This window comes from Streptopelia decaocto (assembly GCF_964273445.1).
Source record: "Streptopelia decaocto genome assembly, chromosome: 1".
Lineage (NCBI taxonomy): Eukaryota > Metazoa > Chordata > Aves > Columbiformes > Columbidae > Streptopelia > Streptopelia decaocto.
The window spans coordinates 58,657,893-58,729,619 of NC_138663.1; the positions used below are offsets into that span (position 1 = coordinate 58,657,893).

General features: G+C 42.6%; 3 protein-coding genes across 7 annotated transcripts in view; 1 reads left to right on the plus strand and 2 right to left on the minus strand.

The window, feature by feature from the left end:
- Window positions 1-3,155: 3,155 nt before the first annotated feature.
- Window positions 3,156-21,429, plus strand: PRDM4 (PR/SET domain 4; the record flags this gene model as incomplete). Of its 3 annotated transcripts, none has more annotated exons than XM_082050809.1 (11): window positions 3,156-3,417; window positions 5,426-5,559; window positions 6,197-6,382; window positions 8,427-9,221; window positions 12,752-12,901; window positions 14,131-14,249; window positions 15,018-15,103; window positions 16,248-16,375; window positions 17,440-17,754; window positions 18,697-18,865; window positions 20,240-21,429. In XM_082050809.1, the coding sequence occupies 11 exons, from the start codon at window positions 3,407-3,409 to the stop codon at window positions 20,547-20,549; spliced, it is 2,403 nt and encodes an 800-aa protein (XP_081906935.1). In that variant the 3' UTR covers window positions 20,550-21,429. The 3 variants fall into 3 exon arrangements, with proteins under 3 accessions (XP_081906935.1, XP_081906936.1, XP_081906934.1); XM_082050810.1 differs by lacking the exon at window positions 3,156-3,417 and adding an exon at window positions 4,524-4,618; XM_082050808.1 differs by lacking the exon at window positions 3,156-3,417 and having other exon boundaries at window positions 5,367-5,559.
- A 21-nt stretch (window positions 21,430-21,450) lies between these two features.
- On the minus strand, window positions 21,451-42,108 carry PWP1 (PWP1 homolog, endonuclein). The gene is made up of 15 exons (XM_082050839.1): window positions 41,953-42,108; window positions 41,808-41,866; window positions 38,864-39,018; window positions 37,914-37,999; window positions 35,499-35,595; window positions 33,660-33,770; window positions 32,776-32,906; window positions 31,391-31,464; window positions 30,098-30,194; window positions 29,165-29,226; window positions 27,281-27,392; window positions 26,193-26,283; window positions 24,887-25,008; window positions 24,316-24,421; window positions 21,451-23,596 (listed from the first exon to the last, which is right to left on the minus strand). Exons 1-15 carry the CDS (start codon window positions 42,016-42,018, stop codon window positions 23,481-23,483), a joined length of 1,485 nt encoding a protein of 494 aa, XP_081906965.1. The 5' UTR covers window positions 42,019-42,108; the 3' UTR covers window positions 21,451-23,480.
- A 20,038-nt stretch (window positions 42,109-62,146) lies between these two features.
- ABTB3 (ankyrin repeat and BTB domain containing 3) overlaps window positions 62,147-71,727 on the minus strand; it is a 175,841-nt gene continuing 166,260 nt past the window's right edge. For all 3 annotated transcript variants that reach the window (XM_082045622.1, XM_082045621.1, XM_082045623.1), the window contains 4 exons: window positions 71,330-71,411; window positions 70,489-70,557; window positions 67,878-67,991; window positions 62,147-63,542 (listed from right to left, as the gene is read on the minus strand). In XM_082045622.1, the coding sequence (XP_081901748.1) occupies window positions 63,333-63,542; window positions 67,878-67,991; window positions 70,489-70,557; window positions 71,330-71,411 (475 nt within the window). In that variant the 3' untranslated portion in view covers window positions 62,147-63,332. The remainder of the gene's footprint in view (window positions 63,543-67,877; window positions 67,992-70,488; window positions 70,558-71,329; window positions 71,412-71,727) is intronic.

Sequence of the window (71,727 nt, forward strand, 5' to 3'; positions counted from 1 at the left end):
CACACTCCCACAAGAATCGTGAATAATGTTACTGACATCGCATGGTGATTGCTTTGAATTACTTTGAATTACTCAAAGCAACAAATTCTTCTTTACATCATGTCCCTCTGTGTCTGAAAGGAAAGTAAGTAGTGGAAATATTGTAGCAGAAACAGAAGTGAGCTGAACATGTGCAAGTCCAGCTATTTCCCAACAGATGCTATCTCAACTATCTTATCTGTGAACACATTACTGAGTAGGAGGAAGAAAAAAATACATCAATAGGTTAAAAAGAAACCCTTACAACATTGTGCTTTTGTTATACTATGCTGTCATTATATGAAATTCCATTTTTTATTATGCACATCATAGTTTGGGCTGCTGCAATTTATTAACAGATACAAAATTGTGAAATCAGCAGTTTCTCATATTAACTGCATACCACAGACTTACAGTAGTAACTGCAATTTATACTGAGATCCAGGAATACAAGATTAAGTAGTTTTGTGCCTCTCTAATCCTGTTTTATCCTTAAGCATGGGCTATCTCCTTCCAGTTCTATAGCTAGCAGTGAGAGCTGGAACTAAACTACCCAGGTTTCATACAGGGACCATCACCAAAATGCAAGTGGTATATGACAAGCCAATAAAAGGTGGGGGAGAAATTACAGTTCGTGTTGTTAAAATGGCTGGTTTCAACCATTGTTTTTTTTTGTGCGATCTTCATTCAGTGCAATTCTGCTCACTCTGAGAAAGAACCCAAGGGTAGGTTTGCAATAGCAGAAGAGAACTGATGGTATTGTGATTTGGGCATGGTGCAACAGGGACCTCACGCATGCTGCAGAGAAGGACCGAAGTGTGCTTGCTGCATCTCCTTCCCCCGTGGTTTCACGAGGCTTCCTTATCTTTCAATCCGTCTCCAGGATCTGAAGACAGACTTGAAAAATATCTCTGCAATTTGTACCTCATGCAGCAAGTACCGCTATAAATGTCAATAAACGAAGCTTTCAGGGGACATAGTGCAGTTGTCTTATCAAAACACTTCACATATAATGAAAGTGTTTGGTATATAAAAAATGTCTTCCCTCACAGAAGAAACAGTTCTCAAATGTGTTTTATCACAATACCTTGGGCGTGCAGAGTACATCTCTGTAGACACAGATTAATTTCTCATTCGGTGACACTTCATATTATCACTGGCTTCCTTTGATACTTGTGCTTTAAACTGGTAGTTTAAAGATATCACTCATTCAAGGGAGCAAAGTGACTACAAAAAAAAAGCTGGAATCTCGGAGGACTCATGTTTGACAGTAGGAAAAAACACTCTTATCTGCGTATGACTACATCCAATCTGGTTCATAGGCTCGAAGTATAATATTACTTTCAGCTCAGATAGTTGAAATAGCGCAAGGATTTCAGCGCCAGGGCATTTCTGCGGTAGAATTACACTATCATAACTGGCATTAAGACAAGCTGGGGGTTTGAGATAACTTAGCATTTCAGGACAGAACAAAGATGTACTGAGTATAACTGCGATGTTGGTAGGGTGACAACTGAAAACGGGAAGTCACCTGCAGTCATTCCCTACATATTAGGGAATGCAATGTGAAGAGACTTCTGGGCTTGTAATCATTCACTGGAGTTTTTCTAAGAAAGATGTGAAGTATTAGCACCAATCGTGTGAATATGTGGTACTACACACATACAAATGAACCAGAGATAAGCCCCCCATCACATGCTTAGTAGTCCCTAAAATCCTGAGGACTTGATGTAATCTTTCTTGACTTGATGAAATAATATTTTGGGCCAATTCAGATACACTTGGTCATGGTTAGAGTAAGGATTATCTGGTTTAGTGGAGAGCAGCAGAGTTTGTGGGATATGTGGTAAACTAAATGAGGTCATTCTTTTGGTAACAAATGACAGAGCGCTGGATTTACTTTGCCTAAATGTAGTCCTCCAGAAGTTATGTATTTTAGATTAAACTAATTATACAAGTCCCACTAACAGGCGATGGACGCAGAGATGCAGCTCCACAGGGAATTCTCACACATCTCAGACACCTGCCTTGGGGTAGGATGAAGCGCTCTCTGCACCAGCCTATTTCTCTCCTTCAGCTGCAGAGAGAGCTTGGAGAACTAGCGCATACAAGGTGTTTAGCTTTCTGCCAGCTAAAGCCAAACAAGGAGAGCATGTTTCCACCCCTAGAAGAACCCATGGGTTTGTACTGAACTGGAATGACCCTTCCAGATCCTACTTTTAGGCTCTTTAGATCAAAAGGTAGCGAGCAGAAAAATACTTTAAGTTTCCTCCCATGCAGACCTCCTATCGAGGGATGTCTCATTAAATGAGGCATCGTTTAAGTGTCAGACACGATCAAATTACAGAAGCACATTATGGTGTTTCAGGAAACAGCTGTTCACCCCGGCACTCAAGGAACTTGTAGATTGATTTGAGCAGTCTACGTGATGAATATCCATGTGTCACAGGTGAAAGCGAACCACAAAACTACTTGCGCGAATCAAGAGATCCCTTGGCAGTGTAGCCAGAATTGTGCTTGTGAGCCATAAATCACAGATAACTGAACAGCAGCTGGTGTCCAGAAGGCAGCTGTGGGGAAGAACGGGCTGATGGTACCGGAGGATCACCAGGTCCTGAGAGAACGTGAAACCACGGGTTGAACATCAAGGCCCTTTGGTCAGCCCACCAGACTGCGGATGATGCCTCACAACCAAAGATGCTCCTCCAGAAGGGGAGAACCGCCATGTACCAGGGCAGCTCTCAAGCCCGCTTGCCCCCTCCCAGTACTGGAAATAATGCGGAAACAAGGCGGGGAGGTGGCGGTGAAAGGGGCTGAAACGCCGCCAAAGTTCACAGCAGGCCGGCCGGCCCCGGTCTCGGGCACGGCGGCTGGTGCCGGGCCCTGCGGCGGCTGCCAGGGGGCTGGCAAGGGCAACGGGGCCGGCGGCTGCCCGGTCAGGGACGGTGCGGTCTGACACGGATCCGGGAGGGGCCCGCAAGCACCTCCGGGCGGGCCCTTCCGCGACAACACAGCGGAGGCGGCCGGGCCCGTCGCGGCCCCCGCCGGCGGCAGCGGGGGAGCCCCGGGGCGGTGGCGCCGCTTCCTGGATGTGGCGCACGGCGGCGGAAGCGGCCTCCGTCCCCCTCCCGCCGCCGCCGCCGCCGCCATCACCGCCTCCCTCTCCCGCCTCCGCCTCCTCCGCGCTCCCCCGCCCGCGGCCGGGCCCGCGCCGCTCGGGGCCCCGCCCATGAGGCGGCGGCGGAGGTTGCGGCCAGGCCGCGGCTGGGACCGGGGGCAGGCGCCTGACCGAGGGGCGGTGGCGGCGGGCCGGGGCTGAGGGCCCTGATGCGGCTGTGGCCGCGGCCGCTCCGCCGCCGGGAGAAGCCCCGCCCCGGCGCCGGGCCCCATGCACCCCAGGTGAGCGCCCTCGCGTCCGCCGGGGCCGGGGGGCCGTGGGAGGCGAGCGGGACCGCGGCCAAGCCGGGCGGGGTCGGGCACCTCGGGCCTTGCACCCCGACTAAGGGGTGGCGAGAGGAGGGGAGGGCGACCCTACAGCGTTCCGTGCCTCCCGCAGGCCCCGAGGCTCGGCCCCGGTGCTTCGCCACCCCTCGGTCCCCGGGCGGGGGATCCCACTGTCGGGCATCAGCACCCTCTGCAGGCGTTTGGGCCGGGGAAGGGGTGGGATGTCCCCTGCTCCCCCGGGGAGCTGCACCCCTCTGCACTGTCCCTGGAGGCGAGCAGGGCGGCTGACAAGGGTCGGAGAACGCACGGTGCGAAAACTGGGCAGGAGCGAGATGAAAGTCAGTGCCTCTGTTTGTGCGGCTCAGCTCTTTGGGTTAACTTGAGTGCGTTTGGTGTATCTGGCCGTTTTCCCAGGGCGAGTGGTACCTTTCCTTGCTGGAGCACCAGTCCAAGCGCCAGCGCTTCATCTTGGGCCTGCAGCTTGCCGTGGGCATGAGAGAGGCTCGGGTCAGCGTCGGCGCCATTCGGTCTTGTTGCCGGGGTTGTGACTGCTGTGGGGGCAGCCGGTCTTTCTGGCCCTGCAAACCGCTGATGAGAGCCGGTGTGAGGGCAGGAGTGCCAGGGTGGCAGAGCTAATGCAGGGCAGAGCTTGTAGAGGTGTTAACTGGTGTGAGGCGACCATGTCTCCTTGGTGTCCCCATCCCCTTGGATTGGTTTGGGCTGCATGTGCAGCTTGAGACCCCAGAGGACAGATGTGCCTCAAGCTGGCATGGTTTCTCCCAAGGCTTGGGACTTGGGTTTAGGGTCTGGGGCATCTTTCTTATGTGAAGAGACTGGGAGCACTGGGTCTGTTCAGCCTGGAGAAGAGAAGCTGAGAGGAGATCTTATCAATGTTTATACATATCTCAACAGTGGATGTCAAGAGGATGGGACCAGACTCCTGTCAGTGGTGCCCAACAATAGGATGAGGGGCAGCGGGCACAAACTGAAGCACAGGAGGTTCCATCTAAACATGAGGAGAAACTTTACTGTGAGAGTGCCAGAGCCCTGGAACAGGCTGCCCAGAGAGGTTGTGGAATCTCCTTCTCTGGAGACATTCAAAACCTGCCTGGACACATTCCTGTGTGATCTGCTCCAGGTGAACCTGCTTTAGCAGGTGGGTTGAACTAGATGATCTCTATAGGTCCCTTCCAACCCCAACCATTCTGTGATTCTGTGATTTCCGCAGCTCCACAGCCACTCGTGCAGTGCGTGCCCAGTTGAGTAGCTATCATGCAGGCACTCAAGAGCCACTGGTTGGTCGCTCTGAAATAACGCCATCCATGGTGCCAGTTTTTAGTGTGATAGGAGCATGAGCCATGTCTGCAGAGCCAGACTGAAGCAGACTGTTAAAATTCTGTACAATGGCTGTTCTGCAGAGGTGACTCTTGTCACTCTTTGCCTGGTTCGAATAGATGGTGCATTAGACATTTTGTGTCCATTGCCGGCTTTAAGTGATCTTTCCCCTCCTCCTTTCCACTGCCTTTGGTTTTTGAACGTGAATGTGGTGTCCAGAAGTCATGAAATAGAAGCCATTGTCCAAGTATTGGTGACACTGAGCGTGAAAATTCGTCTGTGTTCACAGTACTTTAATCGCAGTGACTTTGAGTACAAGGAGTGAGATTTTGTTTTCTGGATAGTGAGGAAAAAAGTTATGGTCTGATTTGTCTTTTTGAACTGGCTTTTTTAATTCTGCTTATTGTTATCTATTATGATCAATATGTATTGATAATTATGTGATCACACTGTGAGTGCATGATGTACTTTATGCTTAGTTTTCTGAGCCAGAGTTTTTATGTGTCAGTATCTGATTTTGAGTTTGTTTGCTCTGGCCTTCCTCATCACAGTACAGTCAGTAATCAGGAATGCTCTTGCTTCTGTTTCTCTTTCTTTTTCCCCTCCCCTCTTTGTTCCATGGCCCCAGAATGAATGAAATGAACTTGAGTCCTGTAGGGATGGACCAGCTGACCTCATCCTCTGTGAGCAATGCCCTGCCAGTCTCGGGAAGCCACTTGGGACTGACAGCATCGCCCACTCACAATGCCATACCAGCACCAGGTAACGGGGGAAGCTCCCACAAAGGATATTGCAGCTCATGCTCTGTGTTTTCCTGTCATGGGAATGTTTGTAACTGGGTAGCAGTGCTTGCTCTGATAGCAAGTCATGTCTTTAGCAGGTAATGAGGTGGTGTAGAATTCTGGAAGGGTGGGCCATAAACCCTTGCTTCTGTGGGCAAAGCACAAGGGATGTGTGCTTACCAGGCTTGTGCCTTAATGGGAGTCTTGTTTTGTTCTAATGGGGTGGTTTGCACTGTAGGTGGGTGGTGGCAGAATCCTTTGAAATATGAACTGCAGATCTGTCTCCATCTATGTCTGTCTCCACTCAGGTGAAAATAATGATTTTTCACCTGTAAAGCAAAACTGTTTAGCTAACACTTTTTTTTAGGGGACTACACAGACAAAAGTCCATTACAGTTGTAAAGTAGAAGCAGGCCCTACATAATGTATCTGGAAAAGATCCAGCCATACTCAGGCACGCTGCTTAGTGCTGTGGTAACTGTGATATTTTTTTGAAGTTTGCCACGCTACTTTGACAGTACCGTTTAATACTTCTATAGGGACCTCCTGCGGAATTAGTAACCTCTTTGTTAGCTCAGGTAGTTCCACTGAATTTAAAGGGGTGTTTTCTTTTGCAGGCTTGCCTGTTGCAATTCCAAACTTGGGTCCCTCCTTGAGTTCCTTGCCCTCTGCTTTGTCTCTGATGCTCCCAATGGGTATTGGGGATCGAGGAGTGATGTGTGGTATACCAGAGAGAAACTACACCCTACCTCCACCACCATACCCTCACCTGGAGAGCAGCTATTTCAGACACATTCTACCTGGTAAGTGGTCCAGTGCTGTTGGATGGGAACAGAGAGAGAAGTTTTTTAGGAGGACCTATTTCTGTCCTGAAGCAGACAAGGCTGACTGTTTTGTAGAGCTGTAAATTCTCTGAGTTTGTCTGGAGTCTGGTCATTTACATAACTTTATTATCAAGTCTCTGTTGCTGTATATGTGTATGAACAGAACTGCAGGGCATCTTCTACTTGAAGAGAACCTCTGTTCACTCCTCTTGCTGCTTTGGTTTTAAGATTAACAGAAAACAAGGCATGCCTGGTTTCAATTCAAATGGCTTGTAATTTGAAAGCTGCTTCTTTTTTTTTTTTTTTTGTCTCCTATAGTCTGAAGCCATACTTAATATGTGCATGATAGCAGGTTACAGTAGTTCAGAGCTCAAAAAAGATGAGTTTGGGCTCTTCCCTACCCAGTTAGCCCATGGCAGAGTTTTATTTCTTTTTTGTTCAAGGTTGATTTCCAAAGGCCTAATGTGCTGATTCCTGTCTTGATTCCTCTCTCACCTGTGTTTTAGAGTATAAATGTAGAATTTTGCATGTTAATGTATGAAGACACAGAAATTCGAGCTTTAAATGTAGCCCTTGTTTTGTAGCTAAGATTGACAGGGTGGAAGGATGTAGATAAACTGTTTCAAGGTCACCCAGTGAGTGTTGTTGGTTCAAGCTGCGATAGGAAAAGAAATAGAGCAGCCTAGGTCTCATCCAACTACCTATTGACTTGGGGCTGAACTTGCCAACTGCTTAGGAGTAACGTATTCTGTTGTACTGCATGCCTGCCCATTTTGTGGGCAAAGAGTAGAGAAGGAGACAGTACGTTTGAGGATCAAAGGTATTTGCCATTCTTCTGAGCTGGAATAATTTATACAGAAAGGTATACTTTTCTTTTTAGTCTGCTTGGTGTTTAGTCTGATGTTTCATAGGGCTCTTCCATCACTCATCTTACTGCCTTTAAAGATCCCACTCATTCAAGCCACAGGGCAGCATTGCATGCAGAAATATTTGATGCAGCTGATTAAATTAAACTGTCCATTTCTCGGCTTAACCATTTTTAATGAGGTTATGTTGCAGAGAGAGTATCCATGCTTATAATATCAGACATGTTTGAATGGAAAACTCATAGGGCTCATAGGGTTCAAGGCCAAAAAAGAAACATGCTGACTCAGATCTTGCAGAATCTGCAAAATCCTTTTCTGTTTCTGCTGGAAGTACTGTTAGTTGAATGCGCTGATGTATTTCCTCCCAAGATTTTTTTTTTTAGCCTTGTCCAACAAGAAAAATTGGTAGTATGTAAATACAGGTTGATGTTTCTTCGTATCTTAAATTCCAAGTTTGTTTGATGTTGAAAAGCTTTCCAGAACTACCAAAAAAGATGGTAGGTTTCTGATTTAAATTTAACTGGGTGATTGTTTAGGAGAAACGACATACTTTTCATGTAAGGAAAGAGAGTAGATGACTTGTGATACCTTCAAGAGACCTTATCTTGGTCTTTCAGAAGTGCAGTTGATGATCTCCAAGATGGACAATTGTGTCACACAGAGGAAGGAAGTAGTCATTGTTCAAACTAAAATACCAAAGCAAAAAGGGTGTATCCCGGAGAGCTGTTGCTACTTCTCTTAGCAAAGATGAACAAGGGATTATCAGATGTTAGATTCCACTAGCAGTCCTTCATCCTTTTTGAGCTATTTCTTGAGAATGAAAAATGATGCCTAAAATGTGAACCCTCTCTTTCTGATTCAGTCTTTGCACCGAGGACCCTAGGTTAGATGCTGCCAGAGACTTGACTGTTCAGAGTTGTTCTGTTGGATAGAAGCTCTGTTATTTGTTGTCAAATGATACTTTGACAAGAGTGTTGGGTTGGCATATGTTTGCAAGCCGTGTTTTTGAATGAGTGATTGTAATTGGACATAATGTAAAGAGCATGTCTTCAGGGATCTAGGGTCTCAATGTACTGTGCTGCGATGATGGGGGTATCTTTGTTCAAGATTTGAAAACTGATGTCATCTCACTCCCTTTCTCCTTATCATTCTGTTAGGTATATTATCTTACTTGGCTGACAGACCTCCACCTCAGTACATCCATCCCAACACTATAAATGTTGACAGCAATCCGGCTTTGTCAGTCTCCAGCAATCCCTCGGCCCTAGATCCCTACCAGCCCAGTGAGACTGTGGGGCTGGAACCAGGGATTGTCTCCATGGACTCCCGCACAGTGAACACACACGGTGCTCAAAACCTGCATCCTAGTGACAGCCATGAGGTAGCACTGGATACTACAATCACTATGGAGAGCGTTTCAAGGGTAACCAGCCCCATCTCTACAGATGGGATGACAGAGGAGCTTACAATGGACGATGTAGCCGGGGATCATTCGCAGATCCCAAACGGCTCCCGGAGCCATGAACCTTTAGCCGTAGACACGGTGGGGAGTAACTTGACATCGGAAGCTGTGGGACACAGCGGTGTCATTCCCATTCACGGTAGCACTTTGGAACTCCCTGTCGTCATGGAGCCCGACCACATCGCTGGGCGGGTGACAGGAATATCAGACAGCACACTAAATGACTCCATTCATACTGTGGCCATGAGCACCAGCTCTGTGAGCGTGGCGCTCTCTACCTCACACAACCTGGCTTCCCTGGACTCGGTAGCCTTGCACGAAGTGGGCCTCAGCCTCGAGCCGGTGGCGGTGTCTTCCATAAATCAGGAAGTAGCCATGGGACCAAGTCACGTGGATGTGTCTGCAGACAATCTTGCCTTCGTACCATCCTCTCTGCAAATGGAAGACTCCAATTCAAACAAGGAGAACATGGCAACCTTGTTTACAATATGTGAGTGGACGTTTCCTGCTTTCTTGGGGTCGGGTTTGTTTTGTAGCTGTTGAATGGTGGGATGACGGGACTCTTGTTGCTAGCTTTACAGATTTCTGGTGAAATAAACTTAATTATTTAACAGGTCCAGGAAAGCTGGAACATCTGCAGTGGCAGATTAACTGTGCTGAAATGGCACTAGTTGGAAGGAGACATAATAGGATGTTTTAGCATCTTCATATCCATCTCCTATGTTGCTTTGAGGTTGGAAGCTGAGCTCTTTATGAACCTCTTGCTTTTTGTGGATATGCTGATATTATCCTTTGCAATGAGACTTGTTTTTTTAAAGTCACATCACGAATGGCTCTTCTTGCTCTGTTAAGAAAACTCATAAAAAACACCACCCAAAGCCATAAATTTTGTTAAGTGGGTATAGTTGTTGAGTATGATGTTATGATTCTGCAAAATTTTTATTAAACCATGAACAATCATCATAGAAATGTTCTCAACAGGACCTACTTGAATAAAGATCAGAGGGGTAGGGAAGTTTTTAATATTTGTAATTATTTGCATCAAAAGACTTTAGTCCAGAGGTTAGTTGATCTTCTAGGAAGAGAGGAGCACTGGACATTGCACTCTCTCAATCCTGTCGTCGTTCAAGGAATAGTGTGTGAGAACTGTGAACTTCTTGTTTGCTGGGACAGAGATTTGAACTTCCACCCACAGCATGTCTGGCTTCCCGCCACTGAAGCGTAAGGCCAGCTTTTATATTCGGTTTTATTAGCTGTGGTACCACTGCTGAGTGCTGCCCTTGCACGCAATCTGGCTCTGCAACTGCCAGAGCCTTATGACAAGCTTTGCCTGCAAAACATTTTTGAAGAAATGGAAAGAAATAGTGCCTTGGTTAGCAATGGGAGAAGTGCAGTTTAGTGCGAAGTGTCTAGTCAGAAATTTGAACTAAAACTTTTATTCTGTGGGATAAAATGTAACTTAAGATCAGGTGGGTGTAGAACTATGATGAATTTACAATTCCTAGAGTTTTACGGTTGAGGCACTCAGAAGTTCTTACAAGCATCTGTTGCGTGTTGAACAAATAACAGTCAAAATACTATGATATCCAACATGCTCGTGGTGAAATCACTTCTCTTATTCACCAAAGTGAGATTTGATCTGCCAGCTTATTGTCACTATACTTAAAATAGTCCTAAGATGTTTCCCAGATGATGCACCCCATTGGTAGGATGTTCTAACAGCTATTGCATGTGTAGTGCTTTTATGTGATTTACAAAATAGGAAGGTTTAAATTTTAACTTCTTGTTGTTTTTTAACTTCTCCTGAATAAAACATGAATTTGTGTCCAGATAGGTGACAAAAAGGAGGAGGAGATGTTTTAGAGCCTCTTGGTGGTTTTTCCTCATCGAGAAGGCAGGAGTCATCGCCTTTTCAGCAAACTTTTTATGCTGTTCCTAAGCAGGAGTTTTAAAAAGTGCCTTTGCTACAGTTCACAGTACTCATATCAGGGAAATAATTGCTGTGATTGTTGTTTTTGTTTTGTTTTGTGTTTGTTTTTTTTTTTTTTTGCATTATTTGGAAGGAAATTAAACCATATATTTTGCTTCCTGTTGAATGTAGGAATTTTTTTGCAACTTCTTAAATATATATGAATCCCTAAACCTTTCCAAGTGAAAGTGTCACATGCCTAGAAGTTGCTTTTCTTCCTCTTTGCCTCTCTTTGGGCCTAGTCTGCAGGCCCATAGTGTTGTGTGCTAGGCAGTGCTTAAAACCAGCTGTTCCAAATAGTGTTTCTCATTACTCAGGTCTGGTTGTTGTCATTGCTGTGCTCTTACAAGTCATCTGTGCACATGAAGCAATGCTTATGTAGGCTTGACCTAATAATTTTCTGACTACCTTCCTATCTGTAACAATGCAGTTATTTAAATTGCACTTTGTATGGGGTCAGATTCTGGTACCCTCATATATGAAGGGAGTGTCCCAAAAATCTCTTTAAACAAGTGATAATGGAGCAGCTGTTTCTGCCTACTGATGACTACTTCTGTGGTAGGTCTTTATACTGGAGCTGGGCCATCAAGAAGCCAAAGAAGGTCTTTGTGGAGATCCTGCTCATTTAGCTGAGCATCTTTCTTCGGAAGAATGATATATCATGAGAGTGGTTGCTGAGGAGGTGGTGTTTGCTCCATGCGTAGAGAATTAAAATGATACAGTTTTTCTAGATTTAATGTTGTACTTTTTCCTGAATTTATTAGCCTGAGGACTTTCAGTGGTGTATTTTTCAGCAGTGCTTATGCTGAATGACAGATTAGGAAAGTGATGCTACTGATTCTTCTTGGGCTTTTGTTTTTGTTCCATTCAGTGGCACCCTGTAGAGGTGTACTGTATGAGCTTATTGCAGTACATCCTTCAAAAGCAGCAGTGAAGTCAGGTTTTTGCTGCCATGAAGATTTGCACATTGTCTGAATTTAAATGGAGAGAAAGGGATGTGTGGGTTCAACTTAGAAAAATTTTAGAAAGAAGACCTTACTGTCCCTTTGGATGAACATCGTTGAGGTTCTACATGCAAGAAGACTCTTGCGTTATTGGTAAATTCTATAAACATAACCAGTTGGAGAGTGCTTAGTTTGGTATGGCTTGGATTTTTCTGCCATTACAGGTCATTTCACTTCTGATCAGAGAGAAAATGGCTCTTCCATCATCAGCATTACTGCCGGCTCTGGAGAGACTACCATGGAAACATACAATCATAGAATCATTTTAATTGGAAGAGACCCTCAAGACTGAGTCCAAACGTTAACCTAACTCTGGCACTAAACCATGTCCTTAAGAAGCTCATCTATGCGTCTTTCAAACACCTCCGGGGATGGTGACTCCACCACTTCCCTGGGCAGCCTGTTCCAATGCCTGACATCCCTTTCTGTTAATAAATTTTTCCTGATATCCAGTCTAAACCTCCCCTGGCACAACATGAGGCCATTTCCTCTCATCCTGTCACTTGTTACTTGGCAGAAGAGACCAACACCCTCCATGCTACAACCTCCTTTCAGGTAGTTGCAGACAGTGCTAAGGTTTCCCCTCAGCCTCCTTTTCTCCAGGCTAAACAGCCCCAGTTCCCTCAGCCGCTCCTTATCAGACTTGTGCTCCAGACCCCTCACCTGCTTCCTTGTGCTTCTTTGAATCCATTTTGCAGTAGTTTTGATGAAGAGTGGACTCTGCCCTATTGCTGGATTGCCTCTGTAGGGATAGTCTAAAAGTCCAGGTGATTAATCTAGGTGATTAATTTACCATCAGGAAGGCAGGCAGAGATGCTCGTGTTTGATTGAAATTGGATAGGAACAGTGACGTGTACGTGATGTGCCTATCTGACAGTAACAACATGTTTCATATTCTTCTGAGTAAAGGTAGTAAAGCAGATGAGATAAACCAGACAGAAGCAGCCTTTGGCGGGAGCTGAGCTGAAGCATGTTGTCTGGGAGCCGTTTGCACTGTGGGGGCTGTTGCATCTTTTTAACTCCTGTTGTCCCTTCCCCTCTCTGCAGGGTGCACACTGTGTGACAAGGCATATCCATCAGACTGCCCAGATCACGGGCCCGTCACTTTTGTCCCTGACACCCCGATAGAGAGCCGAGCCAGGCTGTCTCTCCCTAAACAGCTTGTGCTCCGGCAGTCTATCATGGGAGCTGAAGCAGGTAAGAATCAGATTACTATAGATTTCTATGTAGGCGTTTAAAATACACTCACCGCCTGAAATCCAAAACTGTAGGGTTTTTAATGTGGGAAGGAAACACTGCAACAGAGAGGTGGTTCCCTCTTCTGTAATCACCCTGACTTCCATAGCGTAAGAGCTTCTTGTCCTCTGGTTACTGCTTAGGCTTCAGCTAGAGTCTTGGGGTGCTGCCACAGAGTGTTGCTGAAACACTTCATAAGGTCAAGCACAAGCAAGGTATGGTGTTCATCATGTGCTAAACATCTCAGGCACAGCTTTGGTAAGAAAACATTACAGCAATTGCAGTTTCACGGAAGAAAACAATTAGAAATAAATGGAGGAGATTTCTGTCTGCTTGTTCATCAGGTTGGATTGCTACCTGTGGGTCTTCTGGATGCTCTCGTTGGAGTATTGATCATGAGTGCCTCTTTTTTTTTTTTCCTCCCCCCCCCTTCATTTACATTTGGCATGTAGATTGTGACCTTGTCATTGGATGTGGACCTTGTTACTGTGTTTCACGCCATTGTCACCTGGAAATCGAAGAGTACAGTGCAATACCCTAAGGATCTGAAGGCTAGAGAAGAATGTGATTATTGGCTTGCTTAGAGATGCTGCTTGTTGAGATTAGATTACATCTGTTCTTTTCAAGCTGCATTAGTTTCCAGTTTATTCCTAAAAGCTATTCAGTGTATTCATGTACACCTATATATATATATAAATGTTTAATAATAAATAATATACACGCAGGAATCCCTCTGCCCATGACAGAAATACAGCTGCCTCTGGGGAGAAATGCAGAAGCTGCTTAACAATGCCCAGCAACAATTCTGGAAATTCCTGGGGATTAGGTAGGCGAAATGTAGTTACTGAAACTAGTATTTTCTGCTTCTGCAGAAAGTGCCATGAAAACTTTAATTGGTACAAGTGGCTAGGATCTTAGTTTTATAGCTTACTGAAAAGTAAATTACTTGCTTTTGACAAACAAAATAAATATTTGTAATTACAACAAAGCGGCTCCCAATAGTGTCATGTGGTGGTGGTGGTTCTTGTCTCTGCCTTAGGTGTGTTTTACACGTGAAGTAGAAGCTTTGATGGTCTTATGCCTTAGATACTGCCCCTGGAGCATTACCTCATAAACCTCCCACCTCTTTGTTATGCATGATTAGTTGTTTAAATAATTGATTTCTGCAGATTTTGGTCTTCTACTGACAGGTGTGTGGACACGAGAAACCATTCCTGTAAGGACTTGTTTTGGACCTTTGGTCGGACAGCAGAGCCATTCTCTGGAGGTGGCTGACTGGACAGACAAAGCAGCCAGTCACATCTGGAAGGTCAGTGGATGTTGTGGTCATACAGGCACACATGTGGCTCACAGAGTCTGCGGGGGTGCCTTCTTCTGGGGAAAGCCACCACATGACACAGCAGCTTTAACATTGTCATCCTTGCCAAAAATCAAAATGATTGCAGTTTGATTGTTTATATCAGCATTGCAGAGCTGTATGCCATGTGATGTGCTGTTAATCAGTCCTGAAGTACAACGAACTTCTTTAATGCCTTTTCTTGTAAAGGGCTGGATGTGGTTTCCAGTATTTGTGTGGACTTGCAGCAGGAATTGCATATTAATTACTAGGCAGCACTTGTTTGTTTGTTTTGTATCATTGTTTATTGAAAGTTCCCCCAGGTGATTAATGATTTGTTGCAGGAAAGCTGCTTTAAAGCTTTATTTTTTACATCATTTCATGTTGAGAAACTAAAATTGATCTATGTAAATAAAACATGTACTGTTTGCCCAGATATTATTAATCACAAGACCTGGCTTGTAAGAAAAGCAGTGAAATGCATTTCTGCCGAGAGCTGAAGGTGGTGTGTGGGAAAGATGCTGATAAACAGTTCTTGTAGCCTCCTGGGTAGCAGAGAGGTCAAGCTTCCTGTGTGAAGGGGAACGGAAGAAGTAAGAACAGGGCTGTGGTATTGGCAACGGCAACAGAGACCTCCTGGCTTGTCCTGGGTGAACATGTCCTCTCTTAAAGAAAGAAGCTGGCTTTTGCTGTATTTTTTACTGTGTTTCATCCTAAGATTGCATTTGTTTTTCCTGGTAGATCCATCACAATGGTGTCCTGGAGTTCTGCATCGTTACAACTGATGAAAACGAGTGTAACTGGATGATGTTTGTACGCAAAGCCAGGTGAGAACCACCTGTACTATGCTGAGATGGTTGGAGTCTGAGCTGCAGGTTCACGGGAGGCTGTGCTGGAGAATGTGCACTGCTGCACTGCCTGCCCAGATGGGCGATGAGATCGGGACCAAGCGACCTCTGGGAGTTATCTGGCCATCTTGGACTGGTGGGGAGAATGAAACAGAGCACCCAGTAGAGAATGTCATGGGGGAGCCAGTATGCATGCTGTAGTCAAGCTGCCCCAAACCTGTCCACATACTTTGTTTCCCTGTCCTAAAGCTTTACACCAGGTTTTTTTTTTATATCATCTTACTGTGTGTTAGCTTGTTATTGCCTTGCATCTGTCCCATTCCTTTTGGATGCATCTGTGAAGATGATGTTGATTGTCTTTTTGATTTTAATACTTTATTAGCAAAGTGTTCTTGGGTTCCAAGCTCTTACAGCTCACAAGAGCTGACCATTTCAGTCTTTCTGGAGCCTGTGATGAAAACTATCCAGACTGGCTTCAGTATTGCTCCACACATGATCCACTGAGAAGGGTGAACCTCTCCTATTGCTTTATGACACAAAGTAGGTTTCCCCTGCAATTAATTTAATTGCTTTTACATGCAGGAGTCAAGAAGTTAATGCTTGAACCCCCACTGCAGTGGGGCAGAGCTTTTGCTGGTTTCAGATACTGGGAACAAACAAATGCAAGATACAGCTTCACAAGATGAATTATCACATCTTGGAAATGCTTTTCAAGAGTTATCTTTAAAAATAATTTTGCTTTCAGACTTCACTGATATTTCTCTCTCGTGTTCTCTGTTTCTTAAGGAAGCTAGTAGCAGAAATATATGTATTTTTGTAGTTTCTTAAGAGATCATAAACTCTCTTCTCTAGCCCACTCCAATATCTATTAATAATTTTCTCAGCAAGATATCACAGTGGTGTGAAAAATTTATCATTTGGTGGAGCAGATTGGCTCTCAAGGTCCAATTTTCCTTTCCTTTAATAAAAAAGGACAGAAGTGACAGACATGAAAGTTTTTATAATGTGCTGACAAGCATTCTCTCATTACCTGTTTATAGGAATTTCCTTCTCTTTTTTTTCCTCTCACAAAAAACCATTATTTCTGGAGGGCTTTTTTTCATGGCTGTTGTTATTGCCATAGGAACCGGGAAGAACAGAACCTGGTAGCTTATCCTCATGATGGAAAAATTTACTTTTGCACCTCTCGGGACATCCCACCTGAACATGAGCTTCTCTTTTATTACAGTCAGGACTATGCACGACAGCTTGGTAAGTAAGTGCTCATCTCCGTTGGCTTTGCAGGGAGTGCTCAGCTTGAATTCCCTTTTAGTGCCATCTTGGGGCTCTGTCACTTGGGAGTGCATTATGGTCCTTCTCAGCACCCAGTGGTGCATGTCACAGTTTACTTCTGCATTTCACAGCTACAAGACTACCATCGTTTAAAACAAACATTTCACTATCTAATTCTACAGATCAGGAGTAAAAGATTGCAGTTTAAAAGAAAAAGAGTTCACAGAATCACAGAATGTTAGGGATTGGAAGGGACCTCAAGAGATCATTTAGCCCAATCCCCCTGCCAGAGCAGGAACACCTGAATGATGTTACCCAGGAAGGTGTCCAGGCAGGTCTTGTATGTCTCCGGAGTAGGAGACTCCACAACCCCCCTGGGCAGCCTGTTCCAGTGCTCTGTCACCCTCACTGTGAAAAAGTTTCTTCTCAAATTAAAGTGGAACCTCTTGTGTTCTAATTTGAACCCACCACCCCTTGTCCTACTGTTGGTTGTCACCGAGAAGAGCCTGGCTCCATCCTCGTGACACTCACCCTTTACATAATTGTAAATGTTAAGAAGGTCACCCCTCAGTCTTCTCTTCTCCAAGCTAAAGAGACCCAGCTCCCTCAGCCTTTCCTCATAAGGGAGATGCTCCACTCCCTTAATAATCTTTGTTGCCCTATGCTGGACACTCTCCAGCAGTTCCCTGTCCTTCTTGAACTGAGGGGCCCAGAACTGGACACAATATTCCAAGTGCGGTCCAGGGGTGTTGTTTTTCTTCTGTTCATCTATCTGGCGCTAAGGGAGTTTTGCTAACTGAAGGTGTTCCTGCCCTCGCCCACCTTTGGTTGTGATAATTTAGGTTTGGTGGAGCTGTGCTCAAAACCATTCCAAAGTTTGCCCCTCCCAAACATTGGAAGTGGCTTACCTAAAAGAGCTGAAAAGTAAGCGTGGGAGCTGGTGTGAGAATCTCTGCAGCTGGCTTTGCTGCCACAGACATAGTGTTAACATGGATCACCCTCTCTGTTCAGCCTCATTAAAAGTGATGCTTTTGTGCCCAAAGGTGTCCCCGAACATCCGGACGTGCACATCTGCCACTGTGGAAAGGAATGCGCTTCCTATGCGGACTTCAAGGCCCACGTGAGCAGCCACATCCACAGCCACCTCCCCAGCCAGGGGCACAGCAGCAGCCACGGGCCAGGCCACATCAAGGAGAGGAAGTGGAAGTGCTCCATGTGCCCCCAGGCTTTCATCTCCCCTTCCAAGCTCCACGTCCACTTCATGGGGCACATGGGAATGAAGCCACACAAGTGTGATTTCTGTAGCAAAGCTTTCAGTGACCCTAGCAACTTACGGACACACCTCAAGATACACACAGGTAAGGGCAGGGGACTTTATAGAGATGCCTATGCCAGCAAAACCTTGGGGTAGGATCTGTTCTCTCCGATACCTCGGCCAGTTGCCAGGGAAAGGCTTGTGTCAATAAATCTAAGCTCTTAGAAACATAGAATCATAAACTGTTTTGGGTTGGAAGGGACATTTAAAAATCATCTAGTCCAACCCCTCTGCTGGGTGCAGCGACATCTTTCACTAGATGAGGTCACTCAAAGCTGTGTAAGAAGAAAGGGAATAAGAAAAGGCATGGATTTAACAGAGTGAGGATAGGGGCAAGGGTGAAGGTCAAGTACAGTCCAGCAATACACAACGTGGATGTTTTTGCCTTTTTTATTTCAGTAAGGTTGAAATAGCTGTTGGGAATCAATGAATGCAAATCACAAAGCTGAAAGGGCAATAAAAATTGGGAGTTCAGTGCACTGGAGTCAAGCATAGGAAGCTGTAGGCTCAGTAGTGAGTTTTAATAAACTGATGAAGTACAAACGTGGTACACACCACCCCAGAATATGCAGTGGGATAGGGATTCAAGTGGTATTCACACTTAGTCTGAATCCAGTGGTGTGCAGAGGCTTTGAACTATTTATGGCAATGAATAATGGAAGAACTGCAGATAAGTGGGAAAATGGGATAAAACACAGAAGTTACCATAGAGCCAGTGAACTTCGTACCTGTGTGTTTGAGAACTTGTTTTCCTAGAGAAATGCAATGCAGTGCATCAGATGTGCCTGGGCTCCACTAAGGCATCAGATACAGTTCCTGTGGGAAATCGGTGGGAGTGATGGGGATGTGCTAATATACAGTATGGTTATCATGGTAACTATTAAAAAGGAGGTTACAGTTATTTTTAGTCAATAATTTATCTTGGATAAGCCTAGTTTTGTTAAAAATTTGCCTGAAGGTCTTTGCTGGAAAATTGTAATCCTAGGTCAGAAGAACTATCGCTGTACCCTCTGTGACAAATTGTTCACCCAGAAGGCTCACCTGGAATCGCACATGGTCATCCACACCGGGGAGAAGAATCTGAAGTGCGATTACTGTGAGAAGCTGTTCATGCGGAGGCAGGACCTCAAGCAGCACGTACTCACTCACACACAGTAAGTGATCTCACAGGATGGGCTGGACTGGTCACTGAAATACATAATGAAGCCAAACAGCCCGAGAGAGAATCTCCAGTTTGCACATAGTTTGGCGTAAGGAGTGCAGGGTTCATCCTCTAGAATGATGGAGAAATCAATCTGGACAAGTTCCTTGTTGCTGGCTGAAGCTGGCCTATTCTAGTGTCTGCAATATTTTAATGACACAGTAAATTCCAGGTGTGCACCTGGTCTTGTTAAACAGCATTCTGCAGTACTCACCATTTTGTAGAGGGGGTTAATTGGTTTACATTTAGTTCTCTGCTGAGAATTGTTTCTGTGTCCCAACATCACCATGAAAAGTCATAAACTCAGTGCTATTCTCACTGAGTAGCTTGTTACATTTCCCTCTCTGTTTGCACCAGGGGTGGGATGCAGCTCTTACCTTGCGCTTCATTTCATTCGTGCACTTGGTCTCCTGCTCCTCCTCAGGGCAGATCCCCAGGCCCTCCTCCAGTAAGCTCTGCAAGGGCAGATCTTTCTTTTGCTGTGAGAATCTCTGCCTCCTGTTCAGTTCCACCCAGTCCAAGGTCCTCCCTTAAAAGCTGCTCACCCAAAGCCAGTCCCTCCGGTTATTTCATTTTCAGCATCTGGTTCTCGTATTCACTTTGAATCGATTGCTGCTTCTGGGAGACAGCATCGTGCAGCTAGCATGAGAAAGAGAGAGGCAGACAGACAGACTTGCTTTGCTGCTTGTTCTTATAGCCGAAGCCAGAAGCGTGATTGCTGGGAGGTGTTCTGCACAGCATCTACAGAATTTGACTGCTGCAGTCTGGTTAGCCCCTGCTTAGCATATACAGACTGAGGATTGTTAACACTCGGCAGCTTTGTTTTCTTTTTTGTTGTTGTTCTTTTTTTTCCACCCCTTTATGCAGGGTGGGAAGGAGGGAAACTAACCGTCCCACCATGGCAACATCTCTGCCCTTGCTAAAACATGGAGCTTAATAGAATTTGGTCTCCCTCAAAAAATAAACCAACAAACAAACCTCTTGTAGAATTCATTATTCTTTAATTTATCATCAGGAAGTAAAACAAGTGGTTGCAAGTGAACAGATAATGCAAAAAGCCTGACTTTTGGCAATGACATTTGGGGGAAGCAGAGAAGAAGGGGTTTGTGTAGGTACTGTGTGGGAGAAAACTGAGCAGTATACACATTTTAGTGCCACAGTAGTGCTGTTATTTCTTGTCTGCTGCTTCTTCAAGTATATGAAAAGTAAGATTTACAAGTAAGATTGACCTTTTCACCCTTCCTGTCACCATCTCCCCACTATTTGTTACAGTATCAGCTGCCTTGGGGCAGGAGCAAACTGTAACTTTTTCATGTTCGTCTTGCAGAGACCGGCAGATCAAGTGCCCCAAGTGTGACAAGCTGTTCCTGAGGACAAATCACCTGAAGAAGCATCTCAATTCACATGAAGGAAAGAGAGACTATGTCTGTGAAAAATGCACCAAGGCTTATCTAACCAAATATCACCTCACTCGCCACTTAAAAATATGTAAAGGCCCCACATCCAGTCTGTCAGCCCCAGAGGAGGAAGAGGAGGAGGATTCAGAGGAGGAATTAGTAGACTCTATGAGGACTGAAGACTGTAGGATTAACAATGGAGTCTATTCAACAGGTGATGGCCTCTCTGGACACAAATGAAGAAAAAAGAGAGGGAAATTTTCTTGGATGTTAAAACTGGGGAAGGAAATTAAAAAAACCCCTTCCTTGTTTTCTCCAGTCAACAGCGTATGTCAAATAAGGAGTTTTCCTTCTGTTTTGGTCTCCACGCTACCACCGCTTAACAAACTCTGTAGCCAAAACACTGAATGAGAACAGATTGTGCACGTACAAGCGGAGAGTTGCTAAGAAAGAAACAGGAGGCAAGGAGATTTTTTATTTTATCTTATCACACACACTGTGCATACTTCTTTTCCAAATCACTCAGACTAATCGATCCAGTGCCGGGATACATGACACACCTTGCATAGCCCTTTGAGTAAAGAGCCACAAACCAGACGTGTAGTTGAGTGATTGCAGGGACCTGTAAGCCAGTTGTCCTTAACTGCCAAAGCCATGACAAGAAGAAAAACAAACAAAAAATGGTATTGGCAGTTGATGTATTTTGCTTTTTTAATAATTTTTAACTGAAGGATGTGGTTTGGCACAGAGCAAAGACTTGTCAGTGCTTGGGTTTCCTTCTAAAAATAATAACTTTTAAAAAGCCAGTGAAACTGACATTTGCAGACAAAGCAATTACCCCACTACAGAAAATCAGACATTGGCTTTTGGAGAACAGTTATTGCCTCTTCTCATTCCAGTTCAATAGAACACACATAAGCAGGTGAAGAGGTAAAGACTGCATAGACTGAGTAAGGAAGAGGCTTACAGATGCTCAGACAGTGTTTACAGTTTACTCCTTGTGCTGTAAACCTTTTACCACCTAGAGTGATGGGAGGGTTTGCTGCTAATATTATTTATGGACTGAAGATGTATTTCATTCGGTTGTTTTATTTTGAAAAAATTAAAAATGTGGCTCTTCTCTAATGTTCTTTTTCTAATATTTACACATTCTGAAGAAAACGTTCCTATTTCTGATAAAGATGCTAAGAGAAATACCACCACTTTTTCATCATCTGCCTCCCAGGCTTTCCTGGCACACGGGATGGGTAGGAGCACCTCAGGTGAAGAACTGGTCTTTAAACCTTGTGGCTTTGCTGTGTGGCTCCTCTGGTTGAATTGTGAAAGACCAGTAAGCTGAGCTTTGTTCCCTTGTGAAAAAGGCTCCAGTTCTTGCCCTCAGTGGCCTAGGTGCAGCTGTACCTCTCCCTGTATGCTGTATTTCTTCGAGAGCTCCCTGGGCTCTTCAAACCCGAAAAAGCATAATGCTTGTCCTCTGAGATCAGCATTGCAGTAAAAAGCTCCAGAAAGACAGGTTGAGTGATTTTTGTTTAGTCAAGGGAAAGATGCATTGCTTGCAGTAATGCAATTTCTTCCTAAAACAAAAAGCAACTTCTAGAGCTACAGAGCCAATTAATACCAGAGGTTGAGATAACAGAAGTTACAGCCCTCAAAGAGCTTATCATGAAGCATTTATTATTTCAAATGAAAGCTTTGAAAAACTTGCAGCTTGAATAAAGGTGGTTCTGGCACTTTCACCTTCACAAAACCAGTTTTTCACTTGTTGTCCACACATTGTTCGCTATCGCTTGGCAGAGAAAGGATTGAACCAGGAATCCAAACACATCCAAAATATTCTTGGTTCCTGCAGAGCCATGCTAAGCACCAGTCCCCACACTAGAAACAGCCACTTCAAGGAATGGGAAGGAAACCTACATCCCTGCCTATTCCCCATCTGCAGTTTGTATGTGTAGTTTATCTGCTTTACCTCACCAGAATGGGCGACGAGGAGCTGGAGGAAGCAGCAGTAAGGTCTTGTCAACTACAGGCACTGACACTACACCCGCTTTGATACCAGTTCCTCTAATGCCCAAGGCATTTTTGCTGCAGCAGCAGCACTCTGACACCTTCCAGTGTGTGGACAGGGAAGCACTTCACAGGAGGAGAAGAGTATCATTTAACTTCCAGCCTGGGGTAAGGCACTTGGGTATTCATTTTAAATGCGAGGAGTCACGTTCCCTGACTGGCTTCCTAAGGCCATAAATGAAGCATTTTAAGTCAGGGGTGAGGCTGATACTCAGTATGTTCCTCCGTGCCTTCAGCTTTCAGGCAGAAATGCCTGGGAGTAGTTAAGCACGTGGATGGCATTCAGCAGTGACAGTGACCAGCTGAGATCTCTACCCTTGTTTGGTGTCCTGACAGCCTCTTATCCTCTTCTGAGTAGTAGCTCCTTATTTCAGTACAAATTCTCTTTATATATATATTACATTTGGAGCTAGAAGAAAAACCCAATACACAGGCAACACCAGTAAGTTTCAGGTGCTATGGAACCAGGGAAAAGAAATCCTTGATCTTGATGGGATACAGCTGGGATATTTCTGGTTTGATAGAGTGATCTGAGGTGTTACAAATAAATGTCAAGATTATACTCTGGGACTCCAACTTACTGTCCAGGAAATACTCTTTAAAAAATTACATAAAAGAGCTTTTAAAATCTGTACTAGAAATCTGTAAATCTAGCCTCAAACTAAGGATAAATTATCTATTTACACTTGTCATTTCATTCAGCTTTTATTTATTACACAACTGCTATCCAAAGTATTTTTCCTCATGCTCTTAGAAGGTATTTACCTTCTTTGCAGTATTTAACAAACTTTTGGTAGCAGCAAAATGCTTTTCTAGTGACTATGTCATTTTATATATAAATTTTACACATAGTAGCCCCTGTTTCAGGGATCATCATCTCAGGCAAAAGCAAGTGATTTGATCTTTCAAAGCCAGTAACAGAGGCAGGAACTTAGAACTGCTGAGTTTAACCACATCACCATGTTTCTTTGTCTGAGAAGCCGCCTGCAGATTGCAAGACAATCAAGTAATTTCTATGAACTCTCACCAAACAGAGGGATTTGTAGAATGCATGTGAGTTGAGTTGTAGTCCCATTAATTACTTGGATTTTTGTGACGTTTGACCCATCATGATTCCATGGCTGTCTCCAAATCGTTGCTGCTGCTGCTGGCCGTGGAGCTGCACGCTGCAGAGCTGGCACTAGCCAGCACGTGTCTCTCCCTGTTTCCAAAAACTTCATTCACTGCAACACAGAGAGGGGATTGCTTACACGTTACTGCTCCAGAGACAAGATCAGGACAGCAGGTATATCATGGGGAGCATCACAGAATGGAAATCCAAAGCTGGGGCAGCTTTAAAGCTTTCCCCCAAGCAGGGAGTTGAAGCTTATGTGTTGGAATAATCTCCCACATATGCTACTTAAATTGCAAGTCCTGTTATTTCTTCCCCAGAGCATCTCCAGAGGTTTCCCTGAGCATAATTCCTGTACCTAAGTACTGTGAAATGGATAAATTTTGGAGAGCAGAACATTAAGTTTAAATTATTTATTTATGGTTTTAGTCTCCCTGCTTTCCAACAAGTTCTTAAAAGCTTTCTGCAAAAAATCATGTAGCTACAACAACTGATTGAAACCAGTCCTCCCTTTTATTCCTACAAGTACTCAAGAATGTGATACTTGATTACATTAGGAATATTAAGAAAAAAAGTAAAATATAGGTATTATTATAAAAAAAAAAAGGTATTATAATTCAGCTGCAAGAAAATACATCATGTGGCAAGCATAGTTCTCCAAGTTAGAAAACCCCACCGTTTTTGAAGCTGAAAAGACAAACCCATATGCAGTCCTGGGGTATTTAAAAATATTAACCTCCAGTTTCTCTCAAAGCCACAATACACTAGCGAATATACAAATACACCTGGGAGGCAAGGAGAGAACAAGACTCAAAGAAATGAGAATGTCACCTGCAGAAATCTTGCTTATATCCCAAACGCGCAGCCCTTCTCGCTCTCCTCCAAAGGCAAAAACAAACGGGAAGTCAGGGCAGGAAGCTGCACAGAAGAGAACACCCTGCGACGGTGCGAAGAAGAAAGAGGAGGATTTTTTTTTTAAATAAGTATCCCAAAATGAATTTGTCACTTGAAAATACTTTCACCAAGCAAGTTTTAGCAAATTTAAGCTCTCCAAGTTTCCTGAAACTTATTTTGTAAAGACACAAAAGTCAACAGCTGCTAATTACAAACAGTAAATCACATCTTTTGTCTTGAACCTGGCAGGTGCCCATTGGCTGCATATAGTTCTACCCTAGAGCATTTTATCTGGTATTCAGGTCTGAGGCTTTGAAGCCAATTACATGTCAAATTGAATACTGCACTGCAATGAGAATGTTTTACGCAGGACACACCGATGTAACATATATTAGAAGAAAAAATAATCACATCATTGCAAAACAAGATTCAAATTAGACATAAAAGATTAAGCAGACATAGTTCATAAATAAACCTTATTGGAATCAAGAAATGGATATTACTCTACCATTTTCATATCCCTGGAATGGATTAAACTTGGTCTGTCTCCCAGAATATCCCAAATTTTCACGTATTTGTCAGCAGATGATGTCACAAGGCACCCTTTGATCTGACTGCTTAGTTGTAGCCCTGAAAGATGAAGAGTGCAGCAGTGTGAGAGCACCAGGTGACCACTGTTTCACAGAGACAAGGACACATTTTGAAGCAAAGCCATGAGAACGACCCAAATATTTTCCTCACACTAAACTCTGTTCCAGCACAAAAGAGCAAAAAGTTAATGAAAGTTTCATGCTGCCACTACTCCCTCTAGTGAGGGCAAGCTGACTTCACATATTCTTTCTCTCAATCCAACAGTAACAGTGCAGAGATGTCATTGTTCTGCTTCTTACTTCACATAATGTGGCTTCTCCAGGTAGTTTGCTTCAACCATTTGCCAAAAACCATCTCTTTGGCTATCCAAGATGATGGGACATATTCATACAATCTCATTTTAGACAGCTAATCAGATGCTCCAAGTTGGTTTTTAGAAGCTCCTACACTGATCAAGTAATTAAAGTAGCCCAAAGGAGGCAGTGTGGAAACATTCCCGTGTGCCATACCTAAACCATCTCCTGAGTGAATGGCAGTATAAAATAATTACAGATAGAGGAGGTAAACATTATAGTTCATAATCCCCCATTCAAAAAATGCAGGGAGTGTGTCACAAATGGAGAGATCTGTTTTGACATGCTTGCTTGTGATATTCACCGAGAAAAGTTCCCTGTTGTTCAAACAGAATCAGAGAATGGTTTGGGTTAGAAGGGACCTTAGAGATCATGTAGTTTCAACCCCCTGCCATGAGCAGGGACACCTTCCACTACACCAGGTCGCTCAAAGTCCCGTCCAGCCTGGCACTGAACACTTCCAGGGATGGGGCATCTACCACCTCTCTGGGCAACCTGGGCCAGTGTCTCACCACAGTAAATAATTTCTTCCTTATGTCTAATCTAAACCTACCCTCTTTGAGTAAAAAGTCCCTCTCCAGGTTTCTCGTAGGTCTCCTTTAAGTACAGGAAGGCTGTTACAAGGTCACCCCAGAGCCTTCTCTGCTTGAGGCTGTACATCTGCTCAGCCTGTACATCATAGGAGAGCAAATACTTTCCTTACAATGGCTTCTCAGCAGAGGTTTGTTTCATGCAACAGCTGCCCATGATTAGTATGCACAACTCTCCTTTGTTAAGCAAGGAATCACTACCACCTCAGTCACATCAGTTAAAGACATCTTCCAGATGTGCCTCACCACTGGAGACAAATGCAACACACACAGAACTTACCTGATACCTCTTCATCGTGAGCTTTCAGAGTAAACAGTGGCTTATCAGAACGAGCATCCAGGCAGTACACAAAGCCATCCTCTGTGCTTGCCTAAGGAAACCACAACATTTTAGAAACAAACAGCAGTAGTAATTCATCTGAAAAAAAAGCTCATAGGAAATAATACCCACCCTCTAGTAAATCCCTGTGGTTTGAGACAGACTGACACTAGTTCTCGGTAGGGCATGTTGCACAGTGTACAGTTCTGCATCCCCAAAGTCAGACTCCATCCAGATGGTGCCTGAGTTATTCTACGTACCTAAACTATGCTGCGCTGACTTACACGGAAGTCTTAATCCTATACAAATTTCTTAAACCGTTTTGAAGATGGCTACAGCCCTAAGCCAGACCATAAAATACAGACCATTTAATCTATTAACTGTTGGTTGAAACTTTTTGGAGCCATGTAGTGGCTGCATAATAGCCATGTGCAAAGCTAAGTGTGATTATACAGAGAAAGATTGACATCATAAACCAAACAGAACTAAGCAACTGCTTTTGTTGGCTGTATACAAAAAGCAACAGAGAACTAGACAGCCACCAACATAATAAAAAAGATTTGATTCTCTTCAGAAGTTTTATTATACGAATCTTGACAAAAACAAGTTATTCTTACTCTATACCAGATAGGAGAATGGTGCCCTCTAGCGCTCATTTGAAACACTTAAATAGTATTCAAGATTTTAGTTCTAATTAGCTACCTCTCAGCTGCAACTGCTGCACTACATGAGCAACTATGCAAAGGAAAATAAATCCCAGCCACTGAACACTGTAACAACATGGCAAAGATGCCACTTCTGCAGTGAAAAAGCATCAGCTTTTCTACTGTCACAACAAAGATACCAAATAAGTAGCTGGTCTCAATATACTTGTTAAAAAATAACCTAAAAACATCCTCCCGCATGCTGCATTTTTAAAATAAGTAATACCAACAGTTCAACTGTCCATCAGCTCCACCATATGATTCAGAAACATCGTGAACACAAAAATACAGGTTAAATGAACTGGCAACAATCAACAGATCAAGAACAGAAGAGCATGTACTCACTAAGAAATTACAAGGTGAAAAATGGTTCCAAGTTACTCTTTCAACCTGACCACTAAACCGCCACACTCGATGGTTCTCTTGTGGGTTTCTGCAGTCATACAGCACAGCTGATCTATGGGAAAAAGGGATAGGAGATTTAAATGAAAACAAAACAAAAAAAAAAAAAACCCAGAGCAGAACACTTTATGAAGTCTCTTTTACCACTGGCATCTATAGAAGGTGCGTATAAACTACAATTCAAAAATTAAGAGAGACATCTTCACTATTTGTCTTCCAGCTCAATAAGAGATGAAAATTTCTCAGAGAAGCACAAGCTTTTTGCATGTGCTTCAAAGTTTCATCTTGGTTACAAACAGATATTCTATTGAAACTAAGCCAAGAGGGCTTGAATTTAATCAACACATAAAACACTTATATAGGAGAACATGATTATGCAAATACACCACTTAACCAGGAAGAGACTTCAGTAAAGTCAAGTAATGACTGTTCAAAAAAAACAACACACCAATTAGGAAATCAATTTGTGATACATATACAAACATTTTCAAATATGCTTTAAAAAAAAAAAAAAACACCTTTAAAAGTGGTTAGGAAAATGCTACTCCAAAAAAGGAAAAGGAGCAGATGGGAGCTAGTGGGTCCTTTGGGATTCTTCACAGGCATGTGCTCAGCACAGTGGCAGCAGAATCTGTCCCAACTCAAAAATCTCCTGGATACAAATGCAAGATGTCACTCTCGTGACATCTCACTGCAATCAACAGCCACAGTGTAACCCGCTCCCACTCTGTCCCACAATTAAAGCCAAAGAACTGTGATCTAGACTTCTCAGCCCTTGCACTAGGCATTTTACAGCAGCAGTTTCAGTACACATGCAATTTTTAATTGTCTGACTTTCAGGTCATGAAGGCATCTGCCAATATTCATTGAACAGTCCTGTGAGGCTTTACAGGAAAAATCCACAAAGGCAGTCCACTAGTGTATATATGTCCATGGGACCAAACGGCTTGCTAAAAAGGGACCAAGAAGCTGTCTCAGTGTTGAGACTTTTTTCTTATTTTCCCATAAGGAAGTCAAGGGGGATGGAAGTGGACAGAAGTAGGTTCCAAACAACAACAAAAGTTTTATCTCTGATACTTTAACTTAAGCAGATGTAGCAAGACCATAATAGAAAATCAAAGAACATAAAGGCTTGGCTAAAGACTGACAAGTCTTTAAATATTTTAACATAACGTCTTAAAAGCAGAATTTAAAAACAAAACAATATAAATAAACATCATAGTTATAGAAGAAAATTAAAAAGTTACTCCTATGAGATAGGAGAACAGAGGGGAAGTTTTTTGGCTGGCAGGGCTTATAAAAACTAGCAGTTACAGAGCCAGTCCACGTGTGCAGACACAAACCATTTCACAGCATCTCCAGGCCGCAATCACAGGACATCTCCTGTTAAACTTAGGCTACGGCATGCCCATCAATAGGAGCTATCGGGAGCAGACTGGGATTTTAAAGTCCCTCATGCTCCCACCCTGGTCTTACAGTTCGGCAAAACCAGGACAAGTTTTCAAAGGAATGAGCAGCGACACATTCCCAATGCAGAAAATGCCATAAGACCAAATTAAGAAATAAATCCAGTTTGGAACAGACACCTGGCACAGAAAATATCAGTCCAGATGGTTAAAGGATTTGGCTGGTCCTGAGAAAAAAACGACGTTTTGGCCACATACAAACCTGGCTACCTTGGTGGAAAAAAAAAAAATAACAGCATTACTCTAATTTGGTGCAGTTACAAGCAAATGAAAAAGAAAACGTGAGGCAACTTAATGGGCTTAATTCAATACTAATACCCTCTCCCTACGTGTAACATCTGAAAATATTACCCTGACATACTTATCGTAAGATCCAGAAATAAGGGTCTGAGTTTCAAATGGATGAAATTGCAAGGTCTGGACCTAGACAATGGAAGATTTTATTTTAAAAAACAAGCATTGAGATATAACACGGACATACAGGAGCTTTCTTTGAACAAAGAGAGCACACACACCCCTCCCCAAACCCAGCTCACTTCCCCCCAAAAAACCTCTCTATTAAGCTTGTTAAGATTCAGATTTCTCATAAAACAATCCACGAGATGCCCTTTTTTTTTATTTCAAACACTCCCACCCAGTGGAAACAAGATATTTTCCAATATAATTTAACCGAACAGAACCATGTGCCCCCTTTCTGCCCTGGAAAATTTAAAAAAAGCTGGAGGAGGTAAATGAGTAGCTGCTTCAAGTTTGGGGGAAAATGCAGATGTTAGCAAAAAATGAAAATCAGGAGTTTGCCAAGGGCAGTGACTTTGCTAACAGCAAAATAAGGTTATAGCTATTAATAACTAACTTTCATACTATGAGATTAATTCATTTCTGAAGTACCCATCACTATGGTATGTTAGTATAATTTATTTTAAACCTTTCTTACCTAGAACAACCTGTAACCAACACAAATTGCTTCCTTAACAAAGAATTACAGCTTGCCCTGTGCTCAGAGATCTACTTTTTGTAGCTTATACCAGCAGTATTAGACTCCCAGCTACCAGGGCTTTCACACAAAAGGCATTTTGAAAACTGCTGTAAATGTTCGCAAACTTTCTAAATCACAAGTTAAATAATATTCTTCAAATACAGTGTTGTTCGCAAAAGCAACTCATTCAGAAATTTAAACAATTCTGCACAGTTGTTAGAAAACAGCAGAATTGTTGTTCTAAGGGTTCACTACCAAGCAGCTAATGAAAAACTGCATTTATTTTACAGTGTAAGAAACGTAGCAATGATTACATACCTTGTCTGTATGCAGCATCAGGCTGGCTGCTGGCTTACCCACAGACATATCCCACAAAACCACAGTATTGTCAGCAGACCCACTTGCTAAAACATTCCTGATAACAGATGAAAAATTAAGGTTTAAAAATCTTTATACAGATACAAACAAATAATGGTAAAAAAATCAAAAATACATACAGAGCCTGATATGGAGATTGATTACACCATTATCTATAGTGCCTTCCAGACGCTTAACTATTGCAGCCGTAATTTTCGTGACTTCTCTCTATATTATCAGCAGACAACCATTTCTAGGTACGTGAAAGCACTTTTGTAACACTGATAAAATGATCACTACCACACTCTATGAACATGTGTAATTTAAGAATAGACAATGCGTTGTAAATAAGAGTGCAATTTATGTACATGCACTTCATGTCTGTTGGGGTGTTTCCTTCTTGGGTGTCTAGATAACAAAGCATTGGAAGTGAAGGCTTACACCTGCTCATCAGGAGTATGTGGAGTTGACTACGTGTATCTTCAAACACACTTATGACAGCAGGAAAAAGGAAAAAAAATCTGCCTGTATCTGACTGGAAGTTTCAAGGCCCATGCTGAGGATCCTCTGATAGCTGAACTGTTCAAAACCACCTAAGCAATAAAAAAGCAGCAGAATCTTTATTTCACTCAGCACATTGTCCTTGACCTCTCCCCCAAGATGGACCAGCTTTGTGTTGCTTCAATAGCAGCACTTCATTGTGACTTTGCTCAGGCAACAGGGAATTCTCTCTGCCTGGGATAACCCAAAGGTCAGAGGCATTTCTGTAACTGTGCTATTAGGGCTTTTAAACTCCTTTTTCTGTTCACAGCTCTGGGGCAGAAGCCAGAGGGGAAAAAAAAAAAGCAAGGACTTCCTTCTACAAAACTACTTCTACCTGTTGAAATGGTGGTTTAGGTCACTGGCAGATTGGCACAGATCAAGGTAGCCCTTCTGCTTCTCCAGTTGGTACATCTGACTTAACTGTAGCTGATATATCAAATGGCTCAGACCCACCTTAGCCCTGCCATTGCCTGAACAATCTGCAAATAAAAAGTGATCTGCAGCAATATATAGGGTTTTAAAAAAATAAATCAAGACTTCTAGTTTAAAAAAAAAAGCAGGAATGTGTGTATTTTTTAAGAATTTATTCATTTTGGCACTACTTTCAAGTTCAATATTACCTTACACAAGATTTTGGATTTGTGGAAAAACGTATGGCTATTTAACCGCAAAAATTTGTAACCATCCATTGTTATTCAAGTATTCTCTTACCTGCTTTGTTTATTCCAGGAAAGATCAAGCACAGCATCAGTATGTCCTTTCGCTGTCCCTTCTGAAGATAAATTCTGTGTACACAAACACAACACACTTTAGAAAATTACAGCTTCAATGGAAATCAAGCATTACAACACATTAACGTGAACTCCTTAATGCCTTCACAAACAACTTCATCTTCTAAATGATTCTCACTTGCTGCAACAAGGCTTTTGATAGAACTGCCTCTGCCGTACCTGCACCTCAACTCCTACCTCAGATCTCCGATTGCTCCATTCACAGCTGGTGGGTTTAGGAACTGGTTATTCCCTTCAGGCTAGTAGAAGAAATTTCATTGTCTCCAGCTGATGTGTTTCTAAACACTCCTGGCAGTTCCCTTTCCCTCCTCCCAATTAACTGAGCTCTAGGTCCTTGTAACTGCCAGCTCCTACAAATTCTAATTTACAATGGTTAAGATTCAAAGTTTACTGGGACAGCAATTGGAAGCCACCCCATTCCTCTTCTGTTCTTAATTCCAGGCTCTAATTATCCATACAGAGAAAAATTAGCATTTCAATTACCATTTATGAATGGTATGTTCAACAGCAATTCTGATAACTCAGTGATTTTCAGAAGCAAGTTTCACATAAGAAATTCCACTTCCAAGGATATTTTTTTCTACTGTTTTTAAAACTAGAAGGTTTGAGAGCTCAAGAAGTTAAACCCCTTTCACAATTACACTGAGCAGTTCTTCAGCTAACGCTACAGCGCTCCTTCGTTTGGGAAACCAAGATTAGCTATATACCCAGTGTTCGCCTTTCCTGTTCAGTCTTTAAGCACTTCCCAAGGCATCTACTATAAGCAAAATCTAGAAGTTTCAAGTTTTCTTCCACATACTAAAGAATTTGGAGAAATCACAGCAACACATTTAGGTATACAGAGAGGGTTAAATTCATCTCATGCAACCAAGCACCCAGTCTAAACCTCAGTCTACGGCAGTATAAGGTTTTCTCCCCAGTCCACTAAAAGAAACTCTGCCATTTTCTGGGTGTGTTTCATGCCTTCACCTTAAACAATCTCAATCAAAGGTTAAAATATGCTTAAGTTTTAGATAGATAAAGCTAACAGAGGTGAATGCTGAGTAAATGTATGTTACCCTGTTTGCCCTTTATCGCTCGACACCTTTTCAGCTCTGAGTCATATGAAAATACCAATTTTAACCCATCGCAGACAACCAAGACATTATCTTCTGCAACCCGTCTAAACACCATCTTTCAACATGCCAGACAGAATTAAACCAAATTATCCATGTCTTTTTCATTGTAGGAAAAAAAGCAATAACGACATTATCCTTCCTCTAAGTTTCCTCCATCCAGCCAGCCAAAGCATTTTGCAATACTTACTTTCTTTCCTTTCTTTTTCTTCTTCTGCTCTTTCTTGTTTCCAAGCGAAAAGACTGGTTCTAAGGACTCTACTATATCAAGGTCCCAAATGTCAATAACCGGGGTCATGTTACCCACTGCAACATAATTTCCTACAAGCAGAAACCCAAATGCAACCATGTTTAGAGTTACAAAACAGTGTATTTGGCAATCCAGCTGTTGTTTATTACTTTGATTAAGTAAAACTTATGTGCCAGAATCTTCTACTTGAACATCTTTGATGACTATAACTGACAAGGAGCAATTTAAGAATATCAACTGACAGCAGATGTTGCCAGAATAAAACATTACTTGCTCTCCAAAACACTTCCCCTTCAGTGCAAGTAACTGTTCAAAGAAGCTGTATGATGTTCAGAATGTTTTGTTTGTTTTTTGGTTTTTTTAAGGGGAAAATACACCCAAACCCCATATGCTCAGTGCTATGGAAAAAACATAATCTGTAAAACACAGGAAAAAGGTTACTAAATATATAAATATATAAAAATTTTGTTGTGTTTTACAGTTAATTGACTGCATTTGCCTTAATTAGTTTGAACAAAAGCAACCTCTCAATTGCAAATGGAAAATAAAGTAGATTAAAGAAGAGCTTGCTCTGGTCTGTTAATTGACAATAACTTAATTATTTGTAACAAAACCAGTGTTTTAGTCAAATCATTTGTTATGGCAGAATCACTAAGATGACTTTATCACCAAACAAAATAAAAAATTCAGTTTTTCCATCTTAATATCTCGGTTTTATTGCTGTTCATACCACCAGAGGAAATTATTTAGTGACAACATTACATTTATATACTTTTCAAGTAAAATTATTTAACTGGATATTTACAGTATCCTTTATAATTTACCTAGTGATTCATCAGGACTAGGATCAAAATTCAACCACTCCAGACTCAGAGGATAAGCAGGCAAGATAATATCATGATGTACATAAAAGGAGTTCTCTTCATGATTATAAACTGAAAAAGAAGTCAAGATACACAAGACATCAGTAAAGACGAAAAGCAAGCAACTATGAACAGTTCATTTCTGCAAAAGGCAGATGTGGCAAACACTAAATTGCCAAGGAAATCTAGAATGCAAATTTGTAATATGTTCAGAGTTTTAGTGCAGGGGCCAGAGCCACCAAGTTCCACCTCACAGAATTACGTAAAACAAACAAACAAACATGCTCCTGTGTACTTCAGATAAAGTGACAAGTTCAGCAAAGCTTAGACACTTTATTCCTAGCATACTATGCTACTTTGTAAGATCACTTCAAAATAGGGGCTCCATATCCACAATCACTTACTGCATCAGGATACATTAATGAAGATTTAGACATTCATTTTACAGAATCAGCAATTAAAAAAAAATAATAATTCCGGATGCAATAAAAGAGGAAATGAAGGTAAAAGCAGTTTTCAAATTAGAAGAAGCTGCTGAAGAAGCCAGATGAAGTTACCTTTAGCAGGTTGCAATTGAGATACAAGAAGAGTTTTGGTAAAGCAACCATATACTAAACACAGCATTCCCTTTAGCCAGCTATTTTTCTCCTTATAATAAAACGCATTAATTATTTTAATAAAATGGTATCATCATGCACACAAAATCACTGTGCTGTTTTTAAGTGCATGTGACAGATGTTCAGATACTAAATAAAGTCTTCCGTTAACTAAGGAGCCTTCATAATTAATTAAGACAGGGCTACCCAATGTTATAAACTGCAGAAGCCTGTGCTATTGTTTTATAAGTTTATACAAAGAAAATAATACAGTTAATAAAATCTGCAAACAACTCCAGATACAGAAAATGCCAGATGCTGGTATCTCAGGAGATGCCTCCAAACACTTTGGTCTTGCTGTTTTCTTAAAACAGACCACTGTGCATGCAGAAACATGTACCAGGGCAGAAGTAGCCAGAAACATTCCCCCACAGAACAACTATAGGAAAAGATGCTGACTTCAGCACTCATTAGTACTCCTTGCTGCGACAGAAAAATCTTTTACACAGTAAAGCTAAACCCATCTCTAGAAAAAAAGGGTATTCAGACCTTATTAAGGATCATCTCTTTTAAAACTAAGATGATAAAGGTGCTGATTATTCTACTCCAGAGGCGTGAAACTCATTTTCACCGGGGGCCACATTTATACAGTCTTAAAATTACATTCAGCCCTTTGAAGGCAACTGCGAGGCTGAATGTGGCCCCCGGTGAAAATGAGTTTGACACCCCCAGTCTACTCCTAGCAGTGGAAAAGCACATTTAAAGAAGCAAGAAGAAAACTAATTAAAAAAAAAAAAAAAAAAAAAAAAACCCAAACAAAAAAACCAAAACAAAAACACTAGAGGAAGCTTGCATGATATAGAAAGTAAGACTGTTGGGAAGAAAGATCATATGTTCAGAGAATAAAAACACCATAGTATTTTCTGAGTGTCATTAGGAATGAAATAAGGAAAGGAAATGCTGTACAGCCTGACAAAGGCATACTATCCCCTAAATAACAGTAACTCCACATTAAATCCTCCAGTTCGGCAAGGTGGCTAAAGCACCATGACATAAGAAAGAGGGCAAAACACACAGGGCAGATGGGGAGAGGAAAAACAAATTCAAAAAAACACCTCCCTGCCTTCTACACAGCCATATGGAAGAGGATAGGCAAGACATATTCCATAAGTTCACTGTAAGGAACAAAACCTATGTTACTTACCATGAACCTCCAAACTACAGAAGTCTTTATCAACTCTGCCACAAAGGACAAGATTGTCACTGGGCTTAATCAAAAAGTCTTCCTGTTCATATTGTTCCTGAACAGCAAAAAGCACAACAGATGTTAAGCAAAGCACAAAAACACACAAAGCTACACACGTTTACAAGGCTGAATCAGTAATAACTTCTAACCAGAACTGAAAACATTCAATACCCAACACCCTGCTGCCCACTCACCTAAAACCATTTCATGTTGGTAAACAGAGAAAGACACGAACCTGACTCGATCATGGGGAGACTGAATAGTTATTACATGACTGTAGGACTGCTTATGTGGACCCAGGTGAACTCAGCAATATATTTTATTGCAGAATATGAAACCATCTTTTGAGGCTACCATGATGTGGCTCATTGCTGAAAAGAGAATCTCCATCAGGAGCCCACATCCATAGCTTATTTCCCTTGTGCTCTCATGCATTGAGCATTTATGGAGTGTAACAACTTCCTACACAATAAGCATCTTGTAACTGCTCCTCACAACCAGGAAGCGGTTCCAAGAGTATTAAACAATTGTCTACTTTCTGGAAAATATTTCCAAAAAAGTACTGCCTACAGCTATACTGGGTATTCAGCTGTACCAGAACAAATGTAACCTCTCATCTAATTTTCATTGTTACTGAGGAATGGAAGGCATTCAGGGAATTTTTATTAGTGGAAAACTAAGAACTGTACATAAAAGTCAACAGTCTTACATAAACACAGTACCATCCTTCAAATATACAACACATACAAGACTTCTTGGACTTTTTGCTGCAAGATTATAATTTCTTTTTTATTCACTTCAAGCATCTTTTCAATATTTCAAGTACTGCCATGCTTTGAATGAAATCAACTTAATGCTGCACACCACTTAGTCTTCAAGAGTACTAGTAGTAAATAACAAAAGACAACATAAAAGGGATGTTGAAGAACTAAAAAGTATTCTCCTTCAGAATCTGAGGAAAGGAGTTGAGTGCAGGAAGAAAGGCCTGAGAAAAAGGTGTTCATTGTTTCTGTGACTGGAAGAAAGTTAGCTTTTCTGTCACTGAGTAAATGCAGCTCATATTCTCCCTGAATCCCTGTGCAAATACCTCTTTGACTACAAAAATAACCTCTAAAGGGTTTTGCTCCTCTACTGGTACACAGGATCAAGAAAAATCATCAACCAGTCAGTGGAGCACAGAAAAAACATGCAGTACTCCAAACTGCACACAGCAGAAGAGCTTGTTTTAAAAACAAGATGCATGCCTTCCTCGTTGAGCTTTGTTACAGTATGTCAAGTTGCCATAACTCTTTGTCTGAGACCACATGTTTGACAAAGTCCCCTGACACACAAACTAGACATGGTAGAAGCCTACAGCTACTCTTCTGTTTCAATCTTACTAATTCTGTAAAGAATCTCAAATAGCACAGAAAGGACAGCACCGAGAAAAATCTCAGAATCTTTATGATTAGAAGAGGTCTCAAAAATTCACCTACTCCATTCATCCTGCTCCAGATGATCATAGTCTCTTCCAGCTGCTCTCTAGATTGCATTGTCTCTTCTCATCCAACCTCACCTTGTAACTGATTTCTGTGATCTCTTCATGTAAATTGAGTCACTGACAAGCTGCAATCTATCCTTCTGAACTAAACTGCGGGATAGAATCTGGAATCTCCCCATAACTTTTCTGAAGAGGTATCCAATATTCTAGCTAAGGCCATAACAACATTAAGTAGAGTAGAACGATTACCTCGTGTCTTGCATGCTGCATCCCTGTTCACCAGAAAAAGACAAACAGGCTGCATAACAGGACAGCCCTGTTGACACAGCTTGTGTTAGGCTGCAGCCAGAGACTTCTTCACCCCCTGCAGAGCTCCTACAAAGACGTTCCCCATCTCATACTTGGTGGAAACTAATACAGGCAGAGACAGTCAACTACACAGTATGTTGTACATATAGGCTTAGTAAACAGGGACGTATTTCTTCACGCCACATCCCTAATTTGACGTGTAGCCTGAGTCCACCTCAGATTGGTTTCTTCCACAAACTAGTAGAAGGTGTAAGAGTCTGGCAGTTTGGGAAGTTTTCTAATTTGGGTCATTATTAGCCTCAGATACTGATATTTGTTATTTCGTCAAGCTTTTTCTGGGTCCCAGTAGATAAGTGACGAACCACCTCCACATACAGAAGCATGCAGCTTAAATAATGAGCCAGTTAACCTTAACATCAGACTTAAATGTAAAAAGCATAGGTAGAAGGGACTGCACTGATAAAAAATCTGGCGCACCTTTGGAAAAGGACTGCAAGCACTTACAGACCCTAAGGCAGTGTGGAAAATTTAACTATTTTTAAGTTTATGCTGTTTAAGATATTTAACATTTTTATAGTACTTACAGTGGTTTTTAGAGTGATGTAAGGATCGTGCTCATTACTTCCATATACCGACAGAGTAGCCAAAGAGTCTCCAAGTTTTAGATCACCTAGATGGGAATTTCAGAACATTTTTTATACATGTCAATGGCAGGTGAAGTTAGAAACTCCTGTACCAATACCTGTATTACCCATACTGCGAAGTATCAGGAGTGGGCTAAATGAACCTTCAAGTTTCAAATGTAAAAACCTCAGTAAGTGACATCACTTAGTGCTTTCAGGGACTTCTGCTGCTCTGCCCCAGCACTACAGCAGGGGGAGTGACAGCATTTCCAACACTGCTTGTGGTTCCAGTGTCAGTGGGACGCTAAATTGTTTCACTCACTAAACAACTTCCAAAACAGTGACAAGCAAATAATTACAAATGTGAATTTCCAATATTTGAAACATAACAGTGTGTAGTTTTAGGATACTAATGTCTTAAGTGAAAAGGTTCTTCACTTACACAGAATCAGGGAATCACAGAATGTTAGGGATTGGAAGGGACCTCAAAATATCATGTAGTCCAACCCCCCTGCTGGAGCAGGAACACCTAGATGAGGCTACACAGGAATGTGTCCAGGCAGGTTTTGAATGTCTCCAGAGTAGGAGACTCCACAACCCCCCTGGGCAGCTTGTTCCAGTGTTCTGTTACCCTCACTGAGAAGAAGTTTCTTCTCATATTTAAGAAGAATCTCTTGTGTTCCAGTTTGCACCCATTATCCCTTGTCTTACCATTGGTTGTCACCGAGAAGAGTCTGGCTCCATCCTCGTGACAGTCACCCTTTATACATTTACAAACATTAATTAGGTCACCCCTCAGTCTCCTCTTCTCCAACCTAAAGAGACTCAGTTCCCTCAGCCTTTCCTCATAAGGAAGATGCTCCACTCCTTTAACCATCACACTGCATATCTGACACCTAAATTTTTCTTACCTGCATATTCATCTTCATCATAATTTTCCAAATCATATTCACCCAGTTCATCATCAGATGGGTGTTCATTTTTATGAGAAGACTCAGCTGTGCCAGGATTGGCTACGTTCATACCATCTGCTGTCTGGCTTTCATCATCACCATCAGCGCCATCCCTGTTTAAAGACACATGACCCCAAGGAACTGTGACAGATGTTCAGAATGCTTCCACGTACTTGCTAAGGGGACTGATACCAAGATTTTGGCACACAATCCTGGCTCCTCACATGGGTTTCAAGTCTCTATGCCAGTAATTTGGAAATCCATTTATTCCTTTCCTATCTCTTCCCAAAACAGAAGGCACCATTATTCTTGGGCTTCCAGAAAAAGATTTTCCTTTAAAGTTTTCAAGACAAAACATGGCACAAATTTTGCTTGACAGAGCTAAACTGTGTGTCTAAATCCCTTTCTCTTACCCTCTTTTTGTAGATACAATGTTCTCAGCCTTGCCTCTGTGCATTCACAGGTGTCCAGTTCATTCCTTATCTTTTTTTTTCCCCACCCACAGGTCCTGTCATGTGTGATGACTCTTGCATTTCTTCCAGGTTTTTAAGATCCTATTTCCTCACACTTCCCATACTTACATTAGAAGAAAAAGCAACATAAAATTCATTAGGTGGGAACATATTGTGGATACTTCTTATGGGGTAAACTGTGCGACATCTAGAAAACTCAGAATTTTCACGGCAACAATTCTCTATGCAAGGAATTCAGTAGAAGGAATTGTACTTTCAACATCAGCTGAGGATCTAAGAGACATCTCAGATGTCTCAATGGAGTGTGCTCCACAGGAAGTCATCCCTGCTGAATTCACTGTATTTCTGTCCTTCTGCATGCCAAATTCCTAGGCAACAGTGAGCCAAGACAGTTTTCATAGGTATGTTCGAAAATAAATACCAAAAATGTATTTTTATAGTCTGTTCACTAAAATAAACACTTCACATTACCAGTTTCTCCTAGAGTAAAAACTGGTAACAAGATAATTAGAGATTCTAAATCTGAGTCTGATTTGTGATCTTTGCACAGGAAAAAAAAAAATTGGCTGATGTAACATCTGGTACTTTGTATAATTTGTTATAAAGAGATCATAAACCCTTTGGTTGTTACAGATGGTCTTTAAATTTCCATGCTGAAGTTTAACAGAATGCATAATTACTAACAAACAGCACCTCAAATCTTTCCATGTTTTTGAAACTGCAAGAGAAAGGAATCCACTAAAAACCACAAAAATTTACACGCATAAAGGAGAAACGAGTAACACCACAGATAACAGAAACATTAAACATAATTGGTTAAGAAATTAAGATGAAGTAAGAATCTTCCAAATGTTTAAGATGATTTTGGAACCATCACAAAAACAAAATCAGAACAAAACACATCTGGGACAAAACACTCTTCAGCAATAAAGTCACAGATCCATCTAGCAGAAAGCAGGTGGATTATATATATATATAAAATTTAAAATATGAAAACTTTTACTGCTACCTGATGCATCTGTTCCGTCATACATACTGTGGTATAACCACAAACCCTACATGGCTGAAATAGAATTAGAAGCCTAAATTGATGAACAGATCTAAGTGAAAAAGGTTAAAAAATGGACTAGGACCTCAATACCTCATATTTTTCTAGACAAGATAGAGCCATTTATTTATTGTCTTCCATAGGTCATATTTCCTAAATTCGCCACTTCCATTATGCTTTTCATCAGTTTATTCACCTTTTTTTAAAAGCAGAGTGACAAAACACAATTACACAACTAAGGACTTTTAGTGCTGAGTGGACAGGCATGACATCTCCTGTTTCATACATGAACCATAAATACACCCCTAAGTAATGTTTTACCTTTTTTGCCAAAGCATAAATACCAAGTCGTTCTGAGCTCCACTGCGGCCTCCAGACTCACTTAGATTGTAACTTTTGCACATTGTCAGTTTGGCACTTTCACATAAGTTTGCCACATCTCCAAAGCACCGAACTTCCCAGCACCCATGGTTACAAACCCCATGTATTATTTCCTCAGTCTAAGTGGGAATGGCAGCTCCAGCGAGGACTGGGCCCTGAGCAACTCTCTGCAGACTTCAACTGAAACACTCCGCTAGTCTGACAGCACGTTTGATGACTGAAGAACCGCCTGGTAACACAACCCATGTTAGCATATTCACAGAATCATAGAATCATTTGGGTTGGAAGAGACCCTCAAGATTGAGTCCAACCATACCCTAACTCTAGCACTAAAACATGTCACTAAGAACCTCATCTATACGCCTTTTCAACATCTCCAGGGATGGTGATTCTACCACTTCCCTGGGCAGCCTGTTCCAATGCCCAACAACACTTTCCATTAAGAATTTTTTCCTAATATCCAATCTAAACCTCCCCTGGCACAACTTTACGCCATTGCCTCTTGTGCTATCACTTGCTACTTGGGAGAAGAGACCAACACCCTCCATGCTACAACCTCCTTTCAGGTAGTTGCAGACAGTGATAAGGTCTCCCCTCAGCCTCCTTTTCTCCAGCCTAAACAGCCCCAGTTCCCTCAGCTGCTCCTCATCAGACTTGTGCTCCAGACCCCCCACCAGCTTCATTTCCATGACACAGGCAGGACACTCATGTGCTCCATCCCATGTTTCTCCTTTCAGCCTCCGGACAAATGACGCTCCTGGGACGTCAGGCTCACTTGTCACAGTCCCTCCAGACACCAGTGCTGGCGGTGCCGATCCCCTCTGCCGCCGGCTGCCCCCGGGCCTGCGGGACGGGCTGGTGCCCGAGCTCTGCCCCAGCCCGGGGACACCCCCTCCCCTCCGCACACAGCTCTGTCAGCGGCGGGGCCCGGGGGGCTCCAAGCCCGTCTCCAGCAGAGCCTGGGAGACACGTCGCGCCCCACTCCGCTCCCCCGGCTCACCCCAGCCTGTCTCGGGCCTCCTCGATGAGCCGGTTCAGCTCCTCCTCGCCGAGCTGCACCTGCGGGGCGGACACGGAGCGGAGTGTGTGAGGGCAGCGGGGGGCGGCGGGCGCGGGTCCCTCAGCCCGGCCCCCCCCGCACCCACCTTGTCCGGCGTTTCCTTGGCAACGCCGCAGCGCACCCACGCGGCGCATGTCACGGGGCAGCTCATGGCGACGGCGGCGGCACACGAGCGGCCCGGCGCTGCCCCACCACCACGGCACGTGCGAGTGGCTCCGGCGCGCCCCAAGTGGCGTCACTTGACGAGGGTTCCGCCTGTCAGCGGCGGAGAGAAACGGAAGGGGCGGAGAGACAGTTGTGTGATGTCATCTCCGAGCGCCGGGAGAGCACGGATAGAGGAGGGACAGAGGGAGGGACGAATGTGGCTGCAGGGGCAAGAGGCGGATGCCCTCAGCGGGGCGGGGCCTAAGGGGGGCGGAGCCCGTGAGGGCGTGGCCTGCGCGGCCGTAAAGGAGAGACCGTTACCCCCTCAGGGCGTCGGCGGTTGCTGGGGCTGTTTGCACCCCTGGACTGCGGGAGGCAAACGCCCGGTCTCTGACTGAACTTGCCGGGAGACCAGTTGCCTTCAGCAACAGTCGTTGTTTCCATGAACCACATCTCCAATGTTGTGTCCAGTTCTGGGCCCCTCAGCTAAAGAAGGACAGGGAACTGCTGGAGAGAGTCCAGTGCAGGGCAACAAAGATGCTTAAGGGAGTAGAACATCTCCCTTATGAGGAGGAGGGAGGAAAGGCTGAGGGAGCTGGGTCTTTTTAGCTTGGAGCAGAGGAGACTGAGGGGTGACCTCATTCATGTTTACAAATATGTAAAGGGTGAGTGTCAGGAGGATGGAGCCAGGCTCGGTGACAACCAATGATAGGACAAGGGGCAATGGGTGCAAACTGGAACACAAGAGGTTCTTCTTAAATATGAGAAGAAACTTCTTCACAGTGAGGGTGCCAGAACACTGGAACAGGCTGCCCAGGGAGGTTGTGGAGTCTCTTTCTCTGGAGACATTCAAAACCCGCCTCGATGCCTTCCTGTGTAACCTCATCTAGGCGTTCCTGCTCCAACAGAGGGACTGGACTAGATGATCTTTTGAGGTCCCCTCGAATCCCTAACATTCTGTGGTTCTGTGAAATTAATGGTAGGCAGGTGCTTAGTCACTTCTCGCAATTAGCCCAGGCTGCCACGTGTGGTACCGTTAGCTGTGTAAGGAATGTTTAAGGAACATTTGACGGAGGAATGTTGTTTTTACAAAACTGGGGACCTGGTGCCTGATCCCAGCTGGGGGTAAGGACTGAGATGCATCAGACTATGAATCCTTAATGTAAAACAAAGTCTCTTTGAACTAATCCCAGAATGCAAACTGATTACTGCATTTAAAAAGCTAAGCTAGGGGGAAGAGTAACCAAAGAGCCAGGAATCCATATTTTAAATAAATCAATAAGGGGAGGGTGTTGTTAGAATTAGATGAATGAGATGGGAAAACTGAGGCAGGTGTCGGGTAGTCTGTGAACCCTGAAGTAACCAACCAATAGGGAACAGGAGAGGGAAATTGCAGAGGGAATTTGGGGGTATATATAAGCAGGGGCTTTTTGCCCTATTATGTGTGCCTACCTTTAGGTATAACACCAGGTCTTGCAAAATCATTAATAAAATATGCTTTGCTGAGAGGTCCTGTCTGGGCCTTGGAAAGGTAATAGTTTCCTACAGCTGGGGCTGGACCAGCTAGAGCTCCAAGACCTATTTGTATTAGAAATTAACGTGTTGTCCTTGCACTCCTCTTGGGTGCTGAGGTGAAGCAACACGCTGTCCCATCTCCAGGCCCTTCGAGTCCTTGGCTTCCCACACCTGGTCATGGCTCCTTGGCTTGTGGGGAGAGACATGCCCTGCTAGGTTCACTTTCGCTTGGGCTCAGAAATATTCCAGCAGCAATCCACCAAAATTAAAGGTTTAGAAAAACCTCTTTGTTACTAATTTCTAAAATTTATATAAGGAAGAGAAGCAAATGCACAGACTCAGTAGCAAGTTGTGCGGGACTGGCATCTTCACAACAGGCCCTGCTTTTTGCCCTCCCAAATGTCAGCGCCCTGTGTGAGCTAACTCACTAAATCTGAGCAAATGGATTAAAAGCCAGCTGGAATATATAGGAAGGTAGTCTCTTACTGACACGCGGGAATCTCTGCTGTTTGCATCACTGAAATCTTAATTCAGGGGATAACTGCAAATTACATGGATGGGAAGCTGAGGTTAGGGGAAGGAGCATTTGTCATCATGAAGCTCAAGGACTTGGCCACCGAACTTCAGCTTGGCAGATGGAATGGCTGCATTATTTCATCCACATGTCACTAGACAGCACCACTGTAGCATTTTCATTATTTTATCCAGATTCTTCTGTGGTTGTGGACTGAGAAATAAATACACATCAAAATATTACTACCTCTTATGGCCCTGTTAATTTCACCCATTTGATGTATTTTGTCATAGAAACAAACATACGAAGGCAAAAGCCGTATCTTTCTAGTTATTCCTTGTAGTAATCTGTAGTATGGTCCTACCTGGGTTCTGGTTACTTACCAGTCTTGCATTTTAGTGTGTTTGTTGGGTTTTTTTGTTTGTTTTGGTTTTGCTGGGCTGTTATTATTTGCTTTGCTGGTCACCTTCTCTTGCAGTGTTCAAGAAATCCTTCTTGTCCTCCCACACACAAGTTGGCAACAGTTTTACTGTCAGTCTTCCTCCAGATTCAGAGGGAAGTTTTGTTTTAAGTGGATGCTGTTCCCAAAGGACAGGCAGAGGGGAGTGTTAAGCAGCCAAGAAGAGGAAAGCAAGGCTACTTTCCAGTAACTGTCGTTGCTGGATTTTTTTTCAAGATATATACATTTACACAACAAACACTTGAGCCAGAGTTGTTTTTACCAGTGCAGCACCCAGAGGGGGCACACATGCTCTACCTTCCCTCCCACTGCATACATAATCACAAAATAGCAGTGTGCTGTGATGAGGCTCAACAAAAGAAGTATCAAAAAAGAGACTTGAAGGAAGGAAGGAAGGAAGGAAGGAAGGAAGGAAGGAAGGAAGGAAGGAAGGAAGGAAGGAAGGAAGGAAGGAAGGAAGGATATGGATATTACAGCTTAGAGAACTGCAGTTACTATTAATTTCTTTCTTCTCTTTTGAGAGCCAGTCCATAAATTCTGGGTGATTTCAATACTTCTTTCTATCACATACTTGCTGGAGATGTGGAGCTGGGTCTTAGGGTCTTCTTAAGAAAAGAAAGGCCATTCTATTAAATATATTATTGTTTCCTGGTGTCTTGGCAATCACAGATGTTGGCATGAAAGAATGGCGCCCCAGGCAGGAAGCTGCCCATGGACACCTGAGTTAGTAACTGAGATCTGCAGTACAGCCCACTCACCCCAACGAACCAGCCGGGATGACTCATAGGTCATAACACACCAGGAAAAAAATGGTCTTCTTGGTATTTAGCGTCCCAAGATGACTCAGCCACAGAGGTGTGAGGATTAGGAAAGAAAGCAGGTGTTCATTTCTTAATTTGGATGGAATTCTGACACAAGTGTTGAAGGAATTTGGGGATGAACTCGAAGAGCTGTCCTAACTGGCAACAAGGCTGTATAGCTGACAGAAGACTTTGAATCTCTGCAAGGTGGAAGAAATGGCCATGAAGAAAGATATGTGCAACAGGAGACAAGGACTTGAATGCCTATCCTCGGAAGAGTGCAAGGACTTAGTTCAGATGCTGTGGAAATAAAAGGTCTCTGACAAGAACCGTCATCAAACATTCTAGTGCCATAGTCTGTTCTGACCAACCTTGAGCCTTTCCTAAAAATGAGCTTCTAAAGCTTAAAGGCTTCATCAGAGAACAACCAGACACAGCACCATTTCTCCTCCAGAGCTGGTTTGTGCCTGGAAACTCTCTTAGACTCAAATCTTATCCTCTGATGAGCAGAGCTGAGTTTCTGTTTATCTTGACAGACCTCCACAATGTAAGGCAAGACTTGACAGCGGTGATTTTCATTGTTTCAGTGTAGTCAGTGATTCTGTTGCCAGAAACATCTGCCTCTCTGAAGTGAAAAGCACTAAAATATTGTTTCTGAATCTGTATTTGACTCATCCTCACCTACTGCTTTTCATCTGAGGACACAAGTGCTGGATAGTTCTCACCAACAGGAACTGTGTGCCTGTATGTTGTTCGAGCTGTCATCACCAACATCCAGAAAGGTTCAGCTGAATGAAGTTACCTAGCTAAGCAGAGCAACCTTTTGTTCTGGCATGGATTTAGCAGGTCAAGAAAAGCAGGGTCAGTGGGATCACTCAATAGTTCCTCCAAAGAGAGGTCCAGCTTCTTTTTTAGGGGATGCGTCAAGGTGGCCAGACAGCTATGGTATTATTCTTCAGACTAAGTAAGGGTGGAAGAGAGAAGAGAGCTGGTTGATGGAGTGATGTTGAAACAGCTGGTGCCAGCAGGCTCTCCAATTGCTATTTGAGAACTTGAAGAGCTCCAGTGTCCAAGGCTCTGCAGGGACCTTTGTACACCTTGAATCATGAAACTGTCAGAGAAACTGTAAGCATTTCTAATATGACAGCTGGAAGGTATTACAAGGCCATGAAAAGGTTCATGCTGCAAATCATGCAGGCTGTAAGCAAGAAAGCAAAGGGAATTTTATGTGTTTTGAGAGAAGTTATGTTGCAGGCTTCTGGCTCTGGTTCAGCTGACCAGATGAATAGAGGGAAAAGGGACTGATACACTAGCATGGCATATCAGTATATATATATATATACACACTTTTCTCAAATGATCTGCAAAATATTAGTGTTGTGGTCCCAGAGATGATGAACAGCTAAAAGCAAAGTCACAATATCAAGAAATCCTCTAACTTAGGGAAGAAATAAAGGAGTACTTAAGAGTGGCTTTGAAACACCAAGGGCGGCCATAAAAGTCTTCAAGGTTACCTTTTGATTCTCTATTTGCATTCCCTTTGTGTTCCTGTGAAATATAGAGCATGAAGAGTGGGAGGAAACCAAAGAAGATCAGATCTCAGAAGAGATCTCGTAGCAGCATCTTGTCAAGGGAGACTAGTACCCTGTTTGCACACAGCAGTATAGCCTGGAGGGAAGAACTCTTGAACTGATAGCTAAGCATAAAGCTAAGTTTTCAGGTAGTTGAAACAAGGCTGCTTTGGTTTTCTTTCATCTGTCATCTCCTTAAGGAGTTCTCTGGGAGAGCACCAGCCTCCCCTCTTTAAAAGATAAAACATTCTTGAACTAAGGCTTGTTCTCTTAGACCTTAGGTAATGCTTTCGGTGCTCTTTGCTTAACTTTACAGAATAAAGTAGATCTGTCACTTTTAACTATGTCTAGTAGTAAGCATGATCTCAATGTGAACCAGATACACATTAAAGGCATTAAGTCCTTGGAATATAGTGAATGCATTTTCAGGGCAGAGGGGCATGCTTATGGAGCATCTGCTTCCCCAAAAATGTGTGCTGAGAGCTTGGGAGTGAGAATCCCATCATCCCTGCAATGACTGCTGTCAGATAATGCTGGAAACAACATAAAGGAAGAGAAAGAAATACTGTCAGTGCCCTCTCAGCAAGCTGGAGAAAAGATGGCTGGATATGAAGAATAGTCACGTTTGCCACATACAGCCAATAGAGAAAAATAACTTTAAGTGCATTGGTAGAAATCCAGGAGTAGAGAGTTGAGAGGAAAAGAAGCATGTGGGAGAAGAAGAACCAGGATGCACAAGAAGGTAGGACACAGTCAAGGACCTAGCGAGCCCTTCTTGGCCAACTGAGAGAAAATGAAGTTGAAAAGAAGTGCACAATGATACAATGTACTAAGGATTTCCTAGTAAAGTCAGTAAACATATGGGTATGGGAAAATAATAACTGGCAGTGCTCCATGTGCTGCGACTCAGCCAAGTTATGTGAGTTCTGCCCCGTAACGCTTGTTCTCACAGCAGGCGGGAAGTGGGGTCTGTGTGAATTCCCCAGACATCGCTGTGGTCTCTAGCTCCAGGCTTTGCCAACCAGAGGTCCACAGAGTAAGCGTACACTTGGGTGAGTGTCCGGAGAAGGGGCACGTGCACGTGTGGCAATGCTATGTCACGCCTGAGGGCAGCTGGACACATCAAAGCACCTGAGGACTCTCACCCATCAAGCACTGTGAGAGCAAAGGGAGACATTAGGGTCAGTACAGTATTTATCTCAACGGTGACACCTCTTTGTTTCCTCCATGTCTATTGTTCAGGACTGGTTGCTTCAAATAATCATTGTTCCAGGAGGAGACTCCAACTTCTTATAGAAGCCATCAGGCTTTTAGAGGGGTTGCTGATCTCTAGGAGGGTAGCTCTAGGGTTGTGCTGGCACCCTGTGGCACCCTGCAAGGAAATGCGCACAGACATCATTTACCTTGTATTCTTACAACTTCATAGCAAAGCTTAGAGACAGCTGGCCCACATACCTACTCTGGAACAGCATTTTCCATGAAATGTTCATTAGACAGAATGGAAGCCACTGCAGAAATGTTCATTAAAATATAAGGCTCTGTTGACAGGGAAAAATTTAGCTCATACTGCTACACACCTAGAAATATGCCTATATAAGCCACTATGCAGATTTTTATTTTTTTTTAAAGGATGCTATTTCTGAGTGGCTTAAATGTTGCTGTTACTTTCCAAGTAGTCAAACTGAGATGTACAATGATTTTTTTTTTAAATGTTACACAGATGCCTCTGCTACTGGCAGATCTATGTTAGCCACTTCTGACAGTACTTTTGCCTCAGGACAAAACCTGATGCTCCTCTATGTGAGCCCTGGTAGGTAGCAGCGGTGGTTTAGACATACCTGCTCATTTGTGCCCTGTAGAGGAGAAAACACAGCAGTGGGCAAGGCTGTCCCAAGCAAGAACTAGCTCAGTGAACATATGCCATAGCCCTCAGACTCTGCATGTTTAGATTTTTCCAGAAAACCTCAAAAAAAGTGAACTGAATGTAGCAAAAGCATAGATGTGTTTACAGAGAACCCAGAAGAACGGTGTTAACAATTGTAGCTGAACTTCTCTATTTTCATCAGTGAAGATTTAACTAAGATGCTCAGAAATAAAGCTTTTAAATTGTTCCAGGATCACTGGTTGGGAGACAGATCATCCCAGTTTTGCTACATGTGAAGCTTGCGTGCTGTCTCACTCCCATGACTTGCACACAGGCTGTACTTAGAATCACAGAATAGTTTGAGTTGGGAGGGACCTTCAAATGTGATCTAGTTCAACCCTCTGCAGTGAGCAGGGACATCTTCAACTAGATCAGGTTGCTCAGGGCCCCATCCAGCCTGGCCTTGAATGTCTCCAGGGATGGGGCATCTACCACCTCTCCGGGCAACCTGGGCCAGTGTTTCACCACCCTCAGTGTAAAACATTTCTTCCTCATGTCTGCCCTGAGTCTCTCCTCTTCTAGTTTAAAGCCATTACCCCTTGTCCTGTCACAACAGGCCCTGCTAATAAGTCTGTCCCTAGTCCAGGAAGGCCAGAAAGACTGCTCTAAAACATGATTTGAAAGTGTGTGATTTTAGCTGCATTTCTAAGCCTTCTACTAATCTCCACTCACTTCCATGACAAGAAGTACCACAACTGGTAGATTTAATTTGGGAATACTTACAAAATATGTAATTCTATTAAATGCTGTGCTCGAAAACCTTTTACCTCCTGGACCAACCTGCTTCTTAATAATTTGATACATTATGAAGAAAGTACTTGATTCCAAATTCATTAAAGCATACAAGGCAGAAAGCATAAATTAATTTAAAAAATTAAATACTAAAAAAAAAGCTAAAATAAAAATATTTTTTCAAAGCTTGATTTTTACTCTCATGCCAAAGTTAATCAGCTCCCTCTATTTACTTCTGACTTCTTTTTGAGGTACCCACTTGCAACTTATTTGTATGTACTTGCAGCAATCTTGTGTAACGAAGCATGTTTTCAGCCTTTTGGGTCTTTATGCATCCAGACTGTCTGGCTACGCTGCGTTTGCAGATGCTTAATTTTAAGCACCACAGAGCTCCCTTCTCAGGTCTTATGTGACCACTTTTTTCCAGATCAGGACTCAGAGAAAAGCTTTTGGGAACAGCCTATGTGTCATTTCTTCACATGCACAGCAACCATCCTGACAGCAGCATATGGGGGAAAGCAGCACCGGGACTTCCAGGTGTAAAATTCCAAATGCGTGTGGTTTCTGGGAGGTGGTTCTTGGGAGAAGCCCAGTCCTGCTGCTGTCTGAAGTACACTGAGAAACACCTGAAGAGGAGAAGAAAGGACAAAAACTCTCACAGCAGCCAATTCCTAGGCTAGAAAACAATGGAATTTTTATTGAACAGAGATGGCTCATAAACACGCTCAAAGGAGTTCCACCTGCTGTTCAGCAATATTCATTGCCATCTGATAATAACCTATGGCGGCAGCTGTATAAAATAGGAATAAAATACCAAATTGCTATGTTCATTAATAACTTTGCCTTCCAAATACAGAACCATATGTTATTTAAAGTCTGAAAATAGACCACAATTGTTAGCATTTAAACTAAACCTTCATGATAACAAATATACAAAAAAGGCAGTCAATATATTAAACATTTAAATCAATAGCATACATTTCTCAGAAGTAAACATTGAGCAAACAAAGCCACCAATGATGTTCAGAAATCAAGTTAAAGATTCAAGGTCAAGCTTCAAACACTGTAGCTTTCCTAAAGCCATAGTGGTATTACACTTTTATCTAGCCCCTACGTTGAAAACTATGTAGCATGAACATTAGAAAATATAACATTGGCTATCCGGCAGGGAACTGAAGTTTCTTAAGTCCTCCTTGTATTTCTGTGGAAGCACCTGCGGAGACAGAGGGCAGTAGGATTTAAGCACTTTGTTTTGCAAGGTTGGGGTTTTCGTTCTGTTACAGATGACAGCAACAGTGTCCTCATACCAACCACGAATTCCACCGCTGACAAAAGAGAAGTATTTGCCTGACAAACTGTGGGAAGAATCAGCCTTGCAACTTGCGGTAAACAGGATGGGACTTGCATTCCTGCCTCTTTACTGAAAGCCTGTGCTGTTTCTATGGCACAGAAAAAGTCTCCTTCAGTAGTTGATCTGATGCCTGAGTTTGAAAGCTTGGGATACATACATAAGCTCAAAAATGATGTGACAAATTTACTATCAATAAAAACATGTTTTAATGCCAACAACTAATAAATGTTCATATTGCAATATTGCTCACACCATAAATGTACAATTTGCACAAAACGTGGCTCTTCAACATGAATATTTTGCAAGCTACTATATATATATATAATATGTATAATTTCTTTTCTTAAAGAATTATATGCCAGAGTGCATGCAAAGAATTTCAAAGCAGTAACACAACAGGAGCGATCACTTGTTTACGGGTTACTGAAACCATTCAATACAGAAACACTGGGATAGTAGATAACAGACAGACAGATAGGTAGATGTATATACACACTGCTTTTTTGTGGACCTTCCCGTGTTACACCAGAAGTGTGGGTGCCTTACAAGCTCAGACCCCTATGAAAGATGGATCCAAACAGGGCTCTGAATGTCCTCCACAGTCTTTGACCATAAATCCATTCTGTTGGAGATGACAGCGAAAGAGGCACTTGTCCTTTGACCAGGAGTGGGGGCAAGCAATCTTCTCCATCGCCAACATCTGTTACAATTCTTGCTCCTTCATTTCTAAGCAGTGGGTGGCGAGCATCTATCCATCCTATGTTTTGGCTGGTCCCAAGCAGTCTCCTGCAGCCTTTACAGCTGGAAACCCAGGACTGGAGAACCTGGATCTCCTAAATAGCAGTGCACAGCACTGCCACCATTCTGGTCAGGTATGTACAAGGAATGACACGTCTCCTCTGGTTTAAAATGTACACAGAGTATATACAAATAAAGCTATTCTATCAAGGTGCAAGTTTATTATTCTCTGGTGTGTTCCAATGAAGATTTCTTAAAAACCTTTATACAGATCCACCAGCAGAATATACACAAAGTTGACATTTTTTCATAGTTCAGTATGCAGGCTTCGTTCCGCAAGGGAAACTCCCATTACTTTCCCTTGGAGTTCTGCCTATGCACAGGACTGGATTTGGTAGACTACAGCCATGTCTAAGAGCATTTCCTTAACTTCAATACATTTTTAACTGAGGTGAATTGGCACCACGTGTTTTATTCTTTTTTCCCCAGGAAGTCATCAGTCTCTATGACATGAGGCAGCACTTGTAACTGGACATGGAGGGGTATGCAGTTCATGTGCCCAGTCCAGCTTTCTCCTTGCTTTTGATAGGACTGTGGTATGTGAACCTAGCACAGTTTGGCCCTAAGGGTACATTTGGAAGTCCTTGGCTCTATTTTACATTAGCTGACAGCAGGCAATGCCCTCAAAGAAACTATTTCTTTTTTTAAAAAAAGAAGACCCAATGTAATTTACTAGACAGTAAACATCAGACTGATCCACTGAACAGATGGATATGGAATGCAACTTGTCTAAAATTAGAACGGTTGATGTTTTCTTAGGCAGGTCTAAATTCATAAAAATCTTTCCCACCCCATGCAGGCCTCATTCTGCAGCATGCAAATATGTGATGCTTCTAATAAAGTCACTGGAAACGCAAAGGCTGTGATCAAAGAGCAGAAGGAAAGCCTACCCTCTCCCACTTCTCTTCAGCAAAAACCTCAGAATTGTGCAACTAACCCATATAACATAAGTACATGTTTATGATCTCTGCCGAAGTCGGGTTGCTGTGTGCAATGACAGCAGGATTTGGCCTTCAGCCCTTCTGGTGCACCAGCCACAACTGTGCAGATGACTGGATGGGAAATTATATCTGCTAGTGCATTAAAAAAACATACAGCCTTGCAGTAACTCCCCTTGAAGATTCCTACTGACTTCAGGAGAGCAGACTTTTTAACAGGTGCATGTTCTACACCACTGCAGTTAAGTTTTTCAAAAATCTTTCTCTAATACCATTTTCCCCCATTTGTAATCATGAGGCATTCAGAGCAGGGGCTTTGCACATGTCCTCTCAAACTAAGGGGAGTATTTTACACTAGGAACAAAGATCTGGTTAATTTTTCTGCTTTTCAAATACAATACTAAAAAAAGCCCCGACTTGCCTGTTTCACATGCTGCCTTGCCTTTGTACAGTGTTAATAAAATGACATCTAGCAATGACAAATTATCATAATCTCATTGGAGATTTTAAAAGGATCAGCATCAGACAGAATGGGGTTTAAGATAACCTAAGGTGCACTCAGAGAAGAAGCTTTCAGAGTTGTCCCAACATTTATGCTAAAGACCTAATTATGTGATAGAACACGTAAAGCTTTCTGATCTTGCTGACTGAATACATTACACTCAAGGGAAAATTAAGTTCATTTAAAAAAAAAAAATTAAAAAAAATCAGAAGAAATTAAATGCAAACACACATTTAAAAATAATATTCAAGTTGTGGTCACAGTGGACAAAAGCTGCCACTTCGAATTATGGTTGAGCTCCTCTATTTTTAATACGTTCCCTTCAGCCTCGTTTCAGAGTGCCCTCTGTTATTGTCTTCAGTGGAACAATTTGCTCTGGAACACTAACAGCACCAAACAGACAATTTTCAAATGCAGCTAACACACTTGAGAGACTGACATTTTCAAATGAACTACAGGTGTCTGTCTGTCTTTTTGAGGAAAAATATTTGGTTCCAGAAACATTTGTATTTCTCAGCTATACCCTGTTGAAAAACATCTGCAATCCTATTGTCTGTACTCTGACTCTCTGCTATTTTATTTTTATCCATCATAAACGGATAAGCAAAGAGGAAGCATGTTTCACCTGTGTTGTTAATTGTAGATGACCTCAAACATGTCTGTGAAGCCACAAACCAGTATTTAAGCTACATCTGTGGGACGGAGGACAATATGTCTGTGTCTGTTAATGATTACTATTGGGTTGTGTGACCTTTCATTTGCTTCTCAATAAAAAGTGAAGTAAAACCTTCCCATAAAACCTCAATAAACAAAACTACTCTGCAAGGAAAAAAACCAACAAACTCATAACAATCATAACAAATACAAAACAGTTATAACCACTCCTGAGTTTATATTACACAAACTAGGAGTCTGCCTAAAAGCTGCAAAAAACCAAAAATATTAGCTCAATGGTTCTGCACCATTCTAGGACCATGTTATTTGTGGCACATCCTTTCCTCTTGTTTTAATGTTTCTCTTTTGGCTTTAACTGCAAAGAGAAGTGGGAGTGGATGTGAAGAGGGAGGAAAGAAGGAAATAATTGTCCCACAGACAGCACTAGCACAGGATGCTTGCCCTGGGATTTCCCCATTCAGCTGTTATTTTCAATGGTACATAAAGATACAAGCCCAGCCCTTCAGAAGTGGATGACAGAGGAAGGATCTTTTCCCTGTTTGAGAATCAAGATTGTGCTTTCTAATTACAGGTATGCATCTGGTTTGGAAAGTATGAGATGTGCAATGACTTCAAAGGTGTGAAAGAGAGATGGAAACCAGACCTAATCCACAGACTAGAAAAAATCAATGAAATGGCTTTCAGCAATTTTAATGGGGCAAATTTCATCATGCTTTCATGTTTGGTTTGTGAATTATGTTACAGTACAATCTTAACTTGTATTTTTCCTAGAACGTTCATATATCCTTCATTTAACATGTAAATTACTTCTTGAACCTTGTATCAAATATTTATAAATGCTAAACTAGGTACAAAGTGAAACCCATTTGGGAAAGTGAGGCGGGGGGAGGTTTAGTTGCACTAATGGATATTGCATTAATGCTTAGCATCAAGGAAGGCTGACTGCCATTAACAAGAAATCTCATTACAAACATGATTTCACGCCTCATAACATATCCCACAGATCTATTTACCGTCCATCTCTCTCTCAAATATACAAACACACAAAGATAACTATGGACAGAAAATCCAATTCATTTCATATGCTTAACTTTTTTTTTTTTCCAAATAAAAAACCCCACAACAGAACAAAGAATCACAAAGAAGGAGAAAACGCACAGCTTGGACAATATAGAACAAAGTATTTTACAATGCCATTTCTGTCCTGATGCTTTCCAGACTTCAACCTAATTGCCAGCCTGCTCGGAGGATAACTAACGCACAAATGGCATTACAAGAAGCTGTCTGGACTGAAGGACACTGTAATAACCCACCTGTTACTAGGGGGGGGTGTGGGTGGTAGCCTGTTATACTTCCTGTGTTTTGGGGTTTTTTTGCTGCTCTTCATTATGTTATGATTCAAACAATGCAGGATCCAGATCCTTCTGCTGTGTGGTAGTTGGCAGAGCGAAGAGAACGGGGAAAAAAGAGCATTGACCTTATCTTGGGGCTGTAAACAGCAGAGATGCATTATCCAACCTTCCACATAATGCTGAAGAGATTAGAAGGAATGAAGAGAATGGTATTTACTTATTTATTGTGTGCATAATGCTCAGGCACCTCTGTTCCCCACTGGTGCAGCACATACGGCTGTACAGCAGCTGCAACACTCAGAGAAATATGGACAGGAAGCAACATACTGGGCAAAATGTACTGATGGGACTTAAATAGGTCAAGTTTTTCTACTATTAATTGGAATTTAGCCAGGAACACGAGGTCAAAAAAGCTCTCAGATACTTTCCTTTACTCCATGTATTCTTCAAAGGCTAAACATGAACTCACAACTCAAGGAAGACCCGCGCTTTTTACCACATCCCCAAATGGCCCAATTACTCACTGGCTCAATAATTGCAAGGCAAAAATCAGTTCCCAAGTTACTGAACTGACTGTCCCAAATTTGTCTGTCAGTGGTGCAGCCAGGCTGGACCAGGTGAAGCAAGGTATTTGATCAAGCGAATGCTTTGATGCTGAGGAAGCAGCTTTCGCTCTGATGAGGCTCCAGGGGCCTCCTGTGGTCCCAGCTTCTGCCCCAGAGGGGCACGGCCAGCGCTGGGGCGCATGGTGGCTTCGACCATGCACAGGGAGCAAATCTCAGCCCACAGATGTGCCGTGGGCTCTTTAAAAGCGGCACAGAGCAGACAGAAACAGACTTTTGAAAGGCCCATTTGAAAGCCTCTCACACAGTAAGCTATAGGATAGTCAATTTATCCGCTGCTGGGAAGGGGAAAGGGTAGAGCTGGACTCTCTTGAACCTGTGGCTTGAACAAGTCCAGATGTTTTGAACCATGTTAATCCGTCCCTGCCAGAACATAAGAGGCGTTAAGGCTTTAACCTTAATTAATTAAAATGACTTCGTAACGCATGGTTTTTTTCTAAGGTGGCTGTCTTTATTTTTGGTGGGTATGAGCATCTCCATTTTCAAATGTGGCTTATTTCAAACCATGAATGATTTCTAATTGGGTATTTCAGAGAGTTTTTTTCCCTTTGTTTGCTTTAGAAAGGCAATAAGAAACAAGATTGCCTCTCACTGTGCTGGGCAAAGCAGAGTAATGGAAGTTTTAATGAAAACACAGCAGCAGAGATGATGGGAAGTGGAAAGACCAAAGTTAACCACACACAAAAGGGTTCAGGCAAATTTGCTCTTGCAGCTGCGGCAGTGGAGAGATTTGTAAGGACAAAGAAAAGCTGCCAGCTGCTGGAACTCCACGGCCATATCTGAGCAGTGGGACCGAACAAGCCCTCTGTGTGAGCGCTGAAGAGACCAGAGGCAAATGGGCTGGCTGGGGATGCCGAGCAAGGGGTGGGAGCTGGGGCTGCTTCCTCCCTCCTCCTGCCCCATCTTCTGCCCTCACGTCCCCTTTCACTGCATGGAAACTCTGAGCTGGGGAACAAATGAAGCAGGAAATAGGGAACACGATACTTCTAAAATCCAAGGCAAAGATCTTGGGTTAGATATTCAAATTTTTGTACCTGATCCTTTTTCCCTTACTGAGACCTCTTCATCAGTGTGCTATCCAGCAAGGACAGAAACCTGTGCCTACTCTTAGCATGCCTGTTCACACAGTGTCATCACCTCTGAAGGTTAAAAAAAATAAATTAAAATTTAAGCCCAAAAAAGGATGAAAAATGCCTCTCCAAAGGAAAACAAACACCAAAATTGCTGTTCTGGTACATCATGTACAATCAGGTGGACAGATTTAGCCAGCTAAACAGCACAGCTCACAAACCACAACATGTTTGTAGAATTTAACCTATCTTGCCAATGCAAGCTCTCCAGTAAGTTGCTGCTGTGTCTGCTGGGTGTTTTAGTGACAAGCAGTCCAAGCAAAGCACAAAAAAAATCCTCTACCAAGATTACGCTAACTTCAGGAAAATGTCAGATACCACATTTGAATCCCCTGCACACACCTAAGATAAATACACACTAGGCCATCCATGGCTGTTCCATGCAGGAAGACTTGAACTAAGCTGAAAGAATGACAATTTAATGGCAACAAAAAGATATTTAATACCCCCTCCTATCTTGCTTTCTCAGTTGTTAGGCTCACTGAAGGCAGCTGACAAAAGTCCATTAGCTTCTGTGGGTTTCCAGAGCTTCCTTCTGTGTTGGGCACCGCAATCGTAATGTTTTTCAGCAGCGGTCTCATTGAAATCATGGATCATTGACTCACAGCTGAAGACTCAGCCTCACTATTTTTTGCTTTCCAAGGCCAGTTATAAATGGTGGGTCAGATGCAATTCTACTGAAATGTGACGGTCTGGTCAGAGTGGGCAGCCTCAGTATTCACCCACTGAGGATAACAGGCCTTACCTCAAAATAAATAACAAGTTAAAAAATAATGGAACATTAATTTTGTTGTATGGAAGATGTGGTTGAAAGTACTGTGAGTTAGTGAGTACTGTGATGTTCTCATCTATGGGGTTTCAGATATAATTTGAGGGCTATTTCAAGGCTAGATTTCTGCAAGCTAGTTTGTTAAACATTAGGACAAATCCTAAGAAGCTTTTTTAACACTTATATATTTCAACATCTCTGGGCCAGGGGATGAAAGCAACATCAGGCCCTTCATTTCTGTAGAGCACTTGCACAGCCTCACACGAAAGACACTTTGTCAAACAAACTAACTTGAAGTCTTTGACTTCAGATAACTCTCGTTCATAAAGGAAAAAAAAGAATCATCCACTGACTTCAGAGGCAGCTTTAGTGAATGCAGGCTTCAGGATGTCACCTTTCAGGAGTATTTTTAAGACAGAGCCAGCTCCTGAGGGACACTGAATACTTGCAGCCAACTTTGAGAAGTTCTGCAGGTTCTCAAGCTTCTCCTAGGACTTAACACACAGACAACAGTACTAGGAATGGCTTTTTATCTCGGATGGCCTGAGCCTTGTCTTGAGCATGTGGATGCATGAACTTTAACAACACTTGTATTTTTCATAAACACCCCCCGCCCCCTGCCCATTTAAACAGGGTCCTGCATACCTGAGGTCCACAAACGTAGTTGCATCGCATGCTGTAATAGAAGCCTCTTCAGATTTTGGACAGGTATGAGGAGGGAAGAAGAGATGCCCTTTCTTTTTTCTCACCACACAACCTCAGAGCAGTTAATTTCAGTACAAACTGAGGATTTCCCTTCTCCTTTTAATCTTCAAAGAGCAGCACGTTCTGGTACGCTTTGAAACAAAAGTAGAGTTTCCATGAGCCCCCAGCACACCACACGCATCCCGGGCTCGTGCAATGTTTGGTATGAAGCCAGAGGGCATTCAGTACAAAAAGTGTCAAAAGCAGCACATGGAGGATTCAGCAAGTGCCTCTCAGTGCCAACAGCAGCCTGGCTACTAAGCCTTCACACCTTTTTAAAGATGTTTCCTCTGTCTTTAATAGACATTTGCACAAATCTACTCCGAAGCTGAGACCAAGCAGGCAAAAGTTCTAGCTGGGAAAAAAAAAAAAACGTGCCTTAGCTATTAGAAAGCTGGCCCTTTTCCAGAAGGGAGAACATCTGGCCACCAGCTGTGTTTAGAGGACAGCAGGCATAAGGAATAGATCGGGGGAAAATCTGAGAAACAAATAGACAGTGCTGAGATTTGCCATGAAAAGAATACCAGCCTTCCCCTGTGGTATCCAAAATCTTTGCCCTTCTACATTCCTCATCCTTTTCTCAGCTCTCCAGCCAATTACTGGAAAACTGCCCATTCAGGAGAACACGGATACCCCTTCTGGGCTTGGGAAGGGATCCAGCGTGGCTCTAGAGTAAAAAACGTGTGAATTGTGGAAACTGGCAGCACGTGAGGCAAAGTGGAAATGTGAGGAACTTCTGGAAACTTAGGGAGGACAATGCAGAGAGGCAGAAGCAAAGATGAGGCAGGGGCAGGATGCCTCTAAGTCCTCAAATATTACAGCAGTGGATTAGTAAAAAAAAGACAGATGGAAAAGAACTGAAACAGCCCTTCACTCACTACAGGCTGGAAAGTTATGATCTAAAAAAACAGGGAAAAGAAAATCACAAGTTTTTCTAAGGAGGTTGTATTTTTCTCCATTTCACCTAAACAGGAGGCAATATTTTACCTCAAAATTTGTAAATTATTGCAACTCATACAAAGACTAAAGAAGCAGAAGGCTTTTAATCTTCTAAAATAACACCATCTCTCTAAAAAATGGTAATAAAATCCTTTGCTGGAAAGTGCCTTATCTGATAGGGATGGTGTTCATGGGCACCCACTGAAACTCACACTGCTTTTTAGTTTAAATTGACAACAGAACCCTTGCCCCCCCAGCCCCACATTAATGGAATAAAGAATCCATGCATGAAGCCACGTATAATAAAGCTTGGAGATTATGAAATAGGCTAGAAGACAGGATCAGAATTGCAATTGATCTTCATGAAGTGAGGAAATTGTCCCAATTAAAGCATAACAAATTTAATAAAGACAAGTTGAAAGTGTTATACATTGGAAGGTATAGTAAACAAATGCAAAAATAAAAGTGGGAACTCCTGGGAAAACAGCAGTGAATCAGCCAGGAATTATAACAGAAGACAGATTAGATCAGAATCAGTCATGGGATGATCTTGTAGAAAATATTCCAGGATATATTTTCTGATATGCTTTACATAAACTACAGGAGACAGTTACTCTGCTTTGCTTGTTACTGTATAAAACTCCTGCTGGTGTACTGCATTTTAGGGAAACTGAGGAGTCATGATGAGAATGACAGCAAAAATCAGAGACCTGGAAAATACTAGCAAAGGAACTAGGAAAGACTAGACTAGTGAGGAAAGTAGGATAATTTCTCTCATACATTGAATAATCTTGTAAGAAGATCTTGTAAGAACATCTGTTCTTCTGCCAGTCAGGGCTTGATGGAAAAGTGGCACGATTCGCAGTAAAGAAATTCCAAACAGTCTTTTAGGAGAATCTTCTGATTACGAGAGTGATGAAGATCATGGATCCCTGTCATTGGATGTTTCAAGGGCCTACAAGCTGCACGTTGTCTGGTGCGGTTCAGCTAGACTTCACCTGGCCTCACGGCAGGAGAAGTGGACTGAAATCACCATTTTCAAACTCTGGTCTGTGGATCCACAAAGGTCTGCTGACTGCTTCCAGGAGAAATGAATGCCAGTGCTACACAGGGTCTGGCTCTTCTGCTGGTAAAAGTGATGGGGCTCACAGGTTGAAAAAGAATTGAAAGTCATGATTATTTTTTTTTTGTTAAGGTTCCTTTCAGCTATATGTCTACCACTTCAGGATTATCCAGTGTTTTGAAGGGCAAAAGTTATTCCATTATAAATCAACAGCCACATTCCCTTCCTGTAACAGCTTTGAAAGATCACTTCTTGGGGCTTGTTCTCTCCTACCATTTGCCAAACACCAACGAAGCAGACCTGGCGGCAGCAATGGGTGCCGCGCTTTCTGGCGTGCTCAGCCAGCCAGATTCACAAGCCCCCAAAGGAGCAACAGGACACAGGGACGTGTGGGCAGACACAGCTCTTCCACCAAAGTCACACGACGTGTGTTCAGGGGCAGCTCGCTAGGGCCTTTGGCTCATGTTCGCCTTTGAATGCCCAAACCAGTTGGCCACTCAATTGACGTACCACTGCCAAAGGACATGTTAAGCCCTTTATCTCTGAACAAAAACTAGCAAACCTTACCATGATACACTCAACTCATCAGAATGACTAGCACAGGGTTATCAGTGTTTTCTTCCTAATGAGTCTCAGGCAGGTTCCTCCAAATGCTCAAAAGACATCACCATCCCAGGGCAGCCTGTGCAGACAGGGCTCTATACCTCCTTAGCAAACCACATTTAGTATTTGAGCTAGAAACAGGGGCACAACACTTGTGGCTACCACTATAACATTAGGCACCAGACTGCCTGTCCACAGGTATATGTGTGGGCATGTTTCACAGATAAAGCTATTTTGCTTATGGATACATGTGCATGCAACTCCTGACGACTCCATTGGCCACTATGTATGTACCCAAGGGAAGAATTCAATATCATGATTATTGTCTGAAAAACATTGCTATTTTAAACCATGAAGCTGCAGGGTGAGGTCTGCTCCTATCTAGTTATCATTGGCATGGAAGGATGGGTTTCCATGGATGAGGAGGCACACCAAACGACAACAAGCACCCCTGTGTGTTGCCCTCGCATCAACCATGGTCTCGCTTCTCTAAGATCACAACATTCACACAGAAGTTGCCATTACCCAAATGATCCAGATAACATCTTGTGTGAACATCTACTATGCAGAAAAAAAAAGTCTAATTGACTGACCTGCTGTGTTTCTCCAACATTAGTGGCAGTTTAGACATTTTTCTAATTTGTTGCAGAAACTGTAGAGGCTTTAAAAGACCATGCACACAGAAGGATTTACACCTCAGAGTCATAAAACAGCTTCCTACTGTGTTGATAACTAAAGCCAAAACTGTGCTCTCAGAGCATGCCAAAAGCTATCAACATGGAAGAGCACCTGACGTAGATATTTCAACAAAAGAACAAAAGGTTAACATGCACTGTCAAAATAAAAACTGCTGAAGTCTATGAACTGGGCACAGTTTCTGAATGGCATGCTAGAAAAGAAATACATTAATGTCACTTTGCCATGGAGAAGGCAACATCTTTGCCTACTTCTTCCTATGGTTTTCAGAGACAGAGCATCAGGAATGTTGTGGCACAGAGTAGATTTGTCTTGCTGACAATATGCTGTAAAATAAAAGAAGCTTTGACATTAAATCACACCCCCCATCCCACCCCACCCAAACCCTGCATTGTAGATAACCTATACATTCTCAGGATACAGTGAGAAATCATTCTATAGTACATATTTAATTATAATTTTTAAAAGTCTAACTCAGACACAATCTCTGGCCAGTAGCAAAGTATCGACACATTACTGAAGATCTGTTATCGTCCCTTCACTGTAACAGAAATCAGCATCTCAAGAAGGGTCTCTAGGGGTATCATATCACAACCAATCGTACCAAAGGAAAAAATATGTTAATTTCACAAATGAAGTTTTGACAAGAAGTAACATTGCATTTGTCTTGGCGAAACAGAGCACGAACGTAACATTTCACAGGTACGGTTACCATGCAAATGCATGTTGAGTTTGTCATTGCTTTTAACCCCAAATCACAAGTAGCATGCAGTTCTCCTGCCCCCCAACTACTGTATTAGAGATAGTCTGGGTAATGTACCTCTTTGGTGTAACCACAGCCGGTTAGGCAAGATTATACCACCCTAGGAAAGAATACAAGCAAAACTTGATCATATGTATGTTTACACAATGTACATTTTACCATTTAAAAAAACATGTTACATAGATTCTCAAACACAGCTCTGTCGAAAATGAAATTTTAAGCTTAAGAAATAGTTTTTAAACTACAAGGCCACCCCATTAATTTTTATGAACAATTTATAAAGTCCCCACCCCTAAAAATCTGCCAGTATATTTCCTCAGTTTTAACAGTCTTACCCACTCTCTAATACAGTCGATCTTTGCTTGACAGTAATAACAGTTCTTACATTTCTTGAATGCATGAGATAATGGACTCTGGGATAGATATAGTTCTTAAATGTGTAACATTGGAACAAATCCGCCTTAAATGATTAATTGGTCAATTCAGGTGTTCCCTGGCACCACCGCTCAGGCAGGAGTTTCTGCTGTTCACTGATGTGAGTCCTGGCTTTTGTTAGCATCAAGCTCCACGACCACATGTGTGTGTTCAGGATTTGAGTACAACAGCGATTCACTGGATGCTCTTGTACCTCGTTTGCTTATAAACATGGAGGAGCTTTTGCTTTTCTGTATTCCGTCATCCAAATGAGGCCACAGCCCCAGCACAGCACCTTTAGCCAACACAGAACTATTTGGATGCAAAGGAGAATTTTTGAATTATGTTTTTTTAGTCGTTTAAGCAACTGCAATGGGTGTAAGCAACTGCAACAGCAGACTTAACTTGCAGGGTCTTTATTCAACGGTTACCATCTTCCTCAGATTTACACAATGGAGCCCTTTGAAGAAGACAAATGGATTGACTGAATCCTTGTGGCCAACGTCCTCTGTAAGTCCTCTAGTACATTTTGACCAGACGTTTCTCCGTTCTTGTCATACAACAGCTGTTTGAAAGCTTCATTTTCAATGAGGACCATCATATTTTTTAGAAAGTAGCCTTCACAATAGGAAGATAGTTCTGTGACTCCGAGAAACTACAAGAAGTGAAATTAGAGAAAGATATAACCATTCTGATAAAACCCACTCGGCATATACAGTGCATCAGAGCTGCACACAAACAAATACACAAGCTAAGCCTTTCAGACAGGCACAGTAAAGCTTACAGATATGTGTGTGTGGAGGGGAAGGAGTTAATCAAACAGTGTTTTATGCTGGTGATTCTGGTAACAATTACATGTTACAAAGCTTTGGTTGTTAAGGAAACAAACTTCCAGGGGCTGAAGCTTTGCTCCCTTGGCAATTGGTGGGAGTTTTACCACAGAGTTCACCAGACCCATGACTTCATGCTAGAAGTTACACCCTAAAACTGCCCATTTGGGAAAACATACTACAGACCACATTTCATTAATGCCATCCTTAGCACGGGTGGGACATATGACTGCAGAATCCTCTTATGCAAAGTTTCATGCTTTGAGGAATCTTTGGAGGAGAAATGGAGGTTTGTAGAACACGTGGGCCAGAACTGCTAAGGCATTGCATAGGTTTGGGTCCAGACTGGAGCAACTACACAGGAGTGTTGCCCACTACCACCTTGTCACAGTCAGAACTAAGAATGGAAATTGCTAAAAATTTTTTAAAAAACAGAAAAGAAAGAATTAATACAGATTAGGACTAGGTAGAACCAGAGGAAAATGAATTATTTTATCTTGATTTCAAACCATGCAAGTTTCCACTGAATTATTAGTGCATTATTTTGTACCTGGATGTGACAGCATGTACGTGAATCTGTATTCTCTGAAACACGATTCATCCCTATTCATTACTTCAACATATTCACATAATGTACTTTTCTTTTTCAGATTTGTTCTGAGGCCCAGATTGCTATCTATGCAAGTGCTGAGTGTTTTAGGCATGTATTTGAAACTCCAGATGATTTTCTGGGGCGTTTGGGGGCATTCATGTAAAATACAACTGCTATCTACGGCTAACTAATCAATCACCATTACAAATCCAATTTGCCCAGTTACTTAATTTTATTTCTGGAAGTAAAGAACAGTGACAAAGGCTTTGAAAAATGAAAACCTTAAAGTGACGCTAATCAAATGACTGCCTTTGGGCTCAATGCTGTTTAATATCTTCGTAAGTCATCTGGATGATGGGATCAAGTGTACCCTGATGAAATTTGCCAATGATACCAAACTGAGTGGGGAATTGGACACTTCAGAAGGGAGTCACTCTGCAAGATGGCCTGGGTAGGCTGGAAGAGTGAGCTAACAAGAACCTTATGAACTTCAACAAGGCCAAGCATAAGGTCTTTCACCTGGGAAAACATAATCCAGGTGTGCAGCACAGGCTGGGGAGCAGCTCTGTGGAAAGGGACCTGCGAGTTCTGGTGGACAACAAGCTCAATCTGAGTGAGCAGTGTGCTACTGCTGTGGCAAAGAAAGGCAACAGGATGCTGGGCTGCATGAGCAAGGGCATCACCAGCAGAGACAAAGAAGTCATTATCCCACTCTACTCAGTGTTTGTCAGGCCACACCTGGAATATTATGCTCAGTTTTGGTTGCCACTATACAAAAAAAGATGTGGACAGGCTGGAGACGGTCCAGAGAAGGCTGGGATCAAAGGAGTGCGAAGCCACCATATGAGGAAAGGCTGAGAGAACTCGGCTCACTAAGCCTTGAGAAGGGTTAGGGAAGACCCCATCACCATGTTCCAGTATTTAAAGGGTGGCTACAAAGAAGACAGAGACTCGCTTTTTACAAGGGGTAATGGGTACAAGTTACTCCTGGGGAGATTCTGATTGGACACAAGAGGGCAATTTTTCACAGTGAGAACAATCAGCCATTGGAATAATGTCAAGTGGTAGATTCCCCAACACTAGACACTTTTAAGACTCAGCTGGAGAGGGTGCTGGGCCATCTTGTCTAGACTGTGCTTTTACCAAGAAAGGTTAATCCAGATGATCCTTGAGGTCACTTCCAACCTGGTATTCTATGATTCTGTGTTGCACTTTTAAGAATGAAAAGCCCATAGGGATGCCATAGATTATTTTAATACTCTCAAATCAGCTTTTAAGTTGTAAATTTGACCAAATCCACACTGTCTCACCTTCCTAGCAGTACTTCATCTCTTTAACACAGGGACTCAATCTCTTGCTCCTACAGCTCCATTTACACAGCTCACCACCCTGCTAAACACTGTTCTACAACCTAGGCCCCCACCACAGACAGCCTTCCAAATCTGTGCTCAGTTTGTACTATGCTTCCACCAAATCATATCTTTCTCTGAATCATGACGACAAAGACAGTGCTCCATATGTCTCTGGGCCAACCTGCTCACACATCCCCAACTGGAAAGACAAGTCTCAGCACCATCTGAGTTCCTGAAGGTGCAGCTGAGCTTGCAAAGCAGCAAGGACTACAAATGGTACCTACAACAGGAGCAAGTTACTCATAACCTGCTCCCGGCTGATGCGGTGGTTCCTGGCTTCAGTGCCTGCTCACCTTATTCCCGTTCTCACTGTGGTCTAACACGATTTTCTTTCACACTTCAAAGAGCAACACAGAAAGGCAGACGGTTGGCTGGCCAGCTGCGCTTGAACTGCTTGTGAGCTCCCCTGGCTCATCAGGACCATCTGGCCTCTTCCACCATTTTCACATATTTATACAACAAACAAATGAAGCTGCTGTGCGACAGGAGTGCTCTAGGGAGAACAGTCTGTGGTCAGGTTAATCACCTGCATATCACACAGACCACAAGCAAAAAGATGGAGCGTCTCCTCTGCTCTGCAGACATCATAATAGAGAGGTATCAGAACTGGTTTTAAATGTGTGAGTTCAGGTTCCGGAAGCCTTCCAGGTATAGCAATGTGAAGCTTAGCCCTGGTAAGCTAGCCCATGCAGAGTTCCAGGGTGATGTGGCTTAACTAATTCCAAAAGTCAAGTTTTCATTCACAGCTAGCTTGGCTGTCTCTGCAATGCACTACTCGTGTCAGCGCAAACATGACCATGGCTGGAAAAGCCTCTCAAGTACCATTCCCACTGCCTCCACTGGGAGATGCAGGCACAGAAAACTTGCAGGTCGGGGCCCTTGCAGGCAAACAAAGAGGTGGATTTAGCCAGTGGGTTTGTTCAGTCCCAGCATTGGCCATGTACAAGTTCCTCAGAGAGGTCTAAAGCTCCATGGAAGAACTTTCTTCAGTCAGGATGTAAATAACAGCCACATTTCACAATTCAGAAAAAACATGTGATGTCAAAACAAAATTATTCCTTTTACTTTTAGAAATAGTAATACAAATCAAGAAGCTCCCAAATGAGCTAGAAGATAAATCAAATATTTTTCAAAAGATTCCTGCACTGGTGACACTTTTTTCCCCTGTTACAATAAATGGATCTGCAGATACACCTCATTTCTTATTCCTTTTATACGTGGAACTTAATGCTCTTTTAAAACATTGATTGTGCGTTATCTGTACATCAAGACCTAGCATTATGACTCTCTGTAGGAAATACCTGATGATGGGAAGGGAGGTCAGATCGGCAGGGGTTTGGAGGAATCCGCAGGATTACTCTGTTCAATCAAATCTCCATATCATACTTCACCACTTTATCTTTTGTATAGCCCATGTAAGTTATAGAAAAAATCATCTATGGAATGCTTTAAAAGTATTTCATTGCAACTATCTGTGTATCATTTCCATCTTCCAAGTGAAAGTCTAGCTACTAAGCCAGGGAAAAACTAAAACTAATCAATGTGGCAACCACCTGATTGAAAATAGGTTTTCTGGGTCAAAAAATGCCATGCCTAATGACTTAGCCCCTCCACCCCCAGAAGCTAAGTAACTAATTTTATTCCAATAAGAAGCTACAAATATCTCCTCTCCAAGACATAAAATTGTCACTGCTATCCTTGCACAGCTCTAAGATGTTGCACTTTGACAACCTGGCATTTTTATATATTGACAAGCTGTTACCAGCATTGAGTGTATCACCCCAGTGGGCTTCAGGCAGAAGCGAACAGGAGGCTGTGAGGGGAAACTGCAGCTTGGAAAGTGAAAGAGAGGTGTCATTCAGTTAGGTGATTCCTGGTGAATAACTCAGCATTTGGGGTTGCCATGGTAAGGGATGGGTCTGCCACATGGTGGTACCCTCAAACTGAGTTTGAAGGACTCAGAGAAGGGAGTGAGCAGTTGTCACAGGTGTTTTTACACTACATCATTTAGGACTGTCACTATAGTAGGTACCTATTAGCCACTCAGTCGCAGTAAACAACAAATCTTAAATAACAAACTATCACTGCTTATCATAAAACTGACCTACAAGTATGATGACAGACACATAACACACAAGCATATGCGGTTTTTTTACCTTGGCATGATTATAAATATCCACGCAGTTTTCTGTATTAATGCTTTTTGCGCAAATGATCTCACAGTGTCGTTGTAAAGCTTCAAGCTGGAAAAATTTAGCAGCAGAGAGAAGCTAAAAAGGAAAAGCAAGGAAAAAATAGTCAAAACCGCTGAGCGATACAGAATTGAAGCTTGCTTTCTTTACTGTTTAATTATATTTTTTTTCTCTGTTTCAGTTTTCATGAAAGTACTGACAGAATAAGAAGGCTGCTTGGTTGCTTCAACCCTTTGCAGTCCCCTTAGATCGCACTGTGGGAAGCTGTACCTGGAGAGATCACCACAGGCTGTTCAGGTCCACATGCTGACTTTGGGATGGAGTGGGTGTGTGTGTGTACGAGAGAGAAAAGAAAAAGGAAACGGCAGCTTGGAGAGTCTTTGGTCACTCTGCAAACATGACTCTGCAAGGAGGGACCTACAATTACAATCACAGAAAAAAATGGTGTCTGGCTTAACTGTTTCCTGAGCTCTGGCTGAAACAGAGCACCTGGGCTGGATGTGGGGATGTCAGCAGAAGGGCCAGGACCAGGAGTATAGAAGAATTCAAACCAGATAACAATAACCACCCCGAGGCAGTCTTAAAAATCTAGAGAGGCAATAAACCTCATATTTGTCACCTAAGCAGGCTCAAGGAAATGGAGTCAGGTCTCCATATGCTCTGTGCTCTAGCTCATGAGCAGCAGTAAGGCCATGTCTAGGCCACGGGCACTGAAATGCGGCCTGGCTCCACGTCACTCCAAGGAATGGGTGCACAGCAAGATCTAAAGCAAAGTGGGAACAAGCCTGGTATGGGGCACTGCCCAGAAACACTTGTGTTAGTGGCACATGTCTGGATCGCTGCACTACCATGGCTCTTGTGCCACCAGGACTCCAGCTGACCTCTCTCTTAGGCCCTGCATCCATCCTACAGATACACTACCTGGACTGGCACGGCCTTGGGATCTCTGCGTGCCTCTTTACTCTGTGGGCATAACCTGAAGACTGTAGGGTCAAAATGGCTTAAATATTGAGTTCTCCAGCTGATTTCAGTAGCACTAGGATTTCTTATAGCCCCTTTTCTCTCCTTTTACAGCAGGGAAAAGGAATTTCATTTTCTGTCTTTCCATGGTAGGTCATCTCCTCTGGTTCTCTGTTCTGGTTTAGGAAGCAGTTTGGGGTTCTTCACTGCTTGACAGCTTGCTCTAACCCAGCCAGGTCTCTTAGGCCAAGCTGTTTAGGTGTTCATGCATTTATACGGCCCTTGCCATCTAGGACTGTGTGACAAAAAGCTATCCTGTGAATCCCAAAAGAGCTCTCGTGCTGCTGGTTAGGAGCACTGGGGAACAAAACCCTGCAACTGCCATGACATTATTCTGACTTCTTCTATGTAGCCCGCTCAAGTTCTGTTTTAATCCCATAAATAAATCCAAGTGCTGGAAATCTGCAGTGCTGATGTGATAGAAGCCAGCTGGCCCCAATTATGAATTGCAGCAAAGATTTCTGTGGAGTATTTCTGGTGCTTCTTGTTATCATATTTGTAATAAGGCAAGTTGCTAAATGCAGTTTTGAAAGATAAAGCCAAATCCTATTCCAGCTGCTTCTGTGGCTCAAGCAGTCACATGCTGGTTCATAATTACTTTAAACTGTGAGGAACCGTGGCCAGATCCGTTATCAACAGATCAATCAATCAGTCATACATTCTTGAGTCACAGAAGTTTTGAGATGTCACAAAAGTAGAGCAAGCTGCCAGCTGAACTGCAGCACAAGCTTTTTAACAGCCTAGGTGATAACACATGGATGTCTGTAAAGCTGCTTCACTGCCTAGTCTGAGACTCCTTATTTCAGATAGGGTTAGAAATTCAGGAGATTCTTTCAAAACTGCAAGTGAAATATGGAATTGGTGACCTTTTCCCATAAAGCTCACAAAGTCAAGGTGGGTATACTTCGTATAATCTGTGTTTACCAGCTGTTTAAGTAGCTCTGATTTTAGTATTTACTGTCCTGTATTCTTTTTGGCTGCCATAATTTGGTGACTGTCGACAGGAAAAATCCCTGAACGACTATTAAGAATTTGTTCAAATATTTCTAAGTTCTACATAGTTGGGAGTCATTAGGCTGATCACAGCTGGTAATGACAGCACACAGTATTTGGAAGAGAATGACTTGACATCCATACAGGCTGTGGATGTGTGGCTACACTGAAGGCTCAGTCAGTTCCAGCTGGCTTGGTTTGGCTTTTACAAATGGGCATAACAGCACTGAATGTCTTACATCCAGTGAGAAAGGGGCAAAAAAGTCTCTATCAGGGAGCAGCTTAAGGTTTTATTCAGAAAATTTGACAGTCCCATGCTTGAAATGGAACTGAACTGTGACTCCAGAGGGATTTCTCCCATGGTTAAAGTCAGGTACGTGCTCAAGAATTTTCCTGAGTGCAGAACCAAATTAGACTGGGGACAGCCTGGGCACTCCAGGAGAGGCACTGCTGGCTCTTACAGGAGTGCTCACATCTTGCCCAATGGCCACATGCCCTGGGGTGAATGGTACACAGATCACTCAGCATTGCTCCCACTGCAATGAAGATAAATGTTTCTTACCTCCATAATTTCATTATTTTTAATCAGGAGTGACTCTGCACCTCCACAATAAAGATACTGCATAACCAGCTGTAATAAAACAAAGGGAGTGTTTATAAAAAGAAATCCAAGAGATCAGGGAACAGGGAGTGATGTAAAGATTCCAGGCAATACCTGAAGCTCTTGAGCACCACCAAGGATTTCTAGATAAAACTGGCCCATACCTCCTATTTCAAGGTATATTTGGTTACTCTCTCTTTCTCCACAGTTCAGTGTTTCCTTCTCACAGGTAGTCTAATGTCTCAACCCTCCCCAGCCACATTGTCTGGACTTGCTGGTGAGCTCCAAACAGTTTGCAGGAAGCTGATTAATTCATTCTGAATTTTATTTCCCCGAATGTTCAGTACATTTGTAATTCAGGAAAATATAGCATATGTAATGGCTGTTCCCTTATTCCTTCCCTGGCAATGGCACCCCCACCTTCACCCAGCTGTGTGTGGGCATGCATGGATGATGAGAAAGAATGAGGGAGGCTTTGCACTGTAATATGAGCCAGCTAAGATCCCTCTGCAGTGAGCTTCCAGCAAGCCTGAAGTTACTGTAGGCAGCTGGGAATTACCTGCAGCGATAACAGTCAATACACGGAACTGTCTGAGCTCTGACTCTATAAATATAAGGGAAGCACGTACATGTGTATGCTACATATACAGAAAGCAAGCTCTGTATTTTCATGGCCTGTCCTCATGAAGCCAACTACTCCGAGCTACGTGTTTATCAAATATGTATGTAATAATTTGGACAGGGCATGTACGATGTTCCTATTAAATGTTCCATTCAAATTCAATGTGAGAACTGACTTTACCTGAAAGATGGGGTACTTCACATAGTTGATCTCAATACAAGTACTATCAGATGAGGGCTTGCTAGACAGCAATGCTTTAAACCTAAATAAAAAGGAGCAAGAGTGAAATACCAGCCCAATTATCTCTGTGAAAAAGTACGGCTAAGTGGAAGGACAGCATCAGCTCTTGCAAAAACGGTACACTGAAATGAAAGGATTTGTCGCCAAAATCATCAAGACTTAGACACTGACATAAAATAAAGTTCAAACCAAAAGGAATAAGCCTCTCTTTTAGGGTATTTCAATTTGAAATTTTGGAAAAATACACCTAATATGAAAATAGAATAAAATGTACATAGGAAATGCAGACACTGTAATGATGCATATTACAACCCCCTTTTTTTTTTCTTCAAAACAAC

Bases quoted from the DNA above. Each gene is read 5' to 3' on its own strand.
- PWP1 (XM_082050839.1), bottom strand. From the start codon at position 42,018: ATGAGCTGCCCCGTGACATGCGCCGCGTGGGTGCGCTGCGGCGTTGCC. The intron at 39,019-41,807 runs GTGAGCCGGGGG...GTCTTTAAACAG, and splicing joins GAGGCCCGAGACAGGCTGGG to GGATGGCGCTGATGGTGATG. The intron at 27,393-29,164 runs GTATGTCAGGGT...TTTTTCCCATAG, and splicing joins ATTTCTGGATCTTACGATAA to ATCAGCTGTGCTGTATGACT.